General features: G+C 43.4%; 1 protein-coding gene across 1 annotated transcript; it reads left to right on the plus strand.

Annotated features, from left to right (window-relative positions):
• Window positions 1–580: 580 nt before the first annotated feature.
• CDK5RAP3 (CDK5 regulatory subunit associated protein 3) lies at window positions 581–52,721 on the plus strand. Its single transcript, XM_077459747.1, has 14 exons — window positions 581–688; window positions 12,852–12,897; window positions 15,936–16,067; window positions 17,459–17,559; window positions 21,401–21,449; window positions 23,826–24,004; window positions 24,126–24,262; window positions 34,808–34,958; window positions 35,043–35,132; window positions 39,817–39,901; window positions 41,319–41,407; window positions 47,543–47,748; window positions 52,312–52,483; window positions 52,598–52,721. The coding sequence occupies exons 1-14, from the start codon at window positions 683–685 to the stop codon at window positions 52,661–52,663; spliced, it is 1,509 nt and encodes a 502-aa protein (XP_077315873.1). The 5' UTR covers window positions 581–682; the 3' UTR covers window positions 52,664–52,721.
• Window positions 52,722–72,089: the final 19,368 nt, after the last annotated feature.

Raw genomic sequence — 72,089 nt, forward strand, 5'->3', positions numbered from 1 at the left:
ATAACGTTATAAAATTGCCAGTAGCTTTGCAGTGAGTTTTTCTAAATATTTAAAAGTTTTTGCAATATCGTTTTTTTAGCGTCTTTCTGCATTAGCTTTTTTTTTTTTTTATGGATCAAAAACGTTAAAAAGCTCTGGTGAGTCACGTTTTTGACAGTTTATCAATGTTTATGATCGTTTGGCGGTTTTTGTGGTCAGAAAAATGACTCCTGAACGCGATTTTATGGCGTTCAGAAAACTGAACTGCTGATAAACATCCAAAAACGTCCCTGTATGCTTCAGTGTGTATGGAGCCTAAACGCGCACAAATAGTGCAGAAAAAATAAAGAAATAAAAGCCCCATTTACACTCCAGAACCTCTGCTCCCAGCTTCATGATGTGAATGGAGTCGCCTTGTCATCACTCATCAGAAATGCTACAAATTAGATGCGCGTTCTCGTGATACTGTGTGCGCGGTCGTGAATGGCTCATGCGCATAAATATGGTTCTCTACCGCCACTTAGTGGCGATTGATAATACTGCACCGCCATCTTTCTTCCATGTACGCCACGCCCTCCCCTCCGTCCTCTTGTGTTTGGTATGGTGTCGTTTGTGGGCGGGTTCTGGTGTGACGCACAGCAAGTTGTGATTGGTGGAGAGCGGCGTGTCCGGTACACGTGTCCTAAGAGTCACCGGAGCCGGGATGCAGGTATGAGTGAGAGGAGGGGGAGTGCTGAGCATACCGGAGTTCTGACGTATAATTCGGTGTGTGTAGGCTGCAGTACCTGTTCCCCTGCAGCTGTCATGGAACTACAAGAGCCTGCACGTCCTGTCAGGGGTAGAGAGCAGTGTCTTCTTGTGAGAGAACACCCGAGGCCTAGGAGGGCAACCAATCACACAAGCTGCTTCTAATGGAGCTCCCCCTCCAACTCTGGTGACCAGACACTTATAGACTTACTATTGTGTTATTAGGAGAGCCTCTGAACCTTCCTGTCCTGGGGTGACAGCACTGAGTCTGCGCAGTGTCAGCATTGTCCTCACCACATCCCATACATCCACCTTATCACTCCAGCTGTGGTGAAACTACAACTCCCATCATGCCTCTGGCTCAGGGAGTCATGCTTGTGGCTGTCTGGCTCTTGCAGTGGCTCCTGGGACTTGTAGTTCCACAACAGCTGGAATGTCATGGCTGCCTGATCCTAGATGTCTGGTGCAGGTCAGATCATTAACCTGCTTGCCAACCGCCCCCCCTTAGGAGTGTGGTGGCAGAGCAGTGTTATGTCAGTATGGGATACGCGCATGCACCTGAGACATACAATCTTGTGTGCATCCCATACCCTTGCCTTGCGACAGTGTTCTGTCCATCTTGAATGCTGTAAATAGCGCATGCAGCACAGCTACAAGCGGCATTTAACCACTTCCGCCACAGAAGGTTTAACCCCCCCCCCCCCCCCCCCCACCATTCATGACCAGGCCATTTTTTGGGCTATGGCACTGTTGCTTTAACTGTTAATTGCATGGTCGTGTGATGATGTACCCAAATAAAATGTATGTCCTTTTTTTTCCCCCCCACTGTCAGAAACCATGAATTCTCACCGAGACAGAAGTACAGTTAAATCACACTTGTTTAATAAAAGTATAAAAAAACAAACTTGGTCAAAACATAGCCAAAGTTCAGTAAACGGAATGGATAGTCAGCCAAGCCAGGGGTCAGGGATCAATGTAGTGAAACAGCAAGCAGGATCTGGAGCCACAAGGGATGTCAGCAAAGCCAGTCTTTCGGCTATAGCATGGGCGCACAGTGGTTAAAGACGGGTACAGCGCGGCGCTCAATTGCTGGGAGGGCATCCTCCTGTTTACTTCCTCCCTGTGCACTGCATCGGGGGAAATCTGTAATGGCCGTGTCCCTTGGACGCAGCCAATCACAGATCGTGCTAAATGCCAATCACAGCAGCCATTTAGCACTCAGAGTGTCCAATGAGAGATGATCTCATACGTTCGCATGTGAGAGCATCTCTCATCGCCAGCTCTCCCTCCTCACACAGACCGCGTGTGAGGAGGGAGAGCGACCAGCTGCAGCGTGAGTGAAAAAATCATAAATTGCAGTGCCACAGTACCCATCAGTGCCACGTGTCATTGTTAGATGTGTAATTTATGCTCCTAGAACACGTGATGGTGCTCCCTGCATGTTGGGCCTCTCTAAGTGGCCAGGCTGTAAAGAAGTCCCACACATGTGGTATTGTAATACTCAGGAGTAGTGAAATTTATTTTGGGGCATTATTTGTGGTATACACATGCCAAGTGAGAGAAATAACCTATTACAATGACAATTTTATGGGGGGAAAAAAAAATCTTAATTTTGAAACTAATTGTGGGAAAACATTACAACATCAAAAACCTCACCATGCCTCTTACTAAATACCTTGGAATGTCTACTTTCAAAAAAGGGGTCATTTGGGGGGTATTTGTACTTTCCTGATTTGTTCGGGTCACAAGAAGTGAGATCGGCCACCAGTACATCAGGTGTGATCAATTTTGTGCGATTCGCACCACAGCTTGTAGACTCTCTAACTTTCACAAAGACCAAATAATATCCACTAATTTGGGTTATTTTTACCAAAGATCTGTAGCAGTATAAATTGTGGAGAAAATTTAATAAATTGCCAAAATTTATCACAAACAAAAATGCATTTTTTTTTTCAAAATTTTCAGTCTTTTTTGCATTTATCGTGCAAAAAATAAAAAAACCCACCAAAAGAAAGCTCTATTTGAAAAAAAGAACAAATTAATTTGGGTACAGTGTTACATAAATAATTGTCATTCAAAGTGTGAGAGCACCGAAAGCTGAAAATTGGTCTGGGCAGGAAGGGGGTTTAAGTGCCCAGCAGGCAAGTGGTTAAACAGGACCGCAGGCACTGGTTTCTGTGATGTTAACTAAGGCTGGATTCACTCCTATGCACTTTTAGTGCTTTTTGCATTTTGGAGATTTGCACTACAGTCCATTTAACATGGTTTTCTATGGAACAACCGTAATGTAGGGCAAATCTGCAAAAAGCACAAAAAAATGCATAGGTGTGAATCCAGCCTTAGGCAGAGGTCCTCTGGACTGGATGGCTTAAGTAGGCAGGACTGACGAGCAGGATATCATCAACAGCTGAGTAACTGTGGAGAGATAGGAGCTGGCAATTAACAGCTGAGCGGCCAGCTCAGAGAAGAAAGGACTGAGCACAGCACAGCACAGCTTTCCTTTGGTATTTGATCTTCGCTGTAGTTTTTTTTTATTTTTTTTGCACTATAAAACAAAACAGCAGCAATTTTTTAATATATAAAAAAAATATTTTTTACTTTCTGCTATAAAACATAGCCAATAATTTTTTTTTTTTTTTTTTAAATGTAAATAAATCAAATTTCTTCCTCAGTTTACACCAATATGTATTCTACTACATATTTTTGGTAAAAAAAAAATAAAAATCACAATAAGTGTTTATTGATTGGTTTGCAGAAAAGTTAAAGCCTCAAAAAGTAGGGGATATATTTATGGCATTATTATTATTTTTTTTTTTTTCTTGTAATGGTGGCAATCAGTGATTTTTAGAAGCAGACAAATTGGAGACACGATCAAATTTTCCCCAGACAAAGCACCAGAGTTTTGTCCGAAGGGCATTGGCCACAAACTTGTCTTGCATACAAACGACACACACAATTGTCGCCCAACAAACACAAATGTAGTGACGTACCACGTGGCTTTTCAGCTCTTTAGTGCCACCCTTCTGCTAACGTCGTGTTTGGTGAGCATTGATTTTGAGCATGCATGTTCGTACTTTGGACTTTTCTCTGACGGACTTGTGTACACAGGATTGGAAAATCTGAAAACAGACCATTGTCCATGGGAAATTTATAAGCCTGCTATCCGACATTTGTCTGTGGAAAAGCGGACTAACAATTGTCTGATGGAGCGGCACAATTCCCAGCAAAAAATCTGATCGTGTGTACGAGGCTTTAGTGACACTTTTTGGGGAATTGTCCAATCACAGGGGTTGTGGCGCGCGCCCCCCTCCCCCCCAACAATGCGTGCACAAAATGCTACGTGATTTTGGACAGCCAGGCCACCTTGCCGCAGTATATGTATAGTAGGAGGTCAGGGAGCGGTTAAAGAAAAGCCGCTGCTCAATCAGCCCATATCGACAAAGCAGTAGCTTTTCTTTAAATGCGCATGCACTAGTCCACGAGTGTTTCATGTGGACAGAAAACCTGTTGCAAAGTGAATAGAACACGGAACAAAAGTGGAACACTTCCTGGGAAGATTGTGCATGCGCAGTTTGCAAGCATCCCATATTTACATAACACCAGCTCTCCTGTGCCTGTGTCACACTCAGGCCGCACTCCAGCTGATTTAGCAATCCGCTGGAGCATGCGCACATCAGAGGAGGCATTTTTCGACGGGAGAGAGAATGTCACGGACACTATTAAAAGCTACTCCCAGAGCGGAGGGACACAGTAGTTCTCATATTGTGCCTCAATGTTGCGGGGTGGGGTTTCAGTTTGCTCAAGGTCATCTTTTGTCAGTGTTGCACGGTGAAACATCTGGGGTGCCAAGGTTCATCATCACTGGCCTAGGCCATCTTTATGTAGAGCACTTCTTTTTTTCAGCTCCTCAGAGAGTTCTTTGCCATGAGGTGCCATGTTGAACTTCCATTGACCAGTATGAGAGAGTGAGAGCGAGAACACCAAATGTAACACACCTGTTCTCCATTCACACCTGAGACCATGTAACACTAACGAGTCACATGACATCGGGGAGGGAAAATGGCTAATTGGGCCCAATTTGGACATTTTCACTTAGGGGCGTACTCACTTTTGTTGCCAGTGGTTTAGACATTAAAGAGGAAGTAAACCCTGATGGGTTTACTTCCTCTTTGATTCCCTGCAAAGGTAAAGCATAATGGACGCTGTCATTTGACGAAGCCGTGATGACGTCACTCCCGCGCATGCGCACGGGAGGTGCCACTCGCGGCATATCGCCGTTGACAGCGGTGCACCTGCGCCCCACTGTCTACGGCGCATGCACCGTAGACAGCTGTGCCTGTCTTTTGGCAAATATCTCCTAAACCGTGTAGGTTTAGGAGATATTTCTTGGACCTACAGGTAAGCCTTAACCACTTTCAGACCGGACCAATTTGCTGGTCAAAGACCAGACCACTTTTTGCGATTCGGCACTGCGTCGCTTTAACTGACAATTGCGCGGTCGTGCGACGTGGCTCCCAAACAAAATTGACGTCCTTTTTTTCCCACAAATAGAGCTTTCTTTTGGTGGTATTTGATCACCCCTGCGGTTTTTATTTTTTGCGCTATAAATAAAAATAGAGCGACAATTTTGAAAAAAACTCATTATTTTTTACTTTTTGTTATAATAAATATCCCCCAAAAATATATAAAAAAACATTTTTTTCCCTCAATTTAGGCCGATACGTATTCTTCTACATATTTTTGGTAAAAAAAAACGCAATAAGCGATTATTGATTGGTTTGCGCAAAAGTTATAGCGTTTACAAAATAGGGATAGTTTTATGGCATTTTTATTAATAATTTTTTATTATTTTTTTTTTTACTAGTAATGGCGGCGATCTGCGATTTTTATTGTGACTGCGACATTGTCGGGGACCCATCGGACATTTTTGACACATTTTTGGGACCATTGTCATTTATACAGTAATCACTGCTATATAAATGCAGTGATTCCTGTGTAAATGACACTGGCAGTGAAAGGGTTAACCAGTGGGTGGCAGTGTAGGGGTTAAGTGTTCCTAGGGGTGTGTTACTAACTGTGGGGGGGTTGGGCTTTCATTTAGTGTACACTGATCTCTGCTCCAATCACATGGAGCAGAGATCAGCGTCACTAGTTGCTAGGCAGAATGGAAAAATGTTGTTTATACAGCATTTCCTCCATTCGGCCGCTCCGTGAGACGATCGCGGGGATGCCCGCGGCGATCGAGTCCGCGGGTCCCGCGACCGGACTCACGGGGGTCCCGACCAGCGCGGGAGCGCGCCGCCAGCGGCGCGCTCCCGATGGCAGGGCGGCATCGAATATTGGACGTACATGTACGCCAGTATGCCTGCCCGTGCCATTCTGTCTACGTACATCGTCGTGCGCTGGTCGGGAAGTGGTTAATCTAGGCTTACCTGTAGGCCAAAGTGGTTTGTAAGGGTTTACAACCACTTTAATAGCTGTGTGTTGTTATTTTGAGTTGACAGCAAATTTACACTGTTATACAAGCTGTACACTCACTACTATACATTGTAGCAAAGTGTCATTTCTTCAGTGTTGTCACATGAAAAGATGTAATAAAATATATATAAAAAAAAGGGGTGTACTCACTTATGTGAGATACTGTATTTAATGCCTAAGAGGAATGTGAGAAACAACGGCCCTAATAGAGGAAATGAGGGTCAGAGAGTGTGGGCATGAGGCATTGTTGGCTGGGGATATTCTACAGAAGACACTACACAACTGGGATCAATGCTACCACCCTATCAATGTTCCCGCCATAGACTGCTGTGTTCCCAGGGCTGAACATCATATACCAAAGGGCCTCAGGTTGGGCACCAGGAGTCTAAGGGTTCGTTCACTCCTTTGGCCTGAAGGGCAGTAAAAACAGGTGGTTGAGCAGAAGGTTTAACAGCCCCCAACTGCCCCACCCCCATAACCTACCACAGCAGCTGTAGGGGGGGTGTACTAATGCCACAGCACAGATGATACACACAGATTGTGACAGCGGGTAGTACTGCAGCTGAATGTGACCCTTTCAAGCCAATGGAGCTATGCTGCAACGTAGATGGTGGCAGCACAGTGGTGCATGCTTGTCAGGGCTACCACAGGGAGTGAGGAGGTGACCTAACACCTCCTGGCTACCTGTCAACGGCCATCTGAAAAGTGAACTACTGCCAGTGTAAATAAACTTTAATCACTTTCCGTCTGCTCACTGTACATTTACTGCGACAGTGCGGGCCGGCTGCGCAGGATCATGATTCTGCATTTCCGGGTCGGGGACAGCCCATCCGTGCTGTTCAGTGACAGGATCTCGTTTTACTAGATCCACAGTAAAAGCAACACACATAGTTGTTTGGTACACATTTAACTCCTTGATTGCCCTAGATGTTAACCCCTGCCTGCCCAGTGTCATTAGTACAGTGATATGTGACATATCATTAGCACTGATCACTTTAATAATGGCACTGGGGATGTCAGTGGCAGTTAGTTTTAGATCGCTTGCCATCCCGCTATAAATCGCTGACCGCCGCCATTACAAGTATAAAAAAAATAAATACAAATTCCAGTATATATCCCATAGTTTATAGACAGTATAACTTTTAGGCTACTTTCATATTGGGGCGTTGTGGGTGTTGGCGGTAAAGCGGCACTATTTATAGCGCCTGTAAAGCGTGAAAGTAGCCTTACACAAACCAATCAATACACACTTATTGGGATTTTTTACCAAAGAAATGTAGCGGAATACACTTTGGCCAAAATTTATTAAGAGATTTGATTTTCTTGTAATTTTCTTATTGGATTTGTTTTATAGCAGAAAGTAAAAAAAAAAATTTTTTTTTTTTTCAAAATTGTAGGTCTTTTTTTTTGTTTATGTAATAAAAAATGTAAACAAAAAAAGACCCACAATTTTGAAAAAAAACCCCAAAACAATATTTTTAACTTTCTGCTATAAAACATATCCAATAAGAAAATTGAAAAAATCAAATCTCTAAATATATTTAGCTTAAAGCGGGAGTCCGCCGGGACTCTGCGTTTTTTTTTTTTTTTTTTTTTTTAAAAGCCAGCAGCTACAAATACTGCAGCTGCTGACTTTTAAAATAGTGACACTTACCTGTCCAGCGCGCCCGCGATGTCGGCACCCGAAGCCGATCTCTAGATCGTCTCTCGGGTGCTGCCGCCGCCATCTTGGGTATGGGAATCAGGAAATGGAGCCTTTCGGCTTCATTTCCCGGTTCCTTACTGCGCATGCGCGAATCGCGCTGCGCAATAAGGACGATCCCCGCTGCCTCTGGGATCTGTGTGTTTCCCAGCAGGCAGCGGGGCACTTGCGGAAAGGGGCGTAATCTATTCTACGCCCCTTTCCCCAGAGAGCTATCCCGGAATTGGGTGCAGAATACCTGTACTGTACAAGTATCTGCACCCCCCTCCCCCCTGAAAGGTGCCAATTGTGGCGCCGGAGGGGGGAGGGTTCCGTTGAGCGGAGGTCCACTTTAGGGTGGACCTCCGCTTTAATACATTTTGGCCAAATCCCACCAAAAGACAGCTCTATTTGTGTGAAAAAAAGGACATCAATTTTGTTTGGGTACAGTGTTGTATGTTCATGTGATGGTTAGTTAAAGTTGTGCAGTGTCGTATAGCAAAAAATGCCTGGTCATGAAGGGGGGTAAATCTTCCAGAGCTTAAATGGTTAAATTGGTTGTAAACCTCAGACATGAAATATGAACAAAGCATCTCCCTCTATATTGTATACTTGTCTCAATCCAGAGCACTAAGTGTCATTTCTGTCAGCTGCAATCAGCATGAATCACTTCTAACACGTTTTCCTGACACAAAGAGAAAAATGGTGACAGGAGATTGATCTCCAGCTGATTGACAGCCTCAGCTCTGTTCCTGTGTGAAAGGGGGTTTGTCCATTGCCTGCAATCAGCTCTCAGAGCTCTCCTCGCTGAGCTCTGCAGTGTGAAATTTCAGCTTTCTGCCCCTTTTTTCTGAACTCTTAGGCTACTTTCACACTAAGGCGCTATAGCACTAAAAATAGCACCTGCAAAGAGACTGGGGGTTATTTACTAAAGGAAAATCCACTTTGCACTGCAAGTGCACTTGGATGTAAAGTCGATGTAGATCCGAGAGGGACATGCAAGGAAAAAAAAAAAAAAAAGCATTTTAGCTTGCACATGATTGGATGATAAAATCAGCAGAGCTTCCCCTCATTTCAGATCTACCCCTTAGATTTAGAGCGACTGCACTTCCAAGTGCACTTGCAGTGCAAAGTTTATTTTCCTTTTGTAAATAACCTCCACTGTCACTCCAGTCTGAAAGCCGGGTGTTTTCACACTGCAGTGGTGCACTGGCAGGATTGTAAAAAAAAGTCCTGCAAACAGCATCTATTGAGGCGCTCTAGGAGTGGCGTAAACGCCACTTTTTTTAAGCGCCCTAAAGCCCCATACACACTATCAGATTTTCTGCTGATTTTTTTGTCTTCAGATTTACCAAAACCATGTAGTACAAGGGCCTCCCTGATTGCATACAGATTGAAACTCCTAAGGTTTGACCTCATATTATATAGTTTTGGTAAATCTGAAGGAAAAAATCAGCAGAAAATCTGATATTGTGTATGGAGCTTTAGACAAGTTTTATAACTTCTGCACTTTGAACAGATGTAGAGAAGAGAGGACTGCAGATTATCAGGTACACCTTTATGTAGGAGAATTTGTTTAATCTCTGTGTATCAGTGGAGGATAGTCCCTTCAATGAGTATATGGAGGGGTTTACAACCACTTTAAAGTGATTGGAAAGGCAGAAGATTTCTTTATCTTAATGCATTATATGAAGATACAAAGCCTTCTGTGTGTAGCAGCCCCCCTAATACTCACCTGAGGTCCTAATCTAATTCCAGCGATGTTGCACGTGAGATCCAGCTGTCCTGGACTCCCCTCCTCACTGGCTGGGACAGCAGCGTGGCGCCATTGGCTCCCACTCCTGTCAATCAAAGTCAGTGAGCCAATGAGGAAGTAAAGGGGGTGGGCCTGGTCACGGCTCCATGTCTGAATGGACAGAGAGCAGTGGATCACCTCAGGTACCCCCATAGCAATCTGCTTGCTGGGGGGGCACTCAGTTGGAGGGAGGGGCTGGGAGTGTCATGGGGGGACTTCAGAAGAGGAGGCTCAGGGCTGCTCTGTGCTAAACCACTGCACAAAGGAGGTAAGCATAACATCTTTGTTATTTTAAATGAAGGGAAAAAAAACCCACAAGACTTTAGTATCACTTTAAGGCACATGTTTAGGAGCAGTTTGCCCAAGAAAGACAGGTGCAGCATCAAGCCCCCCCTGCAGGAAGCCTGTTAAAGACTATGGCCGGCTGCAGGTGGACAGGGATGAACGTTGTACTGAGTGGTAGCTACATTTAGAGTCCTGAGGGACAAAGTTTCCTCAATGCACAAAGCCCTAAGTGCAGGTACAACACTAACAGCTATTAGCCCCACCCTTGTCATAGACTTTACCAGGCTATACTACTTAGTACCCATATTCAGGGCCCTGTGCCTTTAGGAACCTTTGTCCTTGGAACACATATGACTCTAAATGTGGCTACCACAGCAACAGCGTTCAGTCCTGTGCTTCTGCAGCTTGTCATAACAGGCTGCCTGCAATGTGGCTGGATGCTGCACCTGTCCCCCCTGGGTGCACTGAAATGCTGGGATGGATGCACTGCTCTTAGCCCCTGTACACACGGTCGGAGATTTCCACAACCAAATCCGTCGGATTTTGCCCGAAACTGTTGCATACACACGGTCGGACAAAGTTGGTGAAAAATCTGATCTTTCAGAACGTGATGAAGTAATTTCGTTACGATGGGACTACATTCAGGCTAGTAGCCAATAGCTTTGATGTAGGAATTTTATCGGAGCATGCGTGGCACTTGGTCCGATCAAAATTCTTTACACATGATCGGAGTATGTCCGATCGGCCCAGTTGGTCGGGAAATATTTCCAACATGTTGGAAAATTGGGACAGACGGATATTCCGACGGAATCAGTCCGATGCATACCACACACAGTCGGATTATCCGACGACACGGTCCGATAGGACACATTCCGACGGATTCTCCGACCGTGTGTACAAGGGCTTAGACAGTCCTGTGTGCAAGGGACCCACGGCTTTATTGTGGCAAATAAGAATTTGAAAAGTGTAATCCCTCACAATACCAGAAGGTGGAGCTGTAGAACTCTGACCACTTGTATTTTGTTCTATTTTTAGCTTGGCCACTGAAAGGTTATCCCTTTTGACAAGACTTTTTTTGTCTTTCCTACCTATGTATGTTTTCCTGGCATACAATATGGCTGTGGTCATCAACCCTGTCTTCAGGGCCCACCAACAGGCCAGGTTTTATGTATTGCCTTGGGAAGATGCAGACTAGAATACTGCAATCACTGAGCAGCAAATGATATCACCTGTGACGTATTTCAGTTATCTCGCAAACCTGGCCTGTTGGTGGGCCCTGAGAGCCGGTTCACACAGGGGCGACACGACTTCCAGGACGACTTTGTAAGGCAACTTGGAGATGACTTGAACACGACTTAGACACGACCTGGGGCGACTTACAACACGACTTTAAGTCGCCCCAGGCCAGGTGACTTTTGCCGTGGCCAATCAGAGAATGAGCTCTGAAGGGGGAACTTCACGCCAAATTAAAAAAAAAAAATTTGGCGTGGGTTCCCCCTCCTAGAGCATACCAGGCCCTTAGGTCTGGTATGGATTCTAAGGGGAACCCCCTACGCCGAAAAAAACGGCGTGAGGTCCCCCCCCCAGATCCATACCAGACCCTTATCCGAGCACGCTACCCGGCCGGCCAGGAAAGGGGGTGGGGACGAGCGAGCGGCCCCCCCACCCCAAAGCACCTTGTCCCCATGTTGATGAGGACAAGGACCTCTTCCCGACAACCCTGGCCGTTGGTTGTCGGGGTCTGCGGGCGGGGGGCTTATCGGAATCTGGGAGCCCCCTTTAAAAAGGGGGCCCCCGGATACCGGCCCCCCACCCTATGTGAATGAGTATGGGGTACAATGTACCCCTACCCATTCACCTGTAAAAAAAAAAAAAAAACACAACACACAAGAGTTAAAACAGTTTATTGCACAGCTCTGGGGGTCTTCTGTCTGTCTTCGGGGGTCTTCTCGCCGGACTCCTCCGCTATCTTCTGCTAGCTCTTTTGCTAGCGGAGGAGCCCGGCTTTCTTCTTCGCCACCACCCTCTTCTTCCGACTTCGGGGGTCTTGTCCCCCTCTTCGGGGGTCTTGTCCCCCCCTCTTCGGTTCTTCTTGCCGGGCCACCGCGCCTTCTTCTAGCTCCTTTACAGGCGGTGGCCTGGTCTTCTGTCGCCGTCTTCTGTTCTTCTTCTCTGCAGATGTTGCCTCGTCGCTGCCTCCGCTTACTACGGTAAAGCGCCGCTAAAAATAGCGCCACTTTACCGCTGCAGCCCAGGCGCTGGCAGTGTGAAAGGGGCCTAAGTTAAAATCAGTATTTTTTGCTAGAAAATTACTTGGAACCCCCAAACATTATATATATTTTAGCAGAGACCCTAGGGGATATAATGTCAATTGCTACAATATTTTATGTCACACTATAATTACCCAGCGGTCTTTCAAACGCAGTTTTTGGGGAAAAAATACACTTCAATGAATAAAAAATTTAAAACGAAATAGTAAAGTAGTTAGCCCAATTTTTTTTTTTTTTTTTTTTGTTTTTGTTTTAATGTGGAAGATGATATTATGCCACGAGAATCGTGATCTATCTTCCAAGAAAAAAAATTGTGATTCTCATTTTAGCCAGAATCGTGCAGCTCTAGAAATAGGACACACCAAAACAACTTGTTAAATCTGTATCAAATCAGGCAGGCCCTTTCACTGTATAGTTGATGGTAGAACTACAGATGATTGTACAGTCAGATTGTATAGTGTATGGTCTCCATTAGGCAGCTGTGACAGGAGAGATTTCAACAGCGTCCGTGTACAACATAATGAATAGCAGGGTCACTTAGACAAAATAAGAGGGAAAGATTTTTCTAGCATTGTATAAAAGTGAAGTTTGATATAATTTTTGTTTTCCATCACAGGACATTCAGAATGTGCCCATTGACATCCAGATCAGCAAACTGCTGGGTAAGTAAAGTTAACGTATTTACATAAGACACTCACATACAGAATATCAGTAAAATCTCAGAATCCTAGTTTGTAAAAACACTACTGCTGATCCAGTTCCCTATCATTAGGGTAAATTCACTAAAGATTACTGCATGTGATAACACTGTCACTTGACTCATTTGCATAACTTATCGCATGAGATAAAAAAAAAAATCCAATTCACAAAAATAATGAGGAAAGTCCGGGGGACCTCCGCTGCAAAGTCCGGCGGGTTGTCCGCCAGACTAAGTCCGTCGGATAGTACGGTCGTGTGTACGCGGCATTAGAGATTCAGAGTGTCTGAGGAGTAAAGATGAGCAGAGGTTTACCAAGTCTGTGAAAAGCTGTGTCTAAAAATTGTTGAACAATTTCAGAATAATGTTCCTCAATGTAAAATTGCAAAGACTATACATATATCATCACCTACAGTACATAATAAAATCAAATATTGGATGCGTGTGATCTTCAGGCCCTCAGATAGCACTGCATTAAAAAACGGGCATCACTGTGATGGACTACATTGCTCAGGAATACTCCACAAAAATCTCTGTCTATGAACACATTTCATAGCTCCGTGCTATCCCAAAATGTAAGGTAAAGCTCTATAGTGGAAAGAAGAAGCCCATATCTGAACATGATTCAGAAACGCTGCCATCTCTGGGCCAAAGCTCCTTTTGAAATGGTCTGTGGTCAGATAAATCGAAATTTTACATTCTTTTTGAAAACCATTGGCACCGCTTTCTCCAGACTAAAGAGGAGAAGGAGATGCTGGCATGTTATCGCTGCTCAGTTCAAGGGCCTGCATCACTGATGGCATGGAGGTGCATTAGTGCATATGGAATGTGCAGCTCTCTAACATCTGAAAAGGGCACCATCAATTCTGAAAGATATATCCATATATTAGACAAGCATATTCTCCCATCCAGTTGGCGTCTTTTCCAGGGAAGGCGTGGCATATTTTAGCTGGACAATGCTAAAATGTATACGGCATCTCTGACAACAGCATGGTTTTGTAGTAGAAGAGTCCGGGTGCCTAACTGGCTTGCTTGCAGCCCAGACCTTTCACCAACTGAAAATATTTAGCGCATCCTGAAACAAAAAATCTGACAAACACTGTCTGATGGGACTGTTGAGCATTTTGAATCCTATATCGGGCAAAAATGGAACAACATTCCTCTCCCAAAACTCCAGCAACTGGTCTACTTAGTTCCCAGATGTTTACAGAGTATTCATAAAAGGAGTCCCAACGTTTTTGAGACTTTGCGGACATCAATGTCAAAATTACCATATTCTTTTTTTTTTTTTTTTCTTAAAATGGTAAATTTGATATTTATTTTATTACAGGTACTTGTATAGAGCTGTCAATATGCTTTACATATACACTCACCGGCCGCTTTATTAGGTACACTTTGCAACCTGTTTCCCCAAAAATAAGACCTAGCGTGATTGTCGGTGATGGATGCAATATAAGCCCTAGTTAAAGTCCTTGTAGGTCTTATTTTTGGGGGAAACAGGGTAGGGCTTATATTGCAGCCATCACTGACAATCACACTAGGTCTTATTTTCATGGGAAACAGGGTAGTACCAGGTTGGACCCCCTTTTGCCTTCAGAAGTGCCTTTTAATTCTTTGTGACATAGATTCAAAAGTGTTGGAAACATTCCTCAGAGATTTTGGTCCATAGTGACGTGATGGCATCACACAGATGCTGCAGATTTGTCGGCTGCACATCCATGATGTGAATCTCCTGTTCCTCCACATCCCAAAGGTGCTCTATTGGAAGAGATCTGGTGATTGTGGAGGCCATTGGAGTACAGTGACCTCATTGTCATGTTCAAGAAATGAGTGGTGAGATGATTTGATCTTTGTGACATGGTGCATTATCCTGCTGGAAGGAGCCATCAGAAGATGAATACACTGTAGTCATAAAGGGATGGACATGGTCAGCAATAATATTCTCATCAAAGTTGTCACTGTTCCCAATGCAAGATTTCTCCTCACCTCCTGACAACTTTAAAATATTGGTGTTAGCCTCAAAAATAGGAGATAATCTCCATTACTGATAAATGGATGTCAATAACAATTTGACAGAGGTCCTAACCCGTCCCCCACTTTTTCCAAAAATTCGAAAAAAAAACTAGTTGAGCTTGATGCTTCACTTCTACAAGCAGTAGAAAGAGCAGTAATGTACACATTTGGTGCCTAACAATAAAATGGGAGAAGGAAGCTTAAACTCAGCAGGTCGTAGATGGAAAAGAGAAATGAAATATATAAGAATTAGAAACCTACCTCGTTCACCATTCATCAGCACAGCGGAAGTACACATTTAATTTAAAAGGTAACTCCACTTTCGTGGGAAAGAAAAATACCAAATAAAAAATAATATAGCACATACAATTGTGACAGAAGTCATATTGTAATTGAATTTTATTAAAATTACTTTTCATTTTCAATCTGTGGCCGCTCTAATTTTCTGATGCAATACAATATGGCTACATGGAGTTGTTCTGTACTCAGTGTATACTGGACACCCCCCAGAAACATCATTTCCTTCTTGTGTGATTGGCTCACCTATTTTCCAGAAGTCTACACTTTTATTATTATTATTTTTTTTTTTTTTTTTTTACATTCAGCTGTCAGCGGGTAAGGTCAGTTGTTAAGGACGCGGTGGTCGGCTTCCTGGCACCTTCCTTAGCAACCAGCTATATACAGTGCGTTTAAAGAGGGGGAAGAAAAAAGGTTTAAAAATGTATGTCAGTGGATCGGATGTAAGCAGATGTCATCCGAAAAAAAGTTTTCTTCCATCTCAAAAAACGGAGCAAAACAGAGGCTGATGTCAGCGGATGATCATCCGCTAACGTCCGCTAGCCTATAGACATACATGTATGTCCGTTTTTCATACACCAACAGATGGAGGAAAAATGGACATACGGAACGCCCGTGTGAAAGGACCCTTACTCTTTAAAAAATAATAATAATGTTACATATGCCTCTCACTTTATGTTGTGTTCTTTGCAGACTGGTTGGTGGATAGAAGGCATTGCACCCTCAAGTGGCAAAACAAAGTACAGCAGATCAGAGAGAAGGTTAATCAAGCATTGCAGGACATGCCAGAACATGAGGATATCAGGAAGTTGCTGTCCGGAACATGTATGTGGAAATTTACATGACACGTGGAATATAAATGATAGTTCATATTGTCAGATGCAAGCATTTTTAGGTTAAGAATAAGGATGAGCTCTGGCGTGTTCGCACAGCCCACGTGCAGAGCCTGCTGGGAAGTCGGCACAGCACTGCGCTAATCACAAGCAGTGAGACTTTTCCCGATCTCTGCAGCCGTACATCTGGAAATGTCTCACTGCCTGTGATTAGCACAGTGCCGACTTCCTGGCGGGCTCTGCACGTGGTCTGTGCGAACAAGCTGGAGCTCATCCTTAGTTAAGAAATGTTGGACTGACAATGACACTAGTTCTTAGCAAGCAAAAAGCTGCATCGAGTGTAAGCATCAAGGTTAGGCTATAGCTTCAGGTTAGTTGATACATGAGCATATGGTTGGCTGTGGCATTAATATCATACAGTATATTTTTACCAGTAAAAAATATTGTTTGTGGCTGTATTAACTATATATATATATATATATCTATCCTACACTTCAGGGTAGGATGCGTGCTGCCGGCGGCTCGCTTCCGCTGTGATTATACACAGCGAAAGCTGATGGGTCAGGCAGAGAGCCGGAACTGCGATCTGCCTATGTAAACAAGGCAGATTGCTATTCTAACAGGGGGAAAGGGATGGCAAAATACTCCTAGTAAAAGCACTTCACACGGTCTAGTAAAACGCTGGCTGGGCACACAGTTAGCCCTTTGATCGCACATGACAGTGCATATTTTTTTAGCACTGATCACTGTATTCGTCTCAATTGTCCTCAAAAAGTGTCAGAATGCCCACCACTATATCGCAGTTCCGCTATACATCACTGATCACCGCCATTACTAATAGGAAATAAAAATAAAAGTAGGAAAAAATATCCCATAGTGTGTTGACGTTATAACAAAAAACCCAGAGGTGATCAAATACCACTAAAAGAAAACTTTATGGGGAAGATAAAGAACATCAATTTTATTTGGGTTGCATGACTACGTAAGTGGTAGTTCAAGTAACGTATCACAAAAAAAATGGCCTGGTCATTAAGGGGGGGGGGGGTATGTCTTTCGGGGGTCAAATGGTTAAAAGCATGCATTGAAAGCTAATATTCAGCCATGTCAGTATAATAAAGGTGTTCATACATACAATTAATCTGCAGAGAAAGGTCCTGTCCTTGTATGGACTACCTCCTAGCTTCTGAACCCAAGATGTGTCTGCTCTGATACTTGGTGTCCAGAATGGAAAAGGCAGCTGTTTGAGGACCGCGGTCTGCATTGCTCTTGAGTGATCTTCTCCATGGCTCCCAGACAATGAGAACTTGGCTCCAACCTCGCTGTTCATCTCTGTCATATTTCATTAGTGCAGTAGGCTAAATATATATGTCCTTGTTTTTCCAGATATTAATTACTTTCACTGTTTGAAGATTGTGGAGATATTGAAGGGTACAGAAGCTGCCACTAAGAACCTCTTTGGACGATACTCTTCACAAAGAATGAAGGTGATTTAAAGAATAAGCTTCTTTGTGAAATGGTTCTGAGATGGTACAGTAGAGTATGAGTGTTGGGATGAGCATAATGTTTTCATTTTACATAACCAGCAGATTCTGTGATGCTTCAGTTCCAGGTCACATGACTTCAATGGTTTCCAAAGGCGTTTTTTAAAATTTAAAATAACAAACCTGTTATGCTCACCTACTGTCTGCAATGGTATTGCAGAGAGTGGCCCCGAACCTCCTCTTCTGGGGTCCCCCCCGCTGGCGTTTTTGGCTCCTCTTCTGTGTTTGCCCTCATAGCAAGCCGCTTGCTAGGGGGGCAGTCATGCAGGCTCGCTTCTGAGCTGGGCTGTGTGTCCACACGTACAGCACATCTTGGCCCTGCCCCCCACCTTGTGTGTCACAGTATTTGATTTACAGCAGCAGGAGCCAATGCCTTCCTGTGAGAAGGGAGACACAGGGAGAAGACCTGCACTTGGGCACAGTGCTGGTTCAATAGGGGACCTGGGTATATGTTGGGGATGGGGGCACAGCAAGTGGCAAAACATTTTTTCCCTTAATGCAGAGAATGCAATAAGGTAAAAAAACATGTTGGCTTTAGAACCATTTTAAAGCATAGCTAAACCCAAAAACAAAATTGTATTCTACCGCAACTTACTGGTCTTAAATTTTGGTAGATTTTTACTTATTTTTAGGCGTTTGTCCTTTATTTTCACCTGGTGATCCTGCCAATGACACACTTCCTATCCTACAAATCTTACTCACCGCATGGTCTCGAGGGCCATTGCTTTGTAGTTCACAAAATATAGCTGAGAGGGGTGGTAACATTTCAGTTAACCAAAGGACACAAGCTTTCTGACAGGACCCACAGGACCCACAGGACATTTTCTGCACTTGCAGAAAGTGTATTTGGCTTCAGAAAAGAAAACTAATTTGGCCATATGTGTAAGGATTTGTGTGCAATATGCTACATTTTTGTTCCTGGTATTAGATATACTTTAAAAGATGAACCTGTGACTTCCGAGTATATTCCTTAAAAGCCACAAAGGCTTAACATTGAAGGAGTTGTAAAGGCAGAATGTTTTTTATCTTTAATGCATTCTATGCATTACGAAAAAAAATCTTTTGTGTGTAGCAGCCTCCCCGACACCCCTCAATTACCTACCTGAGCTCCTTCTCTCTCCAGCGATGTCCACGATCCCCACCCCCCAGCCCTCCAGCCCACTCCTCCTGATTGGCTGAAACAGAGCAGCTGCACTATTGGCTCCCGCAGCTGTCAGTCAAAGGTAGTCAGCCAATCAGGGGAGAGAGGGGGCAGGGCCAGGTCCGAACTCATTGTCTGAATGGATACATGGAGCTGACTCAGCTTGGGTAACCCCTGTAGCAAGCTGCTGGCTGAGGGGCACTCAAAGGAGGGAGGAACTAGGAGCAGCAAAGAGGGACACCAGAATAGGAGGATCTGGGCTGCTCTGTGCAAAACCAACTTCACAGAGGAGGTAAGTATAACATGTTTGTTTTTCAATGAATAAGCTGCCCTAGTTTCTGAACAATGTGATTGAATGAATAAAAAGTAACAAGTAATAACAAATAAAGTTGATCCAGTGTAATGACATCAATGTGAAATGACGACTGATGCAACCAAGGAATGTGATATAAGAAAGAGATGACCACTAGACACACTGCCGCTTACCGACTTCCTATGATCTCCTATTACAGGAGATCACAAGCGCTTTCGGCTTAATACCCAGCCAGGGTCTTATTAAACACAGCAACAGTCTCAGCCACAGCGTCTTCATAGGTTTCTACCACTCAAAGGAAAACCTTGCCATACGATTCCCATGAAGAAATGAAAGGCTTCCATAGTGTAAAATTTTACGGTAATTTTATTGTAAAAATAATACATTGCGCTTACACTTAAGTAGATAAATAGAGCATTAAAATCAAGCTGGCATGCCAATGCAGCCCGTCACTCCGGTTCTTGCCCGAACGCAGTGATGTCCGCACGTCGCTCCACCCTACACATCGTCCAGAGGCACTGGCAGCATGCAACCTTATATGCATCTCCAAAGGGAAAATCACACCTCGTTCTGAGCTTCAGGAAGCGGTCTCCAAAGCTACATTTTGAAAAAAATAAAATATATATTTTAAGCCTGCCCAATAATACTGAGCATGACCCTCACGTATGCGTTTGCTTCTGCGCGTGAGTTAGACGGGGCGTTTTTAAAACTTTTTTTTATTTTATTTATTTTTTATTTATTTTACTTGATTTTATTTATTTTTACACTGTTTAAAAAAAAAAAAATTTTGGTTTACTTTTATTCCTATTACATGGAATGTAAACAACCCTTATAATAGAAAAAAAGCATGACAGGTCCTCTTGAATATGAGATCTGGGGTCAAAAAGTCCTCAGATCTCATATTTGGACTTAAATGCAATAATAAAAAAAAAAATGTTGTTATTTGAAAAAATTACATTTAAAAAAATGTGCCTTTTTATAAGGTATGGGCGGTAGTGACATTTTTATGTCGCTTTCGCCCTGCTATGGTATGGAGCGGGTGGGGGCCATCTTGCCCTAACTCGTATTCATACCAAGCAGGAGACAGGACCTTATTGCCGATAACGGTGATCTCGTGGCGAATACTCTGCAGAGACCACCATTATCGTAAACACAACCGGCGCCTGAAGAGATGGATACCTCGGTTGTGGCAGCAGCTGCTCCTGTTACCGAGTTATCCCTCGTCAAAAAAAGGGACGTACATTGTTGTGCGCTGGTCATGAAGTGGTTAAGTAGGACAAAAAAAAAAAACAAAAACACATATATATATATATATATATATATATATATATATATATATATATATATATATATTCACTATTGTTTCTGGGCTGTACTACGTGTACAAACAGCAAATAACACACATCTGTGGTATCGCTGGAATCGTCAGGAGCAGGAGAATTTTTATTTTGGGTTGTTCTTTGGTGGTAGGTTATTGTAGTAAGAAGAAATATACAGCTAAATTTAAAAAAATTATATATATATTTTTTTTACTATTTTGAGACAGTTTATCCTTTAATAAAAAAAATCAGGAGATGTCCATTAACATCAACACCAAATGAAACCAAACTTTCCCTGAAATAATTGTGCTTTGGAATTAACATTTGTTTTACCCTTAGGTGCGAAGGGGTAAAGCCATGGGTGCTCAACCTGTGGCCCTCCAGCTGTTGCGGAACCACAAGTCTCATGAGGCATTGCAAGCTGCTGACAGTTTACACGCATGACTCCCAAAGGCAGAGGCATGGTGGGAATTGTAGTTCTGCAACAGCTGGAGGGATACAGGTTGAGCATCCATGGGTTAAGTTATATGTTGCATCTCCCTACAGTGTTTGAATGCAGCAAACCGATCTATTTATTTTCAATAGGAGCATGCATTAGTACTTGATTTAAAGTTATTTGTTGTTGTGATAGAGTTTTATATTGGTCCTGAGAGATTCCTCCAGATCTGATCTAGGTCTACAATGACGCCAAACTGTGTATATACATTATATCATAGACATAATCAAAGTCATTTGATTGGGGTGTTCAAGACACCACAAAAGATCCAAAGTTGTACCTATTTCATTTTTGAATATATATCTAATGCTTGGCCTACTTTAAGAGGAGTTGGGGGGGGGGTGGGGGGAGGGTGAGCTTTCCTAAAGGTAGGCGGCAGGATCCCCGTTTTACAACCAGCTTGCTTTCACACACATATGAACAATGCTAGACAATGCTAACAATTGTGTTCCCAATTACCGTATTTAGTTTTTGCAGCAATTCATATTTCACAAATTTATTATCTCCCACAACAGGACTGGCAGGAGGTCATATCTTTATACCAGGCTGATAATACATATCTTGGTGAGTGTGAATTGTCAACGCAACTTGATTTATATTGTACACAAACTTTCATAAAATGTTTCCTTTTGTACTCCCTCCTAGATTGTAAGCTCTAACGAGGAAGGCTCTCTGATTCCTCTTGTATTGTAACTGTACTGTCTGCCCTTATGCCGTAAAGCACTACGCAAACTGTAGGCGCTGTAAAAACCCTGTATAATAATAGTATTGCAGTGTCCGATATCAAAAGTAGCTGAAAACTTCTAATTTGTGAATTTGTAAGGCTCCATGCACACTAGCGTTTTTTTTTATAAGCTCAAATGCTAAAAAGCTGACTGATAATAGTTAATTTACAGTACATGAAAAAGAAAAAAAAAACTGCTTGGGAGAAAAAAACTGTTAGGAGCATTTAGGGCCCCTTTCACACTGAGGCGTTTTTCAGGTGCTACAGTGCTTTTTTAGAGCGCCTGAAAAAAGCGTCTCCTTTCATTCCAGTGTGAAAGCCGGAAGGCTTTCACACTGGAGCGGTGCGCTAGCAGGACGGTAAAAAAAATTCCTGCCAGCAGCATCTTTGAAGGAGTATTCACCGCTCCTACCCATTGAAATCAATGGGGCAGCACGGCTATACCGCCGGCAAAGCACCGCTGCAGTGGCGCTTTGCGGGCGGTTTTTAACCCTTGTTCGGCGGCTAGTGGGGGTTAAAACTGCCCGCTATCGGCCGAACCACCACTAAAACTACGGTAAAGCGGCACTAAAAATAGCACCGCTTTACCGCCGACGCCCGCATCGCCCCAGTGTGAAAGGGGCCTTCATTTATTTTTTTTCCTGCCAGGAAAACGCTCCCAAAAACTCTACAAAAAAAAAATATATATATATATATTTTTTTTTTTTCTGCTCACAGACCCTGAAGCTCAAAACATGCTAATAGCCTACAGTAGTGTGCATGGGCACATAGGATAACCCTATTTATTTGGCTTCGCGGATCAGGAAATTTTTTTTTCTAAAAACAGCTTCTCAGAGCTTAAAGCGGTTCTGCACACATTTTTGTATCCTAGTGCTATTGTTTTTCCTAACCTCCACATATTGCACAATGCCCCTTCATTTTTATTTTTATTTCTCCTACCTTTCGTTCTATGCACTTGTTTTCTTCTTCCCCTGCGGCTATGGGCGGGGTTTATGCGGGGATCAGCATCACTTCCGCTGATCCCCGCACTGTCTCCTGGGATCTCGTCCGAGTAATCCCAGGAGTCATTGCGGCTAACACTTGCGAAATCTCGCGAGATTTGGCCGACGTGACGTCATCACACCGGCCACGTTTGGCTTCACATGAGAACGGGGGCGGTAATTTGCTATGTTGGAACGCACGGCGCGAGTGTTTGGAACGCATCGCGCATGCGCAGTACGCAATTTCTGGCGGCAACGTCACTTCCGCAGCATCCTGTGATAGGCAGCAAAATGTGACACTACACCGCCCGTTGTCCTAACATTCTTGAATTACACCGCTCGTAGCTGTAGCTACTGAGCATGCACGGGAACCGGCAAAGCATGCTGGTTCCTAACAAAGGAAGAAAGGCGGAAGTTATTGCTTGTGGGCTTCAAATGCCCACAAGAAAAATGACATCTGCCGAACAATAAGAATAAAAAGCAAACTTTGGACTAAAAACGGACATGCTTCACTGACAAATGCAGGAAAAGTAAGCGGTTTTATTTAAAGAGATACATTTTAAAGCTTAAACATAAAAAATATTTTTTTTTCCTCAGTGCAGAACCACTTTAAAATAAGCCTTGTGTTTTAGGAAATTGACCAATCTTTTTGTTTTCCCAGTATTTCTATACCATTTGTTGTGTTGATATCAGAGTGTTGCAGTGGCTTTGTTTCCCCTTGTCCTCATCATATTGAAGTTTACCCAAAAAAGTTACTGAACTATCACCCTCAGGTGAGATGTAGATGGCCGATACTGCCGGAAGACCAGGTGGTGTTGGAAATGGCTTAAGCGTTTCAACAGAGAACCCTCTTCCTCCAAGTAATGAATTAATTAATTTGACTCAGAGGAAGAGGGCTCTCTGTCGAAACTCTTAAGCCATTTCCAACACCACCTGTTTTTTTGGCAGTATTGGCCATCTACATTTGACCTGTGTTGTGATATGCCTTTATACCACATTTGTATGGGAGTACCACCATTGTTTGTTTTATTTGAAATAACATTTATTTTGGTAATGCGCTAGGTTGGTGTGCCCTTCTCTCGCTATTTAATTTTTGACGTTTCTATGTTTCTGTAGCAGCAAACTAGATGAAGGTTAGCTGGTAAACTTTTGCAGACCTATACAAAAAAAAATAAGTTTTGACTGCGACTTCTCTATCAAACACTATACATGAGGCTCTGTGTTTGTTTGCCATAGCGGAAAGCGGCAGCCTTTTGATGCGCAATGTGAGTTACGAGATCCCAGCTCTGAAGAAGCAGATGGCTCGTTGTCAGCAGCTTGCTTTGGAGAGTGAACGGCGGGCAGAAGAGTGTGTTCAAGGTGCAGCTGAGCAAAGGGAGCAGTATTATAGCAGCTGCAAGCGCTATGGCATCACTGTAAGTGCTCGCAGCCTTTATATTCTCCAGTCTGAGCAACAGCTTTTGTCTGTTTGGAAAGTGTCTACTCTCCGAACTGCTATGATGAAGTTATGTAGGTGACCTTTATTTCTTTGTGCAGGGAGAAGATGTCCGTAAAGAACTTCAGATGCTAGTGCGTGATGTGCCATCATCATTAAGACAGGTTGGAGCAGACGCAGCAGGACTGTTACCTGCAGTTGAGTTATATCAGGCCTGTGTGTCATTTGTGTGTGAAAGGTAAGTAGAAAAGGAGTTCTGTAAACGGCTATCAGGGCTATAGTTATTATAACAGGTTGCTATTCATAAGATCGCATCGTTTTCAGTGTTTCCTGTCCAATTTAAGTCAATCAAAAAATAGAAAAAAAATGAAAACCGTGCATTTAGTCTGTCTGTACTAATTGCAGTGTTGCACTCTGCAAGGCAACACTCTTTTTTTTTTTTTTTTTTTTTTTTTTTATTGCTCCTCCCCCCTTCCACTGAAAGAAACCTTTAAAAAAAAAAAGGGGGGGGGGGGGGGGTTGAATATGTTTGCCTCTTCGGTTCCTTGGTGCCAGGGGCTCACGTCATCATTCTGGCGACGACATCCTGGGGAATGGAGAAATTCCATTAGAAGATGCTGCAGCACAGCTCTGGGATGATCTTCAAAGCAAGATTTGAGGTACTCTACAGTCCTCAAATCTTGCGAAAAGGATGGTTTCACCCTCATCTTGGTGCTGTGGGTGGAAGCCAGGGAAATATCAAAAATAAAAAATGCCCCCCATCCCTCCAAATTGTGATTATAGAAAACAGGGGACAATTCCCACTGTTTCCCCCAGAAAAGAGAAAATTTACTATCTCAGTACCCAAACATTTGCAATGGCATAATAATAAAATTTTTATTTTTATTGATACAAAATATTTAAAAAGAACTTGTATTCACATACTGAGCATAAGAAACAATAACGTTTTTCAAATCACGTTATTGAACTAATAAGAACAATTTATGCTGGTAATGTAATACCCTCAGATGTCAGCTAAGGGCACAAGATTTAATCAATCCTCAGTGTATAATAAATCCTCTACATATTTTGAGGAAAAAAACGCTTCTTTGAGAGGAATAATATAAAGTACCATCTATAACAAAAACATAATGACATGCATAACATATGTAATAATGATGGTGGAGGGGAAATGGTCACTGAGTTGCTTACCCAAGAGGAGGCAGCACCTGGCGCCAGCCAGGTGTTGCCCCCCAAAATGTTGGCATCACATGATTACAATTAAAGTTAATGAGAATCGGGTTGGAGCAATTCATTGTGGGTAAACAAAGTAAAAAGTCCTGTGCAAATGGTGCCACTAAAAAATAAATGTATAAAGAAATATAAATGTATAAAAAAATATAATCTATAAAGTCAATAAATCAAGGTGTACACACCGATGTGTGAAAAATAGGAGAAAAGGCGGGACCAGCTGTTCAAAAATAGATAAATCCAGGCTCTCAGAACTCTCACCTCAAAGATGGAATAATCAGGCAAAGTAAAATAACCCCAGAAGATTCTCCTTAATATTTCTCTATGTAATAACCAAGGAATAATAGATGAAGCCTGTAGTATATCCTTCTGCCACTAGAGGGCCATTTCCAATACTTGAATACAACACTGCAGCTTGTAATTCCGTGGTATAGAGCTTGAAAAAAACACAGAGAGGGGGAGAGGGAGAAAGAGAGGGGGACTCCAATAGTGTAGTAGTTGAATGAATGGACAAATTTATTAAAGCATAAAAAATGGACTCTCACATAAGCAAAAAAAAGGGTAACACAGAGCAGATAAAAATGAAGACCTGGCGTTTTCAGCCAGTCTTACGCTGTTTCCGGTTGTCCTACGGCCACTCCCTATGCGTTACGTCACGTCATGTGACTTCTTCAATGGGGATCCATTGATCCCCAAACAGCGTAAGACTGGCTGAAAACGCCAGGTCTTCATTTTTATCTGCTCTGTGTTACCCTTTTTTTTGCTTATGTGAGAGTCCATTTTTTATGCTTTAATAAATTTGTCCATTCATTCAACTACTACACTATTGGAGTCCCCCTCTCTTTCTCCCTCTCCCCCTCTCTGTGTTTTTTTCAAGCTCTATACCACGGAATTACAAGCTGCAGTGTTGTATTCAAGTATTGGAAATGGCCCTCTAGTGGCAGAAGGATATACTACAGGCTTCATCTATTATTCCTTGGTTATTACATAGAGAAATATTAAGGAGAATCTTCTGGGGTTATTTTACTTTGCCTGATTATTCCATCTTTGAGGTGAGAGTTCTGAGAGCCTGGATTTATCTATTTTTGAACAGCTGGTCCCGCCTTTTCTCCTATTTTTCACTGTTTTCACACATCGGTGTGTACACCTTGATTTATTGACTTTATAGATTATATTTTTTTATACATTTATATTTCTTTATACATTTATTTTTTAGTGGCACCATTTGCGCAGGACTTTTTACTTTGTTTATTCTTATGTGATAGTTGGTGTTAACTATTTTGTCCCGCTGCATTTTTTAGCAACACTTGCACTTTTGTATCACTTTCACTGTGGATTTTGTATTGCTATAATTTTTACTTTTCCATTTTTTGACACGTATTTAGTCATTTTTGCACGTTTGAGCACTTAATAGCGCGAGGGTCCATTTTTCACAATTCATTGTGGGGCTCCTCCCCCTTGCTGAGTGCCCCCTTAGCAAAGTCACTTGCTATGGAGGCACTCATGCAGGCTTGCTCCCCTGTCCATTGATATACAAAGTGTGGTTGGGCATTTGTCGACTTATTTTGTTTATAGCTCAAAAAATAAAAATAGCAGAGGTGATCGAATACCACCAAAAGAAATCTATTTGTGGAGGAAAAAAGGACAAAATTTGTATTTGGATACAGTGTCACGTGCAATTGTCAGTTAAAGTAACGCAGTGCCATATTGCAAAAAAAAGGGCCTGGTCATGAAGGGGGTAAAACCTCCCGGAGGTCATTTGGTTAAGGTAGAAAACCACCTGCCTTCATTACCACTTTAACCACTTAAGGACAGAAAGGATTTGCCCCCTTAATAACCAGGCCATTTTTTGCGATATGGCACTGTGTCGTTTTAACTGACAATTGCGTGGTCGTGCGACGATGTACCCAAATACAATTTATGTCCTTTTTTTTTCCCCACAAATAGAGCTTTCTTTTGGGGATATCTGATCACCTCTTCGGTTTTTATTTTTTGCGCTATAAACAAAAAAGAGCGACAATTTTGAAAAAAAAATAATTTTTTTTTTTTACATATTTTGGGTAAAAAAAATCACAATAAGCGCATATTGATTGGTTTGCACATCACGGCCGCCGGCCACGCTCATTGGCTCCGGTATCACGGGCGGATGCGCCCCCTATAGCTTCTTAAAGCCCCCAACATAAAATGACGGCAATTCACGCAGCCGTGCCAACCTACTGCAGTACAACTGCAGCGGCTGGTCGGCAAGTAGTTAAACTAATATATAAAACAATGTTCTTTTCCTTTTACGCTATCTTCTGTAAACTACAAATTTATGCACCTGCATGTAATAGAGCTAAAGGGAGGAAGACATGTTTGTAGTCCTTTTCTAGGATGACAACCATGGTTCCCTTCATAGGTACAGTAGAGTAGACTCCCGGCCGGATGTAATTGAGGCAGCAGCGTGCCTTCACAGCTCCGCTACTCCGGACCACCATCCGCACCATTTGGACCCGCCATCCGCCCACAAACGATACCATCTGCCAGGGGAAGGTGTGCTGCAGCCAGGGATGCCCTCATCTGCCGCCAGGAAAGGGGCTAGAGCGCGCAGGGACCAGCGGCATTCACACGCGGCAGGAGACACAGCGCTTGGCCCCGCCATCTTGTCTTCCCCACCGCCCTCACAGCGCGCCAAGCATACAGGAGGTTAAAGAGCTGGAGGGAGCTGAGTCATCGCCTGATATTCGGTGGTATTATAGGAGCCCCCAGGAGCGGGGAATCTTTTGACGCGAGTCTGGAGCTCAGGAAGAGAGACGCGCTTATACGCGAGGTTACACCTATTAAAGGGTGACTTTTCACAGTTCCTGGTAATTGATTATGGCACCATGGTGCTCTGTTCAGGGCTATCTCACTTTGGGCTTGTTCCAATCGGGTCCATAATTTTGTGTTCTGGTGACGGTTCCAATCAATCAGTCTGGTCAAATGGGCGGCCTGATAATATTTGTGAAGGTCTGGTACCGCTAAACCTCCGTGATGTTTGGGTCGGGTCAGCTGAAAGTGATTAAGTCTAGGTCTTTTGTGGGCCCAAATAAAGTCCGATAATAAGGCCCTGGTCTGTGCAAAGTAGTGGGAAGGGATTTGGATCCGTAGCGCTTGTATAAGATATAGAAATTTAGGGAGGATGCACATCTTGACGATGTTGCATCTACCCAACCAAGAGTGTAATCCCTTGTGCCACTTTGCAAGCAGGGTGCGTATCGCTAACAGTAATGGGGGGAAGTTCAGGGCGTAAACTTGGGATATTTTAGGAGGAATATGTGTTCCCAGATATTTCAGAGCTGTGCTTGTCCATTTTTAAATTTAAAGTCCTGTTGGAGTGTTGTAAGGAGGCGTGGGGGGAGGCCTATGCTCATCGCTTCAGATTTATGAAAATTAATTTTCATATTAGAGATGTTGCCATAATCTCTGAACTCCTGTAGTAAATTGGGCAGGGAGATCATTGGATTGGTCAGCGAGAATAACATGTCTGCATATGCTGCAGTCTTCTGTTGTGTGTCTCCCAACAGGATTCCCGTAATGTTCGGGTTGGCACGCACAGTGCGCAGGAAAGGTTCCAGCGACAGGGCGAAGAAGAGTGGGGACAGTGGACACCCCTGGCGAGTTCCGTTTTTTAATCTCAAAGGGTTCTGAAAGAACACCATTGACTCGGACACGGGCCGAGGGGCTGGAATAGATGGAGTTAATCCAAGTCATCATCTTGTTGCCAAAGCCCACATGTCTCAAGACAGAGGTCATAAAGCTCCAATCCACCTTGTCGAAGGCCTTCTCCGCGTCCGTGCTCAGAAAAACACAGGGGACTTTAGTATTATTGCCCATATGCAGAAGGTTGAGAACCTTGACCGTATTATCTCGCGCCTCCCTGGTAGGAACAAAGCCAACCTGGTCCAGGTGAATCGGAGACGGGAGAAGGCCTTGTATCCTGGATGACAGTAATTTTGTGAAGATCTTAAGGTTCGTATTGAGCAGTGAGATCGGCCTGTAGCTGCCACACTGCGAGGGGTCCTTCCCATCCTTAGGAATCACCGTGATGTGGGCCATTAGGGATTCTCGTGCGAATGGCGTGGCGGTTCCCAACGGGTTAAAAAATTTAAGCACGAAGTCTCCAAGGGACGGTAGCAACGTTTTATAATATTGGGCCGTGAACCCGTCCGGGCCCGGGGCCCTCCCGAGCTTGACTGCCCCTACCGCCGCTTGTAGCTCCTGCATGGTAATAGACTCTTCTAGGGAGGCACACAGATCTTCTGACAATTTGGGCATAGTTGACTTAGTCAAATAGTTCTCAATGCGAGTATGTGGGGAGGCGGGTGTCTGCAAATTATACAGAGATGCATAGAATGCTTTAAATTCTCCTGCTATCTCGTGGGGGAGGGTGACCTTCCGGTTGTGTTGAGTCACAATGTGGAGGACATAACTCGCAAGTACCTGTTCCTTTAGTGTTTGGGCTAAGATTCTACCACATTTGTTTCTGGACTCGTACGAAATTTGTCTACATTTCTGTAAAGACGCTTTAGCGCGGAATTGCATTAGGTCAGTGATTTTAATGCGTAGAAGCCTAAGTTCTGCTTCACCTGCCGGGGTCTGGGTGTGTTTGTGTCTGGCCTCTACTAAATGTAAGTCGTTAAGTAGAGCCGTCAACTGTGCAGTGCGTCGTCTCTTGGTGTGTGCCCCATGCTTAATGAGTACCCCTCGTATGACGGCCTTGTGTGCCTCCCACACCACTCCGGGGTCACTGTCAGGGGTGTCGTTGATTCTAAAATAACTCTCCAGCTCCCTGACCACGTCTTTAAGTATCTCCTTATCTTGTAGCAGGCTTTCATTTAATTTCCATGTCCGTGATTTGGCTGTGGGGTTATCAGTCAGGGAGTGAGTGAAATGGGGGCATGATCCGACCATGTGATTGGTCCAATTGAGGAGTCTCTAATGGCGTGTAATTGGTCATGAGGGATAAGGAAATAGTCAATCCTGGAGTATTGCTTGTGGGGTGCAGAGTAGAATGTATAATGTCTTTCCGATGGGTGGAGGAGCCTCCACGCATCAATCAACTGTGCCTTGTGTATGGAGCGTGCAACACGGTGCCTAACGCTGGGGGTAATTGAGGAGTGTCCTGAGGAAGTGTCCTCTGCAGGTATCAGTGGAATGTTAAAATCAATTGACCTTTAGTAAACGTCTTTAAGGTATCCAGGGCCCTGGTGATGAATTGGTCTTGATTGGAATTGGGTTGCGTATATATTTGCAATCGTGACCTCCACTCCTCCAATTGTTCCTCTAAGGAACAGGAATCTGCCTTCCTGGTCTATTTTTGTACCTGTGCATTTCCAGGGGACATGGCAGGCAATTAGTATGGACACACCTCTGGACTTAGTAGTCCCATTTGTGGAGTGGTACACCATCGGGTACAGTTTATTCTGTAAAAGGGGTAGGTTCCCTCCTTTAAAGTGGGTCTCCTGGATCAAAGCCAGGTCCACCCTGAGGTGGCGCAAGACTTGCATGAGCATGCGTCTCTTCTCTGGCACATTTAAACCCTGCGCGTTTAGTGAGAGAATGTTCACTGCCTCCGTGGTCCCCGAGTATTACTAGGGGGTAGGGGCTGGGAGTTGGGTGGGGGGGGGGGGTGTATGGGGAAGGCGGGGAGGAAACAGGAGGAAAGTAAGAGGAAATTAGATTAGTCTAAGAAGAAGATATACAATAATTAGCTTATTCTCGTAGGGAGAACAGCACAGAACTAAATTAACAGCACAATAGTGCTAGTACGTTCACCAGTGTAAGACTGGTAATCGAGCGTAGCCCTATGTGGGGTTGTGGAAAGGTATGACCAGCGGGGAGACTACCATCCATCCCCCCCATCCAGACTATAGTAAGTTATGACATATGGACTGGAATGACATCTACGTTTCCAAAATGTACTACATACAACAAATACTGGTTCTTAACATATAACAAATGACAGTATTGATACAGGCAAGGTATGCAAACACTAGGCCGAGCATTTAGAAGAACTAAAGTAACAGCAATACCTCCATTATCTTCCCGAAACGTGAAAATTTAAAGGCTTTTTACCCACTTACAGATCAAGCCGGGACTGAGCAAGTCCAGAGTTGTGGTCTCAATAGACTTTGAGAAGGCCTTCGACTCTGTGGACTGGATGTACATGACCAGAGTGTTGGAGGTTATGGGGTTTGGTCCACAGTTTCGGAGATGGATAGCCATGCTATATGCCCATCCGAAAGCAGCGATTAGACTGGGTTCGGTCACGTTCCATTTTTAAAAAATTTTTTTTGGGGGGGGGTGGGCAGGGGGACGAGACAGGGTTGCCTTCTGTTCCCCTTTCTGTTCTCCCTGGCTCTGGAGCCACTTGCTTTCGCACTACGGTCATCTGGGAACATTGGACATATTAGGGTAGGTTCAATTGACGAGACACTTGCGTTATACGCGGACGACATGTTATTGTTTCTAAACGACCCTGGAGATTCGCTGAAGGTGGCCTTAGGGATCATAGACCATTTTGCTAAGTTTTCAGGACTGAGGGTGAATTGGGGGAAATCCTCCGTTCTGCCTATTGATGCGACAGCCAGAGACAGTGCGGACCCCGGGTTGGCATTACAGTGGGTTGAATCCCTAAAATACCTGGTTGTTCAGGTCACAGCAAACGTTGAGGACTACGTGGCCCTTAACTAACTTCCCTTGATACAGCTTCTCAAAAAGAAAATGCAGGCATACACTAAACTTCCGTTATCCCTTGCAGGCAGGATTAATTTGCTGAAAATGAAATTCCTCCCCGTCGTGTTTTATATTTTCTTAGACATGCGCCAGTTTGGGTCCCAAGGTCATACTTCTGCAAACTTGACAGTATAATTTCATTGTATCTTTGGGCCCCTGGGTCACCCAGAAAGGGCATTAGAGTGCTACAGGAGCCCAGGGAGAGGGGTGGTCTAGCCTTACCTGACTGGCATAAATACTATCTCGCCGGACAGCTGGTGTTCGCACGCAGATGGCTGACAGCAGATGAAGGGGATGCGGCTACAGTGTTGGAGGCGGCTCACTTATGGGCTTATGACAGCCTGCGATTCGCCTTGTTTAGAGGCACAAAATCGGAACTGCCTCTGACACTGTCAATGAAGGCCACTATCAGGGCGTGGGGAGCAGCGGTAAAACTGGCATGCCCTAGCTTTAGGGGGGTAGCCCCATCAACACCCTTATGGATGAACCCGACCATGCCCCACTTTTATAATCTACCGGACCCCATGGTTTGGGCGGTGAAGGGTATCAAAACAATAGGGGACATAACCAGATATGGAGAGTTACTGACTTTTACTCAATTGCAATCAAGACACAACCTACCTAATGGTTAGTTATTCCAGTTTTTACAAGTTAGGCACGCCTTTCAGACACCGTTTAGAGAAATGAGAGTGGAATCCCTGCCTTCAGCCTTGGAGAGGTTGCTGTCAGGGGAGGACCTGGTCAAACCCCTTTCAGCGACGTATAAGGAAATGTTTCAAATTACACCCCAGGCCATTGTAAGATGCAGGGACCGGTGGGCGGAGGAGGTTACAGATATAAAAATAAAGGTACAAATAACAAATCGAAAGGGCAACAGTATCTCGCAAAAGTGAGTACACCCCTCACATTTTTGTAAAATGTTATTATATCTTCATGTGACAACACTGAAGAAATTACACTTTGCTACAATGTAAAGTAGTGAGTGTACAGCTTGTATAACGGTGTAAAGTTGCTTGTCTTCAGCAAACTGTTTTTGGGTTTTCTTGTGCATCATCTTTAGAAGAGGCTTCCTTCTGGGATGACAGCCATGCAGACCAATTTGATAAAGTGTGTGGTGTATGGTATAAGTTAGAGGTCGACCAATATGGGTTTTTCTCTGGCCGATGCCGATACCGATATTTAGAAATCGCCATGGCCGATATATGATGCCGATTTTTTTATTTTTTTATTTATTTATTTATTTTTTTCCCCCCCTTCACTTTTGTGAGACACTATATATCTTAAACTTGCAGATAAAAAGAAAAGGCTAAATTAGGCAGAAGAGAAACATTGGGTTGCAGGTGAGTGTAAAACAGGACAGTGGATGGATCGGTCAAAGTTTAAAGGTGTTTGAAGCAAATGAGGCTTGTAGGAGCGTTTGTTGACTTCTGTCTTGCATTATCTCAGGTTCTGCTTATGGTCTTGGTAAGGTGGTAGATTTCCACAGCATAAGAACAAATGAGCCTGAAATGTTACCACTCTTTTACAACATCACACCATATCTTGTGGTTAGTGATTGACTGGAGCAAACTTTATAATGCAGCAATGATTCCAAACCTATTTTGAGCTATTGAAGCATATTAGCTGAAGAAACGGGAACTGCTTTTGAGAGATTGGCTCGTACCCACATTACTGAAAGGTCTTAGAAAATGCCCTGTAAGACAGTTAGAGCTTTGAAAAGAGATGCAGAATATATTGGAAATTGGGGGAATCTCCCAAAAAAAAAAAAATTATATAATTGAAAGATATGTAAAAAAATAGATGGTATTGCTGCAAATGAAAGTTCAACTGATAAATGTAATGTCAGGAATAGAACCATTTTATATGAATTAAAAGAAATAGTATGACACTGTATGGCCTGTGCTTTAAATACTAAACAGACATAGTTGCTTCCTATATGAGACACAGTAGTTGGGCTTAGATCCCTTTCTGAGTTTAAAAAAATCAAATTCTAAGGTGTCTATGTATAAAGCATTTGTTGCATCTAGTGCCGAAATGCGGTATTGCATTTTGACTAAGGCCGCGTACACACGCGCGGACTGTTCGCCCAACTTTGTCCGCTGAACAGTGTTTCAGCGGACAGTCCGCTCGTGTGTGGGCTTCAGCGGACAGTTTTAGCGGACAGTCTGACGAACAAAGTTTTTCGGAATTTCCGTAAAACTGTCCGCTGAAACTTGGTTTGAGCGGACAGTCCGCTCGTGTGTAGGCTTGTTCGTCAAACTAAGTTCCGCGCATACTCAGAAAGGATTTACACGCCGAAGGTTGCATTGCAGTGTATAGGACGTCGTTTTCTAGTCCCGTCGTACGTGCCGTTCACGTCATCGCGCACGGTTTCAGCGGACTGTTCGTTCATCGTGTGTGGTCAAGTCCGTTCATGCTAATTTTGAGCGGACTGTTTGACGAACAAGGTTGGGCGAACAGTCCGCGCGTGTGTACGCGGCCTAATAGATGTAGCTGACGATATAGTCATTAATCTTAGTCTACAACAGTGTTTCTCAACTCCATTCCTCAAGGCGCCCCAACAGGTGATGTTTTCAGGCTTTTCATTATTTTGCAAAGGTGATTTGATCAGTTTCACTGCCTTAGTAGTTAGCACAGCTGTTTTTTATCTGAGGGAAATCATGAAAACATGATCTGTTGGGGTGCCCTGAGGACTGGCGTTGAGAAACACTGGTCTACACAGGCTTGCTTTGTCTGCCTTTATCTATAACAGGAGTTAAGATGTCCTTAAATGCATATACTTTTTTTTCAATCTCAGTTCTCCTGAGGATGCTCTCCCACTTCTTCGCTATGTGCAGAAGAAGGGAGATACTACAGTTTATGAATGGCTCACTGGACAGGTTCCACAGACTGTAGAAAGACCAGAAGTGAAAGAAATTGAGGACTCGCAGCATGTAGTAGAGGGGGAGGTAAGTGGTTGTATGTTTGGCCTATAAAACGTCATGGATGCTGATACCTTTTGTCCTTTTAAATACTCTCTGTATGCCTTTCAGATTGACTGGGGTGACTTTGGCATAACTACAGAGACTGTGGCTCTGCAGACATCAGAGGAAATAAACTGGGGCATTGTTTCAGAGCCAGAGGTAAGATGCTGTGCTTGGCTTTATGAAGAAATGGGTGCCTGGTGTGTGTGGTTTTTATACTGCCGTTTTTAGCTAGATAAGCCACATGCCCCATGTCACTTTCAGATTGTTCAGAGTAAATAAAAAAATTGACCTCTGCTATAGAACCATCTGTATAACACACATAGTGGGTCCTACCTACCTAATGTAAAAACATAATACCTTTTTATAAAGACAGTATGGCTTTTTTATTATTATTATTAGAAATAATATTGAGTTCAGTAAGGTATAGCAGCCATCATTTTTATTCCATTTATTCCAACATCTGAAACCTTTTAACTGGCTGGTAATGGTGTACTATTGCACATTGTCACAGCATTTTGCATTGCCTTATTCAATAAACCCTGATGTGTCCTGAAATTCTGTAATGTTTTGTTCACCTTTTGGTCTACTTGGTTTAAAGTAAATCCGCGCGTCCCAATTGAAATGAAGAGGAATGCCTTTGAAGGGATTAGCAGAACATCTGTGCATCCTGGTGCGGGTAAACACAGCTCTCACATGGGTGTAAGTTGTAGTACGCCTGTGTGAACGAGGCCTTAAGGTTTACATTCACTTTTAATCCTTTCATGACAATTTAGTAATTGATGCTTAGAAGCCCAGGCCAAATTTAGCAGTTTTAATTTGTTGGTTAAAGTGACACTAAACGTTTCTAGTGTTTTTTATTTTATTTTTTTATTTCTTTTAACTAAACATTTCATACTTCCCCCGCTGTATGCAATGGTTTTGCACAGAGCAGCCCCGATCCTCCTCTCATCTGTTCCCCCACCGGTGCTCCAGGCCCCTCCATCCTGCCTAGCGCCAAGTTGCTTGCTATGGGGGCACCCGAGCAGGCTCACTCCCAAGCCCTGTCCCATGTGTCCATTCACACACGGCACGGCTCTGCCCCGCCTCCGCCCCGCCTCCGCCCCGCTCTCTCCTCATTGGCTCACTGGCTGTGATTGCCAGTAGCAGGAGCCAATTGCTACCACAGCAGTCTCAGCCAACGAGGAGGGAGAGCCGAGGCTCTTGTGCACATTTTTATGGGGGCTAGGGGCACTGCTTCACAGGTTTTTTAATCTTCAAGCCTTTACAACCACTTTAACTTGACTATAAATCTGTAGGACATATTTATAAAGCAGTCAACGTAGCATTCACCAAACATTTTAATGCAGGTGAATCAATTAAGGTTGAATATTTGTTTATTATTATTAAGGTTCAGTTAGACTCGAGTTCCCGGGATGATATGCTCCAACTAACCCTTAGAGACTTAGGCATGGGTGGATAGGCCTTACTATGCCTCCACTCTGGGCCTATGGTCCTCATAATTGCATACTGGGGTCATATACTGGCATAATTTACCCTATGGGGTGTGCCCCCCCTGGGATCCTTCTACCTTCATTAACAACAATTTCAGATCCCAATCATCACACTATATAGCTTCCCCGAGTTGCCGCAGGGAACAACTTATCAGGTGGTAGCACTATGAGCTTGACACCTGTTGGAGCATGGATAACCTCCCGATGAAGCGGTAAAAGTCAGCGAAACTAGTCGAGGAAACTGATATCTGTGATCAACAATTGTATTGTGACTACTCACTGATGATATACATGTATACTGCGCTTATGTTTTTAATATGTAAATGATGATTTGTTTTTTGACATCAATAAAATCATCTGTATTTTTCATTATTATTACTTTGTTATATTATTCATTGTACTGTTCTTATTGTACCGCAATAGTCCAAACTGCCTCCATTTCTGGTAACCTGGTTGGGGATCAGGCTACCAACCTCTACACTATTTGATTTCTGGATGATGGTACAAAATCCTATAATCTTATCCCTATTTTCTACCATTAGAGGTCACATTTAATGTTTCTCAAGGTTCAGTTAACATTGAACACAGTAAGAAATAAGAGAGGGGTGGGGGTACAGAATGGAGAAAGTTAGGGGGAGGGAACAAGGTGGGAAATGCAATGCATACATACCATCTTTTATGCACATTAAGACGTTGTACAGATACTTGTCCAGTCAGGACTTTCATCAAGGCGATACATATGAGACCCCCCCACGCAGTGTCCTCTATCTACGGTCACTGCCTTGAATAATTGCTCCCAGGACAAGTTTTCAAACCTAGGAAGGTATAAGACGAGTATGGGGTAGGACAACTGGATGCATGATATAGCAAGCCAAGGGTGGTGGGTGGGGGAGGGAGGTACTCATCAGTAAAGGTCACGTAACATTATAGTGATTACATTCTATTATGAATCATTTGCAGGACCCCCAGAGATAGGGGTTTGTGTCGTTCTGCCTTTTGGCATACTACAGTTGTAGGGTCTCCCTCTCACGCAGCTATGCTGTTGAGAAAGAGGACCGATGAAGAATGATGGAGCCAAGGATACCATAGAGAGGTGTATCATTTTGTTTTGCCTGTAATTCTTGCATGAGCATAATATTGTTCATGGTTTCTGCCCACCTCGTAATTGGAGGTATGGTATCTGTCTTCCAGAATAATGCAGGTGAATCAATAAATAACGCATAAAACGGCGTTTGGGTCCCCTCCAAAATCCATACCAGACCCTTATCCAAGCACACATGCCAGCAGGTCAGGAAAGGGGTGGGGCCGAGCGAGCACACCCCCCCCCCCCCAAACCGTACCAGACCGCATGCCCTCAACATGGGGGGGGTGGGTGCTTTGGGGCATCTCTTCTCATCTCTCTGGCTCTTCTGCCTCCTCCGCTGGGGTCTTCTGCCTCTGTCGGTTCTTCTCCCCTCTCTGGCTCTTCTCCACTGATGTCTTCTAGCCCTGTCTCTGGTTCTTCTCCTTCTGTCCGCTGTCTTCTGCCTCTGCCGGGTCGTTTCGCTGTCTTTTCCCTCCGTTTTTCTTCCGATGTTGACTAGACGCTCACTCCTGCTCTAATGCTGGGTGCATGGTGTGCCACTACTTATATTGGCATGGTGCGGGTCACCAGATGCCCGCCCCTTATAACATCACTGCCCCATCATGCCCCCGGTGGTGACGTCATATTGGACGGGGTCTCCGGTGACCCCGCCCCATGCCGAAATGAGTAGAGGCACCCCGCGCACCCAGCATTAGAGCGGGAGAGATCGTTGAATCAACATTGGAAGAATAGAGGGCGAGAAGATGGCTGAGAAGACCCAGCAGAGGCAGAAGACAGTGGACAGAGGGAGAAAAACTGAAGAGGGCAGACATCAGCGGAGAGGGGAGGAGGAGGCGTCAGAAGACTCAGAGGGGTGAAAAGATTGGAAGAGACGACGGAGCTACCTTAATAAATTACTTAAAATATGTGTAATGTGTTTTATTTTTGCCATATTTTGTGATTGGGTAGGGGTACTTTGTACTCCATACTCATTCACATAGGGTGGGGGGCTGGAATCTAGGGTTTGATAAGGATTTTGGGGGGGGGGGGCGACTCTGTTTTTCGGCGTGGGGGTTCCCCTGAAAATCCATACCAGATTGAAGGGCCTGGTATGCTCTTGGAAGGGGGTACCCATACCGTTTTTGTTTTTTTTAACATTTTGTGTGGAGTTCCCCTAAAGATTCATTCCAGACACAGTGTCTGGTATTGTCAGGGATCAAAATCAGATCCCTGTTCATTGAAGTCGGACGCATGTCGAACTTCAAGTCGCAGGGCAAAGTCGGATCCAAAGTGGTATGACTGTCGTGTCCTACCAGTGTGAACCCGGCCTCGAGGATAAGTTTGCTTTTAAAAAAAATAAAAAAATGCACATTTTTTTTTTTTGCAGGTAAAAAAAATGCATTAATTATTTTTTGTAGTAGGAGCCTGTAAAGCATTGCAACAGGGATCAGTAGATTGCTGATGCCATGCAGGTCTCCTGCACAGTCAGTATATTGACTTACCATTACATCCCGTATGGGTAAACCGATACTCACTGACCGGAAGACTATGAACTACCACAGCGCTGTGATAGTTCATTGAGAACTACAAGCCGACAGCTGCTAAGGATGTCGGGGCGTGTTCTTTAGTCAGACACAGCTGTGCATATGAATGATGTGGCGGAGCTTTATTTTCACATAGCTAGTATGGGGGGGAACTACGGGGGAGCAATGGGCGGTGGCTGCAGCACTGGGACCACTAAAGTTGGGAGAAACTTAACATATTCCCAAAGGTAGACTTATCCTTTAATGTTTGCAGGCAAGTTAGTCACATTTATGCCTGATTCACACCTATGCAGGTTGTTTGCATATTCCAGGTGCATTTTTGCATTTTTTAAATCTATGGAACCAAAAACCGGAAAAAAGTCCCTTGCCCTTTCCATAAAATGCGCAGATGTGAACTACATCCATAGGAAACCATGCTAAATGGACTGTAGTGTGTCTCTGCAAAACGAAAAACGTGCTAAAAAATGCATAGGTGTGAACCAGGCCTTAAATAGAATAGGTGCAGATATATATATTTTTATTTTTTTTATATTTTTTAATCATGTTATATAATGAGCATGTGTTGCTTGCACAACTTGTTGCATGCTTGTTTTAAAGGGTTACGTTATTTTATACATGTTTTTAAATAGGCTAATGATTGCTAGAGCAGACCATCATTCTATGCTATTTCAGGCTATAGGTGATATTGGCTGTTCATTCCAAGAAATGACAAAATAGTGATTGGTGGGTATTGTATATTTCAGGCCACGAGTACAGATGGCATTGTTTGGGATATTACTGAAACCTCTCCTTCTGAAGTCATCTCTGTTGTGGAAGCTGGTCATGATGGTGAGATGCCTAAACATTACGGGGAGGTTTACCTGGGATCGGGATGGGTACTGAAAACTTTTTTTTTTTTTATTTTGTTAAGAGAAAAGTCATTGACTGTTTCTGCTCTCCTTCTTTTTTTTATTTTTGAAGCATAGCCCTCCTGTATTACAGTGGGATGCCTTGCTCATTCTAAATGGCACTCATACATGAGAAAAAAACTCCATTATATCAGATAATGAAACAACATATATCCCTTTAGCAGTGCTTGACAGATGAGTTTACCAAGGCGTTTTACTCCCAGCTCTCCCCCTTGTGCCAGCTTACCATTACTGTTTTAGCAAAGAACAATAGAAATGTTGCCAGAATTTTCCAATTTTTTTTTTTTTTTTTTTTTTTATTAAACCTCATGAATGGTAACCTTCATTTAGGCGCAGTTCACACCAGAGTTTCTTGTTTTTGGTCCCTATAGACCTCTGTGGGAGTGGCTGAATAATGTGCTTTTTTATGCAATTTCTTGCCTCTCCTTCTCTTAGTAACTAGCCTTTCATTGGCTAAAGCAAAAACACTCAAGCCAGAAAAATGTGTGCAAAAGCAACCATAAAATCCTATTCAAAAACACTTGAAGGGTCAATGCGCAATAGGAGCAGAAAGAGAATGCCAGAACCTCTGGCAGAAAAATTATCAAAAATGCTCATAGTAGCTCATATTGCACAAATGTTTGTGAGAGTTTGAGCATTTGCTTTTATAAGCGTGTTATTCCAAAACATTCCCCCCTGCTCATTGCACTATAATCAATATACACAAAATATGCCTCTGAACACCTTAATGTGCATGGACACATAGGATACACATTAAGCTGTTTCTACAGGAAAAACTCCTGTAAAAGCAGTGATTTTTTTTTTTTTTTTCTTTTTTCTTTTTTGTCCAATATACATGGACCTGAAGAAGCTCAAGTGTGATCCCAGCTTAATAATGGATAACTCAGTGTCTTTTCATTTGAGCATGGTATTGGGTTGTGCTTAAAGTGATATTAAAGGCAAGGTTTCTGCACACAAAAGGTTTTTTTACCTCCATGCATAGAATGCATGGAGGTAAAAAAAAAAAACATGAGCCTTTACAACCACTTTAAAGTGCATAGACGAAAGAGAATGCTCACTATTGAGTTACAAAGTGATTGTCAAGGATGGATTTTCATTGAAAATGTCCCTTTCTGCCCAGAAATAAGACGTAGAAGTATACACATTTGCAGAATGTGCTTGTGTGTACAACAATCTTTTGCTATAAAGAGATAGTTTTGTGACTGTATGGTCCACCTATAGCTTGCTGCCATCAAGGTCTAATACGAGTAAATAATGTAGAAACCTTGGAAGTGTGATATTTCATTCAATAAATTGTACCCACCCATTCATTAAAATTGGTATTTTAACTATTTCAGTACCCCCTGGTGTGGCACGAGGAACTGATGCTCTTACAGTTTTGGAAAACACAGAGACCCGAAACCAGTTTGTGGACGAACTCCTGGAGGTGAGTTGGCACTACTTCCCTTTATGTAATCCGCTTTTCCTATGGTATAGAAATTAAATGCTGGCGGGAACTAACTGACACTGACAATCGCCAGTGACATTATTACAGTGATCAATGCTAAAAATATGCACTGTCACTGTACTAATGACACTGGGCAGGAAGGGGTTAACATCTGGGGTAATCAAGGGGTTAAATGTGCCTAACCAGTGTTATTGTGTGCTACTTTTACTGCGGATCTAGTTGTTTTGAGATCCCCTGTTACTGAACAAAGCTCTGTGGTGTTCATATTTACAAAGCTGTGTTTGGTGACATTCAGAGCCGATCACCAAGGGCCGGTGGTCAATCATTGGCTGGGACCCGGTGATCGGCATGTGCTGTGACGAGTCCCGCCCTGTTAAAAGCCTGGCCTCATCCCACTAATCTCATTGACGTTTCATTTACATGTTATCCCTCCCATCCATTCCCCTTTTGGATTACTTTCTTTTATTTCTAATTCCTCTTGGGTATGCCCCCTTTTAGGCATACTGACCTCATGACTACAGCACACCCCAGGTCACTTTCTTCCCTTACCTTTCCCTAGTCGGTCTATTGGAGATTCCGAGTACAAATGTAAGTTATACAGTCGACAAGAGTTTAACCCTTCCATTTTAAAATTGTGGTCTTTCCATCTTTCTGTTTTAAAGTGGAGTTCCGCTTAAAAAATAAAAAAAAATATTGCAGCTGCTGACTTTTAATAATCTGGCACTTACCTGTCCCGGGGTCCAGCGATACAGGGGAATGAAGCCCCGCTCATCTCCCCCTCCACTCTGCGGAGCCAGCATTATCACTGTTGGTACCTGGCTGTGGTTTCACAACCAGGCACGCACTGCGGCGCGCTGTGACTGGCGGGGTAATCCTCTGGGACCTGTGACGTGTCCCAGATGATTGCAGGGAGGGAGGGGTGAACTGACTTCCAGAACCGTGCCCACGGTGCCCCGGGAGAAAGTGGGAGCTGGAACCCTCTAAAAAGTGTGTTTCTGCTCCCCCCCCCCCCAAAAAAATGCCATGCCAAATGTGGCATGTCAGGGGGTCACCTTCCCTTAAAGTGAAAGTTCCATTTTTGGGTGCAACTCCGCTTTAAATTGAACCCTTATCTCTTTCCTACATAACATCCCTCTTCCTTTTAGTACCTGTTTTCTCTTGGTCTTCATGTCTGTCATGTTTAGTTCCTTTTTAAGGTAAATTATTGTGGGAAAGGTTATAAGATCCCATGAGGTACAGAATCATATGTCTTCTTACAGATTCAAGTCTCAGATGACTGTACTCCAGCTTTAAAATAGACCACTCAGCCAATAAACACAGCATTGTGGGGTGAGGAAGCTTAAGCCGGACATAGAAGGATCGAAATTCAGTCAATTCAGCAGGTCTATAGGCAGCCTGTGTTTTATTTTTTATTTTTTGCCCAGTCACTGCTGACCTCTATAGCCACTAGCAATGATCATCGTATTCTGCCAGTGGGGAAGGCTCCCTGCTGACGGAACACAATTTTGCTGCAGGAGGGATGCCCTCATCAACACGGACTGTGTTGATGGGGGAATCAAGCTATTTTCTTTCTTTCAACATGCGGTTGAAAGACAAAAAAAGGGCATAATGTATAGCCTGCTTTACTCTGTCTATACTGCAGAAGATGTTATAATACTGTTGAGCTCTGACTGTGTTCTAGGGAGAAACAAAAAAACAAGCACAGCACACCATAGGGGTGCTCCTTACTGGTAGTAACCCCCCACTCTGCTACAGGCAGCTCAGTTTTTTTCTGCCTAGTCTAGGAGAAAGACCTGACTCCCTGCTGGGACCTGTGGTTCTTTGATTTTTATTTTTTCTTTGCAGATGCATCTGCAATCAACTGCTGGGCTGGGTGACAGGCTGGATATCATAGATCCTGGTAGTCCCCCCAGCCTGACCACTGAGCATGCGCAGACCTGACCTCCACACTGGGTCAAACACGACAGGCCCCATTCTGGACCGGGGAGGCCAGCGAGCTAGACGCTTCGCAGGGACACACATGATCATCCCTGCTGGAAGGGTAAGTATGTGGTCCACTGGCCTGGTTGGAGCAGCTGGGTACTCCCTGGGGTGGTCGGTTCTGGGGAATTTTCATCCTCTCTCCGGTGGAGGTCTCAGTGTTTTGGGTGTGAAGGGTGGCTGGCGTCTGCCTCCACGTGTAACAGCCACCATTTGTTTGGGGCTGGGGCGCTGCAGGCATTTTCCTGTAGACGCGGTGGGCATTTTCCCGTAGTCTCTGGGCATTCCTGGCATACGTGCTCTATCTGTGAAAGCGCGGCCGACGGCCATTTTCTTGTAGCTTTGTGGGGAGTTTTCGGCTGGCCCTCTAGCACTACACTCTGCACTTGAAGCCAGGCAAGAGCGCGGATCTCCTCGTGGCTTGTCCTATCTGCCGGAGGACAGACAGCACTGCTTCTCTCTCTGTCTCTGTCTCTGTCTCTCTGTCTCTCTCTGTCTCTCTGTCTCTCTGTCTCTCTGTCTCTCTGTCTCTCTGTCTCTCTGTCTCTGTCTCTCTGTCTCTGCATCCGGAGGCATTTCCTTTCAGACCAGAACAAGGGATCCCTTGGCGGATGCGTCACATGCGTTGGTGGTGCCATGGGGTTTTTATCGACTCATTTATGCTTTCCCGTCTCTGAAGCTCCTTCCTTGTCTGCTGCTCAGGGTAGAGGCCGAGGTTATTCCGGTGGTTCTAATCGCTCTGGATTGGCCTCGGCATCCATGGTACGCTGATGGTGGCGGACGTCCCCTGATGGCTGCCGGTGTGGGAGGACCGCCTGTCCCAGGGTCCGATATTGCACCCTGCTTTAATGGCCTGGCTATTGAAAGTCAGGTGCTGAGAGACCAGGGTTGCCGGCTTCTGTGATTCCCACTATATTAAGTCCACTTTACGGAAGATTTGTCATCGCACCTGAAAGGCTTACATCTCTTTGTGCGAGGGTGTGGGGTGGCATCCTTATTCCTATTCGGTATCTAAGATCCTTGTGTTTCCGCAGCGTCGGGGTTGATCAGAAACTTTCTTTAAGCACTATAAAGGGGCAAATATCGGCTCTTGCTATCTTTTTTCAGCGGCCATTGGCTGCTCACTCAGGCATACTTTTATTCAGATGGTTTGGCACATTGCTCCCCCCGGTATGCCTGCCACTGCCTCTGTGTAATCTAAATCTGGTGCTCTCAATACTTCAGAGGCCTCTGTTCGAGAACATTAGGGAGATCCCCTTATTCACGCTCTCTCAGAAGGTTGTCTTTCTAGTGTCTGTTATGTCCACTCAGCGAGTTTCTGAGCTGTCAGCCTTGTAATGTAGGTCTTCTTGTCCTTCTTTCCTTGTGTCCTCAACCGTCTCACCCCCAAGGAGGTCACCTTGCACGCTTTGTATGTGGTTCGGGCTCTCCGTGTGTATCTGTCGGTTACGGTTCCTTTTCGGAAGTCGGATTTGCTGTTTGTAACTGTGGATGGTCCGAGGAAGGGCCTGGTGGCCTTTTCGGACACTATTTCTTGTTGGATTAGACAGATTATTGTCCAGGTTTACACCATTAGGGGGCGGGCGCCCCCCTTTCACATCACGGCGCATTCTACCAGGGTGGTTAGTGCTTTCTGGGCCTTCCGGCATCAAGCGTCTGTTTCCCAAGTGTGTAAGGCGGCTAACTGGTTGTCGGTACACACTTTCAACAAGTTTTACAAGGTGGATGTTTGGGCATCTTCGGATGCGTGTTTCTGAGGTTTTGGTTCTCCTTATGGGGGGTTCTGTTCGGGTGGAGGTTATTTTTTTTTTATTTTTATTTTATTCTGTGTCCCCACCCCTCATTGTGGCACTGCTTTGGGACGTCCCTAAGGTCAAGATTAGAGGTCGACCGATATGGGTTTTTCTCTGGCCGATGCCGATACCGATATTTAGAAATCGCCATGGGCGATATATGATGCCGATTTTTTTGGGCCGATATGTTAGGCCGATTATTTATTTTTTCCCCTTCATCTCATAAAATCTAACAGACACCTTTCCCACTGGGGCGTTTTTCAGGCACTTTAAAATAGCGCCTGTAAAGTGCCTACAAAACGGCTCCCCTGCAGTCGGTGTGGAAGCCCCGAGTGCTTTCACACTGAGGAGATGCGCTGGCAGGACGTTAAAAAGTCTTTCGAGTGGTGTATACCGCTCCTCCACCACTCCTGCCCATTGAAATGAATGGGCACTGCTGCCGAAGCACCTGCAATGCGATTTGGCAGCGGCGCTTCACGGGCACATTTAACCCCTTCCTGGGCCGCTAGCTGGATTATAAGTGCCCCGCTAAAATGACGGTAAATTTGTTTACCTGTTTTTGTGTAATATATAAAAAAATAATCAAAACTTTTGGATGAAAAAAAATGGGCTAACTTTACTGTTGTTTTTTATTTTTTTAAATCTGTGTATTTTTTCCAAAAAAAAATTAGTTTGAAAGACCGCTGCGCAAATACCGTGCGACATAAAATATTGCAACAACCGCTATTTTATTCCCTAGGATCTCTGCTAAAAAAAAAATATATATATATATATATATATATATATATATATATATATATATATATATATATACGTTTCGGGGGTTCTAAGTGAATTTCTAGCAGAAAATACAGGATTTTTATTTGTAAGCATCAAGTGTCAAAAAAGATTTAGGGCCGGTTCACACTGCGGGCGATGCGAGGCGACACGACTTGCCTCGCCGCGATCTGACAAGTCGCCCCCGTTCTGTACAATGGAACCGTTCTGAGAGGAGCGACTCGAGTCGCTCCGACTCAGAAAAAAGGTTCCTGTACTACTTTTGGGTGACCTCGGGGCGACTTGCATTGACTTCTATACAGAAGTCATTTGCAAATTGCCGCTGAGGTCGCGGCGAGGCAAGTCTGTGTCGCCTCGCATTGCCCGCAGTGTGAACCGGCCCTAAGTCTTTAAATGGTTAAACTGAGAACTCTACACACTGAGTTGAGTTCATTCATTCAAGTGTAAACATTGTATCTTTTCGATCTTTTCTTGGCAGACTGCCCAGAGAGGAGACAAGTTGCTTCACTCAAGTCTCCAGGAATTTGCACTGACTTCTATTATACTGAAGTCATTTGCAAGTAGCGCTGAATATATCATTGGCCTTTTTTAACAGCACAATCGGCCGATGCCGATTAATTAAAAAACGCCAAATATCGGCCGATATATCGGTCGACCTCTAGTCAAGATTGGAAGTGCTGTGTCCGTCAATGAACGAAAGCAAAAACAGGATTTTTTTCTACTCTCCATAAAATCCCTTTCTCTGAGTTCATTGACGGACACAGCACCCACCTCTCCTGTTTGTGCTTGTACTGCTTTGTAACTAACTGAGCTGCCTGTAGCAGAGTGGTGGGTTACTACCAGTAAGGACCGCCCCTAGGCTTTTTTTTTGTTTCTGCCTAGTCCTACTCCTGAAGGTGGTGATATAACCCTAAGGTCAAGATTGGAAGTGCTGTGTCTGTCAATGAACTCAGAGAAAGGGATTTTACGGTGAGTAGAAAAAAATCCCATTATTGCCACAACAAAAGCATTATCTGTGGTTATGGATTTACAAAAAATAAGGGTAATTGTGTGCATGCAGATGTGAGTATGTGTCTGATTTAGTAAAAGCAGAACTTAAAGTGGTTCTAAAGGCAGACGTTTTTATATTTTAATACATTCTATGCATTAAGATAAAAAAAACCTTCAGTGTGCAGCAGCCCCCCTAATACTTACCTGAGCTCCATCTCAATCCAGCGATATTGCACAAAAGCCTTGGCTGTCTGGGACTCTCCCTCCTAATTGGCTGAGACAGCAGAGGGGTGCTGCTGGCTCCCACTGCTGTCAAAGTCGAGAGAAGGTAAGTATAGCATGTTTGTTATTTTTTAACAAAAAAAAAAAAAAGACTTTTATCACTTTAATTATCCAAATAAAATTGTGTTACTGTGATTTGTTCATTAGTCCTATTTATCCATTTTTCTACATGCTATTCCTTATTATTTGCACTGTTGTTCTTCCCCTTTTCTAGCCTTGTCATGTCTCTCTAATACTCTGGATTCCCCAATAGCATTCTTCTCATCGCTATTCCATTTTCTCTCCATCCAAGCTTGAGCTTTTCCTGTCTCAGTGGCTCCAGGATCTAGATAACGACGCTGACATTGTCACAGTCACACAGTTCCAGAATGCTCCCATCATCCTGCAGGGGCAAACCCGGGAGAAAGTGATCACAATGTTGTCACATGTTAGAGATCTTATTGGCAGGTTAACAGATGTGAGAATGCGTCATCTTTTTCTCATTCTGGCCTCTCCACGGTAAGTGTTTTGTGAGGATGGGTTTCTGTGTAAGTTTATTTAGCTCTGTTCTTACAAAAATAAAGTTGTGGAATCTTGGAAGCAAACCGTGTTCATAGGTCATTTTGATCTAGACATTGATATTATTACTCTTTATATGCCATGATAAACTTTTTGACAGAAATTATGAGAAGAAAGCATAGGCAGGTTGAAGTTAAAAAAATTTGTTTTTGGGTTTAATACAACTTTAAGGAGGATTCAGGGTTAGCCCGCTTCACTTTTGGTCAGCTAATGGTCCTTGCCCCTCTCTCAATTTCATTTTTTTTATGCTGCAAGAGCTCTCATATCCTCCTTAATGCGGTTGTAAGTTGCTGGACTTTTATTTATTTTTTTTTTTTTTTTTAACACCCTGCAAGGTAAAGGCTGAGATCTCAGAGCTGCAGGGGCTCACGTTTTCACCCGTCTTGCTTCCAGGTTCGTGGATTCTGCCTCTGTGACTGGCCGGAGCCACAATAACATCACAGGGCTTGGAAGGAATGGCACAGCTGCCCGTTCCTTCAGAGCGCATGTGCCAGTGACATCACTGGCTGCATGTAATGTAAATATCTCCTAAGCGCTGCACGTTTAGGAGAGATTTATACTACCTATAGGTAAAAGTCATGTGTGGAACTTTACTTCCACTTTAAGAGATTAGTTGCCTGTCAGATATAAACATGTTTTTTTTTCTTGGACCTCCCTCTCTCCAATGTCAAGGGCCTGGAATTTTTAACTTCACCTATGACAGTTTACAGGTCTTTTTCCTGGATATATTTTGTCTGTCCAAGCTTTCTTTCCCTGGAATCAAGGGTTAGGTATTTGTTGTCCTACAGGTTTTCACTACTGGACATAGTATGTTTGATTATTTTATTTTTATTTTTTTCTCTTGGCTTGGGTCAGTAAACATTTGTATTGTTTTTTTTACCGCAAATTGTTGTTCTAGCCATTTTTTTCTCCTGTTCAGGTGGTATGGCAGTATGATCTTCATTTTGTTGGATCTCTTAGTGGCTTTTGCCCGCCCCTTACTTTTACACATCTCAACTGTTTAAAAATGTCTACATTTCCTGTGCCCTTCAATTGACGATTAAGAGAAAAAAATGTTGTTGGTTTTTGTTTTGTTTTTTACACTTGTACTTTACTAGTTTATTCGCACTCGCTGTAAAATCTCTTTCTTGCAGTCCATTGAGGTTATTATTGTGTTATTGACTCTGCTCATAAAATTGAGGCATGTCAGTTTTCTTGTCTGCCAGTGCCCCATTTCTACACATCCTTGGTACTTTAAAGTGATGAAAAAAGTGAAAAAGTGTAAAAAAGAAATAGTTACACTCAAAAATTATTTCTTGTGATCTAAAAAAGGGAACTACTACAATTTTATTCTCTAGGGTCTCTGCTTTTACAAAAGGTATCATGTTTTTGTGGTGTTAAGTAGTTTTCAGGCCTAAAACTATTTTTTAAACATGCAAAAAAAATGCAAAAGTGGCCGTGGCAGCGAAAGGGTTAATAAATGGCCATCCACAAAAACATGCAGTGCCGCATGCATATAAATGTATGCTGACTGTCTGAAAATAAAGTAACCCAGAGCAACCAGTATCATTAATATTGTGGCCTTCATTAGAAAAGGAATAGATGGTATTTGGTTAGGATGTGTTCTTATGGGCAACACACGCACTTAGAAAAAAACAAACAAAAGATAACCTGCGCTTAGTGCAAAAAATATAAGAAATATTATTGGACTGTTGCGCCTTCACAGTCTAAATGCTAAACGTTAATACAAATGCATAAACCAAAATAAACTGCGCTCCCGCTTTAAATGGAAAACAATAAATATGAGCTAAAGATAAGCAAATATATCATATATAAATGTATAATGACCCGGAGGGGAGCCAGACATGTGACGTCATCATGCATGCTGGTGCGTTACCTTGCAGTGCTTCCTGATACAGAAATGGAACCATTTTATGTGAAGTTATGGAAGTTGCTGCGCTAAACCACAAAGTGAAATAATGAAATGAATAAAAAAAGCTGTTCACACTGAAACAAAGTCCAAATACATAAATTATAAATAGTGTAGCACAAAATGAAGCAAGAAGGAGGATCACAACTGGTTAGGGTGAACTGGAGAAAAGATGTGTGAAAACCTTGTAACACAACGTGATATAGTGAATAGAGACCTGTTTAGGGTACAAACACAATGAAGAAAGTGATATCTAGAATACAATAAAGTCCCAGCACTCTAAAGGAAAAAAAATGCGAGTAAACTTCATATGGCAGTGTCCAATCGTGTAGTTGTGATAAAATCTTCAGTGGTGGTAAGTGTTGAAACAAATATAAACGAAGAAAAGTTTTTCAACTCCGTGGCATGTGCACAACTGGAAAGACATTCATCTGATAGACAATTACAGTTAGATACTTCTCACCAGATAAGGTGGAGACCCACCTGCCATACCACAGTGGGTCAATCGTGCTTATATTGGCCCAAAGCCAAGGACTCGTCTGTGAAACCGAATTGAGGAAGGTCACAACCTGTAGAGGAATCACTCCTGAAATGGATGTTGGATTGATCTGCAAGTAGTGAATCCAGATGTAGGGACCCAATCTCCAGGACTCAGTTGGTATCTTCAAGGTGGATGAAGACTGGACATCAAAGGTAGATCCAAAGGTCCAAATGGAGGACCAGTGACACAAATTGGACCGTTGTCACATTGAAAAAATAGGAAAAACGAGAAAAAAGAGGCTCTATATGGTGCAGGTCATAAATTTAAAAGATGTTTAATCTTATAAAAAACAGCTCATCACATAACTGATGATTGCATAAAAAAAGTGACCACAAAATGTAAAAAAGCAATGTGGAAAGCATCTATAGCAATCCCAATCATTTTATGTGGCACTGCAAGTGTAATTTATTAAATAGCAGCAGTTTTTATTTACTACTACACTATAGTGTATTCTGTTTGAATGCATTAATTTAGGAGCCACTGCTGAGTTGCCACGATCTGAGGAATTGTAGCTGTGGGGTAGCAAGGCGCAGTTTGATTTCCTTTTGAAATCCCCCCATGGGGTAGAGAGTTTGTGTTAACTCTCAGTGGAGTGGCTTTTTGGCACTATTTCTTCCATCTGCACCTGGTTTACATTTATGGCACAGGAGATATTTTTCATTTTTTTTTTTTTTTTTTTTTTTAATGTACACTTTATTATTATTATTATTATTTATTGGGGCTTTCACTGATGGTTAATTTCACTTTTATCACTATACATGTATGTCATATGATGCATTTAATGATCTTTTTAGCTTATATTTTCACTATTAGGCATATTTATTGTTTTCTAATTAAAGGGGGGGGGGGGGGGGGGCAGCGCTCTTTATTTTGGTTTATGCAACACACAAACTTAGCTGACATTTTTGTATAGTTGCTATTATTTGTTAGCATAGCTTTAGTGATAAAAGCCCCCTTCCTTATTTTTTTTTTTCTGCATATTTGTCATATGAGTCAGTTGTATGGAACAATGTTAAAGTCAGAGGTTCAATTTCATATAAGAACAATACACAAAGGTAAGCACACCCAGTGTGAACTGCTTACTCTGCACTCTTTTTACAGTGATATTAGTGTTCCATGAACCCATTTATAATACAAGTCAAGTGGGTGGATGAACAGTGCACTGGAGTCACTAGAATCAAATAAAAGCACTATTTTTTTTAAACATAGCTCACTTACAGGTTAACATTTCTGAATTCAGCTTGATAGGGTAAGCATTGGCACACTAAGGGGTTTCTTTACTAAAGCTAGAGAGGGCAAAATTTGTCACCAATCAGCTTCCAGGTTTTATTGCTAAAGCTTTAATTAAACAAGCTGAGGTTAGAAGCTGATTGGTTTCTCTGCAGAATTGTGACTAATGCCCTCTCTAGCTTTAGTAAATAAACCCCATTGTGTCAGCAGGCTGATCATACAGCAGTGGCACAAAATTAAGCGCAAAAAGGGCAAGAGGGAAGACAAACCAGCGACATCTACGGCCACAACCGAGGCAGCAAACTATCAAACAGAGAGGATGATGTTGGATCATGGGCAGGCTGCAATGCGTTTCAGGGGCTCTGCCCCCTATGTCAATTGCATTGCAGTCCACCCACCATTCGACATCACCCTTTCTGTTTGGCAACTTAATGCCTTGGTTGCGGCCGTAGATGCACGTTTAGGAGATATTTACTGTACCTACAGTTATTATAGGCTTACCTTTAGGTATAAATAAACAAGCAAAGTTTATGCTGTGTGATCTGCCTTCTGCCACTTTTATTGTCTGCTGTTCCATTCATGGTTACCATACTAGTCTGGATTCAGAGATTTTAACCTGAAAGTGTGCTATGTTTAATAAAATGGTGTTTCTAGTAACTCCAGCACCCTGTTCTGTGCTTCTTTCCATACAGAGTTTGAATGTAACAGACATGTCTATAATATTTTTAAATTTTCTCTCATATTTTCTTTTAAGTAGTATTTAGTAGATCAGCATCATCGTAGTAGGATTAAGCATGACTTGTTCTTGTAATGTCTCTCCTAGGTACGTAGATCGAGTAATTGATCTACTACGGCAGAGGCTTAATCAAGCAGAACTCTTGGAGAAGAAGAGGGAAGCATGGCTGGAGAGGGGGAAGTCTGCCCAGGAGGAGAGGGAAAGCCTGGAACCTAAGCTACAAGTCCTTCAGGAGAGAAGCCGTGAACTCCAGAAGCAGGTAAGTTCTGGGACAGGTTATCATGGTGTGAAGGGATAACCAGAAGTTTACAAGGTGTGGCAATAAAGATTCTGATATAAATGACTGCTTTCATGTGCCTCCATTTTGTTGCAGATTGAAGCAGAAATCTCGTGGAAGTATAACAACCGACCTGTGAAAGTAATTGGCACTGGACTTTGACCTTTTGTCTTGTGACTTCATGATTGGTTCATACATTAAAACATCTTGTTTTTATGGAGTCTCTTATGCTGAATCTCCTGTCTTTATAGCTCTGTCCCTCAAAATCCACAATGCACCCCCTTTATCTCTCCATCCTGAGGATGACACATTCCATCTCCATCCCCACTTTTTCATATTACCGCAGTGCGAGATGTGCACCTTTCCCCTCTTCTTGGCTTTCTAATTACATCCCATCAGAATGACGAGTGACCTGTCACTGCTCATTATTCTGGCTGCTCGTTATCTCGGTGCTTAGGGGGGAGCAGCACCCTCCAGCTGGACATTGAGTGATGGCATCTATTAATCAGCAGGCTCACAGAGCAATACCTGTAACCACAGCTTGCTACAGAGCGTGCAACTCTGCCAGGAGGCAGGATGCCATGGTTTGTCAGGTTCTGAGTGGCTGGAATAAAAGAACAACACTGCAGGATTTGCCTGAAAAGTTGATAAGGGAGCATCACCTTGTGGGTCTGTGACTGAACACTTCTGGCTATTGTGACACTTTGCACTACCGCTCATAATGGGTTAAGACAGACATTATTGCCTGGCTTAGATAGAAAAAGAAACATTGATTGTGACTGCGTGAGCTTTAAAATATTTGCAGAGTTTTTTTTTTCTTCTGTATGTAACTGTACTACACATGCCCCCCTGCAGCTCTAGAAACTGAATTGTGTTGAGGCTATCTGTAGGAAGAGAGTGTGTGTGTGTGTGTGTGTGTGACATTATTTCTCAACAGTCAGATTCAGGCTTCTAGGTAAGGTAAGAACACGTTGATCATTCAGTGTGCCCTCAGTGGAAATACAGCATGGTTATATGTACATTTACATCAGAACTACATTTGGACATCTGGCTGGGTCTTTAATCTCATGGGATGTCTTCTCCCAGTCTGGTAAAGTAAACTTGATGTTAGAGCAGGCATACAGGTTCCAGAATGCCACGGGAGCACAGAAACCTGGAGCATGCAATTAAGGACATCTCAATTTCAAGTCTGAATTTCAATTGTGGTCCTCCCCCTCATGCTGAGAATGAATAGAAATCATCGAGAGCAGCCATGAACCAATCAGATGCCTGCTGTTTTCAAGGGCAGGTTACTAAATGAATGAAGACAGTGTAGTTTTTCTGACATTAACACTGGCACCTCCGGTCTTGCTGTAATCCTTGTTTATATCTGATCCAAATTTTAAAAAATTTTACTTTTTCCAATTCTATTTGTATCATAATGTTCCAGATATTTCCAATAATTCCAAAATACATCTTTTTTTTTTATTTTTATTTTTTTTTAATTTACCACAATGGAAAGGCTGCATACCTAAGTTATTAGATCAAATCTTGCACAATTACTGCACCTGCCAGGCACATTCAGGACATCACTTATGCCAAGGTTAGCACAAATTAATTAAGTTTAAAGGATAAGTTCACCTTTGTACAAAAAAATAATAATAAATGCACCTATTTTTGCAGGTAAAAAATGTGCATTTATTTTTATTTTTTTGTAGTAGGGTCCTGTAAAGTAATGGTCCTCAACAGGCCAGGTTTGCAAGATAACTGAAATACATCACAGGTGATATAATTTGCTGCTCGGTGATTGCAGTATTCTAGTCTGCATCTCCCCAAGGTAATACATAAAACCTGGCCTGTTAGTGGGCCTTGAGGACAGGGTTGATGACCACTGCTGTAAAGCATTGCACCATGCACGTCTCCTGCACTCTGTCAGTGTATTGGCTTACCTGTACATTCTGTACAGGGAAAGCTGACACTTGATGACAGGGTGAGTCTGTGAACTTCCACAGTGCCATGGTAGTTCATTGAGAACTACAAGACGACAGCCACTAAAGCTGTTGGGACTTGTAGTTTATTCATACACAGAGCTCTGTATGAATGATGCGGCAGTTTGGGCGTAGCCCCGCATGGTTGCTCTGCTTTAAAAAAACTGACTGCTAGTACAGGGAACTTCTCCCCGTACTGCTGCCACAGGGGGAGGGGCCATCAGGCGGCGGCTGCAGAGCTGGGAATATATTACATGTTCCCAATGGTCAACTTCTCCTTTAACCAATTTAAAAACTAATTTTTATTCTAGTTTCTAGGCATCAATACATTCCAACGTTCCATTTAGATAGTACAGTGTTTCTCAACTCCAGTCCTCAAGGCACCCCAACAGGTCAGGCTTTCCATTATTTTGCACAGGAGATTTGATCAGTTTCACTGCCTTAGTAATTACCACAGCCGTTTCATCTGAGGGAAATCCTGAAAACATGACCTGTTGGAGCTCCTTGAGGACTGGAGTTGAGAAACGCTGAGATCATATATGGTATATCGGTACAACTACAGGGGGTCCCCGAGTTACGAACCTCCGACTTGCGAACAACTCCTACTTACGAACGGCAGGTGGCGCTGGCGGGCACATTGGAAAACGATGTTGGAAAACATCAGAAAAGCCGCTCTGCGCATTTGTGTCCAAATTACGAAGAAATACGACTTAGAAACAAACGGGCAGTCCCTAACCCTTTTGCAAATCGTGCACCCCCTGTACTCCTATAACATTATGAGGCTTTGTTTTGGGCCTTCTGAACCCTTCTCATACACCATTCAAAATAGTATCATTTGATCAATACATCATTAGATGATGTATATTGGTGGTGGGATCACATGATAATATCCTGATTGGTGAGGGGATTGAAAGGTAGAAAGTCATGTTTTCTCTCCAGATCTGCCTGCTGATAAGTTACTGGTTTTTGGTCTTGCATTGTCCATTTCCCTCACCCTGTACTTTTTTAGTAGAGTGAGTTTTTCAACTTCTGGACCTGTGAAAAATTAACATTTTCAGAATTCCAGATCTGTGCTGTTCATTTATTCTTTGTAACAACACCAACTGTCTTATAGCTTCAACACTACTGCATTTCATTGATCATTTTATGATATCATTAAACAAAGTTCAATGCCACTTCTGCAAAGTGTGTGTCCATTCACTAATATGGGTTACCTACATCAGAAGGGCAGGACTTAGGGTGGTGGGGGCCCCTGGGTTTGAGTCACTTTCAAGCCCTACCTTCTATACATTACTGTATTTATCAGCGTATAACACGCACCCAAAATTTAGGAGGGAAGTTTAAGGAAAAAACTTACATTTAAATGCCCATCAATACAGCCTTATCAGTGTCCATCTGCAGCCTTGTCCAGTGTCATTGCAGCCTTGTGAGTGTCATTTGCAGCCTTGTCATTGCAGTCTTGGAAGTTTAAAAATGAGGCCGCTGAGATACAGAGACCTGTGTATCTCGGCGGCTCTCGGGTCCTCTTGGCAGTGTAACGACATATTCGATGACCAATTGCAGTTTGCTACGGAAGTGACGTTCCATCGCCGACATCTTAGTACACCCCACACTCGTCCACAGTAAGAAAACAATAAGAAGGGGTAAAGCAGACACATTGTTACACCCACCGGAGTTTTGCACGTTTTGGACTTGAACTCCATCTGACTACTTGGATCTTGAATTTTTAAAGCAGCGGCAACCCTGCTCATCTCACAGGTTTGCTAATCTGACAGAAGTTCGCTGCTTTTAAAATTCAGCATCTAAGTAGTCAGACGGAGTTGTAAGTACTGTATTTCACTATATACTAACTTTAATGCCATAAATGCGTCTAAAATGCAAAACTCCGGTGGGTGTAACAACATGTCCAGTTTAACCCCTTCTTAGTGTATCCTTACTGTGGACGAGTGTGGGGTGTAGCAAGATGGCGGCGACGGAACGTCACTTCCGTAGCAAACTGTGATGGGTCGTTACAGAGGCTCTTGGGTCCTCTCGCAGTCCCGAGCGGAGCTGAGAGTAGCCGAGTATACTCGGCTCAGCTCACAGTCACGCCCAGTCCCTGTGTTATGTCCATCATAGGGTGGGACTGCTCGTGGCCGAGCCGAGTACACTCGGCTATGTATCTCGGCGGGGCCCCCTATTGGGTAGGGCCCATGGGCTTGAGCCTGGTCAAGCCCAATGGTAAGTCCGGCCCTGCACATCAGCGGTCCACAACCTTTGTTGGCACCAGGGACCAGTTTCATGGCTGCCAATTTTTCCAGGGACCAGGGGGGATATTCAATATTCACGGAGTCTGTCCTCAGCCCCTCTTTACAACACAGCCCCCCCTTTTATATCAGTGTCTTCAGTTCCTCTTCACATCACAGACCCCTTTACATCAGAGTGCCCTTTACATTAATGTAAGGGGGCACTGTAATGTAAAGGGGGACTGCGATGTAAAGCAGGGGCACTGTAATGTCAACAAGGACTAATAGTTGCGGTGCCCCTTTACAGTGCCCTTTATTTTACATGGCTGCAGAGCAGGAAGAAAGCGGACCAGCCACGGTTGCCACTCTTCTCCTGCTGTGCGGCCTGGGGATTGGGGGCCACTGGCCTACATGCTGCTCATGCTGGGACTAAAGTAAGCAAAGTGCTCTTTGCGTTGTATGGGACTCAGTGACTGTGTAAAGAGTTGCCAAGTATTTCAACCATCAAAATTGCATGCGCCCAAAAATGACAACAAACTAGGATATCCAAAATCTTGCTTTCATCGTTTAGGAGATATTCATCCTGCATGCAGCCAGTGACCTCACTGGCACATGCGCTCTGAAGGTGTGGCATACCTTGCCAGAACTTTAGAGCTTCGTGTTGGAACTGATGGCTCCCGTGAGCGAGAGTGATGTCATCACGGCCGCCGCGTGAGGGCTTTGTTCGAAGGTAAGTATTCCGTAATATCCTATTATCCGATGCATACTAGCACATGCTACAATTGCCTTACAGGTGTGTGTTTTTTTTTTTTTTTTTTTTTTTTTACCAGCTGTGGTTTACAATCGATTTTAACTGCTTTAAATCTTTTTAATTTTTTTTTTTTTTTCTTAACTATCAGAAATAAGCTAACAAGCCCCGGTGTGAAAGCATTGTACAGCGAGAGGTTCTCTTTAAGAATAAAGCCCTTCCAGGTTCGCTCTCTGCACAGTGGATCTGGAAACAAATGTAGAAGGGATAAGGCCATGAAGAATTGTCTTTACAGCTTCCCAGGTCATGTCTTCAATATAGCCAATAGCTCACTGAACAATTTTAAAACAAGTCTTCAACTGCTTTTGGATCCACAACTTTACTTTTTAAAGAGAAAATCAAAAATTCCCCTAGTGGTGGGACTTTTCAGGCACTTTAGTCATAAAGTAATATGGAGTTAAATTCATAAAAAAACAATAAAAAATGTATTTTATTAATACATTACTGGATAAAAGAACCACGAAAACAATGTGTACATGGTATGAACAACTATTAATTCACCAACTGTAATCATGAAACAGTATAGCTTCCTCCACCCAACCTGTTTCAGAGAATACAGTGAGGACAAAAAGTATTTGCTCCCCTGCTGATTTTGTACATTTGCCCACTGACAAAGAAATGATCAGTCTAATTTTTATGGTAGGTTTATTTTAACCGTGAGAGACAAAATAAAAACAAAAATATCCAGAAAAAACGCATTTAAAAAAATATATAAATTTGATTTGCATTTTAATGCATGAAATAAGTATTTGACCTCTGCAAAAACATAGTACTTGGTGGCAAAACCCTTGTTGGCAATCACAGAGGTCAGACGTTTCTTGTAGTTGGCCACCAGGTTTGCAAACATCTCAGAAGGGATTTTATCCCACTCCTCTTTGCAGATCATCCCCAAGTCATTAAGGTTTCAAGCTCCCTTCACGTTTTTTCTATGGAATTCAGGTCTAAAAACTGGCTAGGCCACTCCAGGACCTTAATGTGCTTCTTTTTGAGCCCCTCCTTTGTTGCCTTGGCTGTGTGTTTTGAGCCATTGTCATGCTGGAATACCCATCCACGATCTATTTTCAATGCCCTGGCTGAGGGAAGTAGGTTCTCATCCAAGATTTGACAGTACATGGGCCCCCTCCATCGCCCTTTGTTCCGGTGAAGTTGACCTGTCCCCGCAGAAACCCCCCCCAAAGCATAATGTTTCCACCTCCATGTTTAACGGTGGTAATAATGTTCTTGGGGTCATAGGCAGCATTCCTCCTCCTCCAAACACAACGAGTTAAGTTGATGCCAAAGATATTTGCTTGATTTTGGTCTCGTTTGACCACAACACTTTCACCCAGTTCTCCTGTGACTCATTCAGATGTTCATTAGCAAACGTCAAACGGGCCTGTACATGTGCTTTCTTGAACAGGGACCTTGTGGGCTTTGCAGGATTTCAGTCCTTCACGGCATAGTGTGTTACCAATTGTTTTCTTAGTGACTATGGTCCCAACTGCCTTGAGATCATTGACAAGTTTCTCCTGTGTAGTTCTGGGCTGATTCCTCACCGATCTCATGATCATTGAAACTCCACAAGGTGAGATCTTGCATGGAGCCCCAGGCCAAAGGAGATTGACGGTTATTTTGTGTTTCTTCCATTTGCGAATAATCGCACCAACTGTTTGCACCCTCACACCAAGCTGCTTGGTGATGGTCTTGTAGCCCAATCCAGCCTTGTGTAGGTCTACAATCTTGTCCCTGACATCCTTGGACAGCTCTTTTGGTCTCGGGCCATGGTGGAGAGATTGGAATCTGATTGATTGCTTCTGTGGACAGGTGTCTTTTATACAGGTAACAAGATGAGATTGGGAGTACTCCCTTTAAGAGAGTGCTCCTAATCTCAGCTCATTACCTGTATAGAAGACACCTGGAAGCCAGAAATCTTGCTGATTGAAAGGGGATCAAATACTTATTTCACTCATTAAAATGCAAATAAATGTATAGCTTTTTTGAAATGCGTTTTTCTGGATATTATGTGTCACTTACCTGACACAGGAGCCAGCGATGTCACCGCTGTCCCCTGTAGTCCGGAGCGTCCATCTTCTTCTGGGTATCGCTGCTGCGGCCACTCACAGCGCCGGAGCAGCGATGATGTCACTCCCGCGCATGCGCACGGGAGCCGCTACTAGTGCGCCTGCATGCCGCTGTCTACGGCGCATGCGCCATAGACAGCTGTCACTGTCTTTTAGTAAATATCTCCTAAACCGTGTAGGTTTAGGAGATATTTCTTGGACCTTCAGGTAAGCCTTAATCTAGGCTTACCTGTAGGTCAAAGTGGTTTGTAAGGGTTTACAACCACTCTAAGGACCAGGCCTATTTTTCAAACTTCTTGTTTACAAGTTAAAATAATTTTTTATTTTTTTTTTGCTCGAAAATTACTTTGAACCCCCAAACGTTTTTTTTCAGACACGCTAGAGAATAAAATGTCAGTCGTAATATTTTATGTCACACCGTATTTATTGTGAAAGATAATGTTACGCCGAGTAAAGGTCTTGTGCTAGAATTATTGCTCTCGCTCTAACGATTGCAACAATACCTCACGTGTGGTTTGAACACGTTTACATATGTGGGCATGATTTGCGTATGCGCGCGGGAATGGCGGGACGGGGCACTTTAAATATATATATATATAAATACTTTTATTTTTTTTATTTTTTTACATTGTCCCTTTTAAGAAAAAATTTTTTGGATCAATTTTATTCTTATTACAAGGAATGTAAACATCCCTTGCAATAGAAAAAAAAAGCATGACAGGACCTCTTTAATGTGAGATCTGAGGTCAAAAAGACCTCAGATCTTACATTTACACAATAGTCTTTTTTTTTTTTGCGCAATAAAAAAAAATGTCCTTTAGAGTCTATTGGACGGAAGTGACTTTTTTACGTCACTTCGGTCCTCCAAGAGCATAGAATCGAGTGGGGGCCATCATGCCCTCAACTCAACTTCCTGCCCATCTGTCCATGGAACCGAATCATCTTCGCCTCTTCCAACAGCTTGGTAAGTGAAAGAGACACATGCATGTGGTGTGAACTCGCCCATATGGTTTTGGGTGTAATACTACTTTAATGCCCTATACACATGACCAGACTTTCCAGCAGACTAGGTCCGACGGACGTCCCGCCAGAATTCCGGCAGAGATTTCCGACTGACTTTCCGAACAAATAGACTTGCCTACGCATGACCGGACTTTCTGGCAGACTAGGTCCACCGGTCTTCCTGACGGAGTTCCGAGGGAGTTTCAAATGAACGGACTTGCCCACACACGGGCAAGTGCGTCCGTTCATTTTGAACCTGATGAGTTACGACGGGATTAGAAAAGGAAGTCAATCTCGTCACTTTTATCAGCGAGATTCACACCTTGCAAGCCCCGTCGCCTGGTATGGATTTTAAGGGGAATCCCCAACGCTGAAAAAGGGCGCGGGTCCCCCCAAGGTCCATACCCGACCCTTATCCGAGCACACAGCCCATCCGGTCAGAAAAGGGGGTGGGGGACAAGCGAGCACCCCCCCGAGCCGTACCAGGCCATGTGCCCTCAACATGGGGGGGTGGGTGCTTTGGAGAAGGGGTGCACTCTGTGGGCCCCCCCCCACCCCAAAGCACCTTGTCCCCATGTTGATTAAGACAAGGGCCTCTTCCCGAAAACCCTGGCCATTGGTTGTCGGGGTCTGCGGGCGGGGGCTTATCAGAATCCGGGAGCCCCCTCTAATAAGAGGGCCCCCAGATCCCGCCTGCCCACCCTATGTGATTAAGTACCCTTTCACCTGGGGGAAAGAAAGTCAATAAAAAAAAAAACACACTAGACCGGTTTTTAATCGAGTTTAGGCAGCTCTTGGGGTCTCTTCTGACTTCTCTGCACTTTACGGTTCTTCTCCCGCTGGTATGGATTTTGGGGGGACCCCCACGCAGTTTTTTTCCCCCCTTAAAATCCATACCAGACACCTAAAAGGGACATTGTCTCCTCTCTCTTGCCCTCGCTGCAATAGGAAAATGTGTTTTTCCTCTTGCAGCGGGCTTGAGATGTACAGTACCCTGCAGCCGAGAACCAGCGAGATAGGATTGCGCTGGAAATATTCTTGCGGGCAGGTGCTGTAGCTGGCCATGCATCGTATTTGGTCCGTTGGACCAGCATCCAGACAAACAGGTTTTCCCGCTAGGAACTGGGTCCAACGGATTTCCGGCGGGAAAATTTAAAACATGTTCTATTTCTAAAATCCGTCTGATTTTTGGCAAGTGAAGGTCCGATGGAGCCCACACGCGATCAAATTGTCTGACGGATTCGTTCCGTCGGACCTTTGCTGTCAAAAAGTCTGGCCGTGTGTACGTTGCATAACAAGCAGTAAATGAGCTTCAAATGTGGAATTCCAGGTACAAAAAAAAAATCATGTAAATATATTCCCCAATATATACAGTAGCTAGAATAAGTATTGACCAAGTCACCATTTTTCTAGGTAAAGCTATTTCTAAAGGTGCTATTGACATGAAATTTTCACCACGTCAGTAACAACCCATGTAATCCATACATACAAAGGAACCAAAACAAATAAGTTCTGAAATTAAGTTATGTTTAATAAAATGGAATGACACAGAGAAAAAGTATTGAACACATGAAGAAAGGGATGTGCAAAAAGGCAGGGAAAGCCAAGATGCCAGCTGAAATCTATCAGTCATTAGAAAGCAATCCTGCCCCTTGTCAGTGCAAATTACTATCAGCTGGTTCAATCTCAACTGATGGCCTATAAAAAGGTGTCTACATTATCAAGGTCTCACACAAGAAACATCTTGTGATAGGCAAAAGCAAAGAGCTCTGTCAAGACATTTGTTGCAAAACATACTGAAGGCATTGGTTACAGAAGGATTTCTAAACGTCTGAATGTTCCAGTGAGCACTGTTGGGGCCATAATCTGGAAGTGGAAAAGAACATAATTTTACCATAAACTGGCCACAACCAGTGCTCCTTACAAGATTTCTGACAGAGGAGTGAAAATAATTATCAGAAGAACTGTCCAAGAGCCAAGGGCCACTTGTGGAAAGCTTCAGAAAGATCTAGAATTAGCAGGTACAATTGTTTCAAAGAAAACAATAAGTAATGCACCCAACCGCCATGGCCTGTATGAACGCTCACCATGCAAGACTCAATTGCTGAAGAAAAAGCAAATTGAAGCTCATTTAAAGCTACATAACATTTAGACAAGCCAGTGAAATACTGGGAGAATATAGTCTGTTCACATGAGACCAAAGTTGAACTCTTTGGATGCCATAATACACACATTTGGAGGTCAAATGGTACTGCGCATCACCCCAAAAATACCCCCATACCAACAGTAAAGTTGCTTTGTGCAGAATCTTCCTGTAATAAAGATCTTCCTGTAATAAAGACCAGTCACTGCTGCTTTCTCACGTTGTGCAGAGTTATTGGTCATGTCTCCACTCTCTCCTGTAGTTTTCTGCAGGCAGCCTTTATTATGGGGATCTGCTGGGTCTCTCCCACAGCTCTGCTCTCTCTAATGTAAACAGGTAAAGGAAGCAGGGTGAGTGGAGCTGATTAGTAATAAAGTTCATTTCTTCTGCTATGAACATTAAAGATGAAGATGAATTGCTTGACAGTGCCTACAATTACAGAGGTCAGTAAATACTCATTTTACACCTCATTTATGCCAAAATAAAGTCCCCTCTCACTAATACTATCCAACGCTAGCAAACTACTTCACAGGCACCATCATCTTCACACGGTCTCCTGGTTTCAGCATTTTCTGCTTCGTAAATGGCCGGCCTCGGATAACATAACTGGGTATTATTTGTCCTGTCACCAAGGCACAATATACACTGAGCTGGCATAGTATATCTCTTCTGCAATAAAAAGGCTCGCCTAGCAATTTTTTTCAGGAAGAGTTCCACTTAAAGAATCTGTAAATCCATTCCTCACTAGGGGTGCAACGGATCGTCACCGATCCATGACCTGAACAGGTCAACCTGTTCGGATCGGCACACCCCGCAATCCGCGGAGTGCTCCGCTGCCTCAGCCTTAGGAAAGGGCGCGGCTTTGGCCTAGCTCCGGAGCGGCGGCCATCTTGGTACACCCGACGGCCGTTTACAATGTGATCGCTCCGTCAAATGACGGAGCAATCACTTGTAAACAAACCAGCGTCATATCAACTGTCCCCCCATCGGATAGTATCTACCTCGTACTGCGCAGCGAAGATGAACGGCACCTGCGCACTTAATAGTACCTTGTGCCCTGAGTCCAGGTTCAAGCCCCACCATGCAAGTGGACATACGGTATGCACTTAGTAACGTGGCCCCTTGCTTCGCTCGCCACACTTTTTTATTATTTTGACTATGTCCACTTGGAGGAGGGGGCTTGAACCTGGACTCCGTGCACAGGCGCCGTTCATCTTCGGAGACTTTCGGCGTCTCCTTATCCTCTGTACTGCGCAAGTACAGGGTGGACACTATCCAACGGGGGACAGTGTTCGACAAGACACCGGTTGCTCTCTCCCCTCTCTGTACTGATCTGTACAGTGGAGGGAAGAAATCGTATGGAAGCAGCGATGTGGGCTGGATCTGTAGTGCCCACGGCGCTGCTCTGTGACAATTGCAGTCACATCTATCCATACTCTGCCAATACCCTGCCAATACTTTGCAATACCCAGCCATACTCTGCAATACCCTGACAATACTCTGCAACTCTACAATACCCTGTCAATACCCAGCCATACCCTGCCAATACCCAGCCATACTCTGCAATACCCAGCCATACTCTGAAAATACTCTGCGATACCCAGCCATACTCTGCAATACTCGGTAATACCCAGCCATGCTCGGCCAATATTACAGTGGGAGAGATGATGTGGATATTACAGTGGGGACTATATGGTAATTGAATTTTCACAGGTTTTGCAAATTCAATTATTTGCTGATCTGAAAAATGATCCGATCCGTGACTCTGATCCGAGGAACGATCCGATTCATGAGTTTTTTGATCCGTTGCACCCCTATTCCTCATGCTGCAAATTCTGCGATCTTTTAATGCAGCACATTCTTTTCTTCTTTCTAATGCTAGAATAATGAAGTTGTTTTGCTGCTGATAATCTCACAAACTTATTTCTTTATTATTTCTCGTGATCTCTTGAATAATCTTTAATTTTTTAAAAGCCAGATCTCCATAATAATGTTTAGAATTATTGTTTATAGTCCTCTTTTTCTATTTCATCAAGCTCTCCTTTTTTTTTTTGTATTATTGAAAAATTATTTTTTAGTGATCTCCATATATAAGCACAAGTTCGAAAAGCGCAAATCGTCTCTCACCAAACTTCTACTAACACGAGATTAGCAGAAGGAGCCCAAAGGGTGGCGCAGTGGCTATTGAAATTCCTTTTTATAGTGTTGTACGTCGCCGCGTTCTTGGCGGTCAGAATTTGGTGTGACCGTATGTATACAAGACAGCTTGAGTGGAATTCCATCGGAAAAACCTTCAGAGTTTTTTCCGACGAGAAAACCGGTCGTGTGTACAGGACATTAAAGCTCACGGCCTCCCCCCGAAGTATTCTTGCCTACATGTTAACAGGGACATTATTCTACAATGTCTCTCTACTGTTCTAAACATCCTTAAGAGATGTCTGTAGATCTATTCTAATGGCTTTCACCCACTCCACCCTACAGCTTACTCCCCTATCTTTATGGTGACCAAAATCAATCAAAAAGTGAACAAATATATATAAAAAATTGTGCAGAGAATTTACAAAATTGCTGCTTTGCTTTATGAACCCCTGACGTATAGTATATTAATGAAGACAATACTTCATAAGAGCCTAGAACTAAGAATTTTTTAACCACATTCAACTGTGACAGAAATCAGAACAAAAATAAATATTAAATCCAAATACAAAATCATGTTACCTTCTCAACAGAACCAAACTGATTTTTATGAATAAATCACTCAATTAACAAACAACTGGACCCAAGTGTCCATTAATGTTTGCAATGTCCATTTAAATTTCAAAATATGCATAAAACATAATGTAGCAAAATCCATCACACGCTTATCCACTACATGCAAAGGATCCACTGTGTTCCATTCCACTGCTGCACAAAAACAGATCTCTGTGCCTATCTCTCTTAAGAAATGCATTTAAAGTGGTTGTAAACCCTTACAAACCACTTTGACCTACAGGTAAACCTAGATTAAGGCTTACCTGTAGGTCCAAGAAATATCTCCTAAACCTATACGGTTTAGGAGATATTTGCCGAAAGACAGGCACCGCTGTCAACTGCGATATGCCGCGAGTGGCGGCTCCCGTGCGCATGTGTGGGAGTGAAGTCATTGCGGCTTCGTTGAATGACAGCGGCGGAACAGCAAGACCCACCGAGAAGATGGATGCGCCGGACTACAGGGGACAGCGGTGACTTCGCTGGCTCCTGTGTCAGGTAAGTGACACATAATGGACTACTATGCGATGCATAGAGTCCATTATGCTTTGCCTTTGCAGGGAATGAAAGAGGAAGTAAACTCATCAGGGTTTACTTCCTCTTTAAGCTTTATACTGCTCCCAGGAGCACAGTATCATCGATCTATAAATGGTCTCCCTTCAGGATGCCAAGGCGGTGAAGCAGACTGTTTACAGATCAAGAAAGTCCTCTGATGAAAATACACTAAAGGATACTCATATTGTCATAGCAAGGTGGGAAATTCAAGGTTATACCGTGAAACAAAAACAGTCACCAGCCACTTTATTAGGTACACCTGTTCAGTTGCTTGGCCACACAAACTGCTAATCAGACAATCTCATGGCAGCAACTCAATGCATTTAGGCATCTAGATGTGGCGAAGACGACTTGCTGAAGTTTAAACTGAGCACCAGAATGGGGAAGAAAGGGGATTTACCCACTTGCAGACCGCCCACCATAGATATACTGCGGCAGGGCAGCCACTCTGCACCAGATCACGTACTACGTGATCTGACACTTTCGGGGCAGTGTGATCACACACAGTGGGTACCACAGTTTTGATCGCCAACACCCACTGATGACACAGGCAGAACGACAATCTGCCTATGTAAACAAGGCAGATTGTCGTTCAGTCAGAAGGGCAGGCATGGATCCTGTGTTTCTGCAAAGCAGAAACAAGGATCTTTGCCTTCCCCTAATCAAAGCACCTCCTCCACAGTCAGTAAGCACAACCGTTAACCCTTTGATCGCCCCTGATGTTAACCACTTCCCAGCCAGTGTCATTAGTACAGTGACAGTGCATTTTTTTTTTTTTTAGCACTGATCACTGTATTAGTGTCACTGGTCCCAAAAAAGTGTCAGGTGTCCGATTTGTTACAATATCACAGTCACGCTATAAGGTGCTGATCGCTGCCATTACTAGTATAGAAATTAAATAAAAAATATCCCCTAGTTTGTAGGCGATATAACGTTTGCGCAAACCAATCAATATATTTCAATTTATTTCTTTAACCAAAGATATGTAGCAGCAGAATATATATTGGCCTAGATCAGTGATGGGAAACTTTGGCACCCCAGATGTTTTGGAACTACATTTCCCATGATGCTCCACTACACTGCAGAGTGCATGAGTATCATGGGAAATGTAGTTCCAAAACATCTGGGGTGCCAAGGTTCGCCATCACTGGCCTAGATTGATAAAGAAATTAATTTTTTTTTTTTTACATTTTAGTTTTTATTGGGTATTTTTTTATAGTAGAAAGTAAAAAATATTGTTTTTTATTTTCCCAATTGTCAGTTTTTTTTTTTATAGCGCAAAAAATAAAAACCGCAGAGGTGATTAACCACTTGCCGACCAGCCACCGTCATTATACGCGGCAGGTCAATACCTCCCGGAGCTCAAGTGGTTAAGTGACTTTGAACTTGGCATTGTTGTTGCTGCCAGATGGGCTGGTTTGAGTATTTCAAAAACTGCTGATCTATTGGAATTTTCATACATAACCATCTCTAGGATTTACAGAGAATGGTCCGAAAAAGAGAAAATATCCAGTGAGTGGCAGTTGTGTGGATGAAAATGTTAGAGGAGAATGGGCAGACTGGTTTGAGATCTTAGAAGGGCAACAGTAACTCAATCACTTTTTACAACCAAGGTATGCATAATACCATCTCTGAACACACAACACATCGAACCTTGAAGCAGATGGGCTACAGCAGAAGAAGACCACACCGGGTGCCACTCTTGCCAGCTAAGAAGAGGAAACTGAGGCTACAATTCGCTCACCAAAATTGCACAAAAGAAGATTGGAAAAACATTGCCTGGTCTGATGAGTCTCGATTTCAGCTGTGACATTCAGATGAAGGGTCATAATTTGTTATAAAGAACATGAAAGCATGGATCCATCCTGCCTTGTATCAATGGTTCAGGATGGTGGTGTAATGGTGTGGGGGATATTCTCTTGGCACACTTTGGGCCCCTTAGTAACAATTGAGCAATGTTTTAACACCACGGCCTACCTGAATATTGTTGCTTACTATGTCCATCCCTTTATGACTACAGTGTCCCATCTTCTGATGGCTCCTTCCAGCGGGATAATGCACCATGTCACACAGCTTAAATCATCTCACCACTGGTTTCTTGAACATGACAATGAGGTCACTGTACTCCGATGGCCTCCACAGTCACCAGATCTCAATCCAATAGAGCACCTTTGGGATGTGGAGGAACAGGAGATTCACATCATGGATGTGCAGCCGACAAATGTGCAGTAACTGCATGATGCTATCATGGCACTGTGGCCCTAAAACTCTGAGAAATGTTTTTAACACCTTGTTGAATCTATGCCATGAAGAATGAAGGCAGTTCTGAAGGCAAAAGGGGTCCAACCCGGTACTAGCAAGGCGTACCTAATAAAGCATTTGGTGAGTGTATGTTTTAATGTTAATACACTGAGGGGTTTTCAAATAGGCCATATTTGCCAAAAATATTTTGTAATTTTAATTGTTTTTTAATGGTGAATAATGATATTTTACAGTGTATATTGCATACATATTTGGGCACCTCAAAGTCCCATACATAGTGGAGTTTTTCATCCTCAGGAGATTTATCTGCATTGTTGGGAGGCAGTATGCTCTGTTTGAGTTTACCTCCCAGCTACAGCAATTTTAAACAGTTCGACTCTCTCTCTCTCTCTCTCTCTCTCTCTTTGTTGTGCCTGACGGCCCCTTATCCCATGTACACACAAGCGGAGTGTCTGACAGAAAAAGTCAGACGGGAGCTTTTCATCGTATATTCCTATCATGTGTATGCCCCATCTGACTTTTTGCGTAAAAAAATTCTGAAGGACCTAGAAATAGAACATGTTCTAAATATTTCCGACTGAACCAATTCCTATCGGGAAAGCCATTAGTCTGTATGCTGTTCCGACGTACCAAAAACGACGCATGCTCTGAAGCAAGTACAAGACTGAAGCTATTGGCTACTGGCTATTGAACTTCTGTTTTCTAGTCCTGTCACATGAGTTGTATGTCACCGCGTCCTTGACGGTCGTACTTTGGTGTGATCGTGTGTATGCAAGACAGCTTGAGCGGAATTCCGTCAGAAAAACCTTCAGGCCGCGTACACACGGGCGGACTGTCTGGCCAACTAAGTCCGTCAGACAATCCGACAGACAGTCCGTCCTACTTTTGAATGAATGGACTTGACCACACACGATGAACAGACAGTCCGCTGAAAGCTTGCGCGATGACGTGTACAGCACGTACGACTAGAAATACGACGTCCAATACACTGCAATGCAACCTTCGGCCGTGTAAATCCTTTCTGAGCATGCGCCATACTTAGTCCGTCCAACTAGCCTACTCACGAGCGGACTGTCCGCTGAAACCAAAGTTGTACGGACTGTATTACGGAAATTCCGAAAGACTTAGTCCGCCAGACTGTCCGCTGAAAAAGTCCGCTGAAGCCCACACACGAGCGGACTGTCCGCTGAAACACGTTTCAGCGGACTACGTTGGATGGACAATCCTCTCGTGTGTACGCGGCCTCAGAGTTTATTCAGACAGGAAAACCGGTCGTGTGTACAGGGCATTAGAGGACAGCCTGTGTCTCGTTCTATTATTGCTGGGTGGATTCGTCAGCTCACCATTCAAGTTTATCACCTCAAGTGCAAGGTTCCACCGTTTTCCAGTCAGAGCAAACCTTACTAGATCAGTTTTGAGCTTTTCAGCAGCAGGCATCTGTATTTACAGATTTGCAAAGTTGCCACCTAATCTTCTGTTCCTACTTCATTAGGTTTTCCAGGTGTATGTTCAGACCTCAACTGATGTCTGCTTCAGTCATAAGGGTCTTCACCCAGCACTGCTGAGCCACCATTGTTGACTTTGTGTGTTTGTGGGCCTAATAGCCTTTTGTTGCACTGTTGACTGCCCCACAATTAAACTGCTTTTAGGGGGGGGAAGATATAGGTCACATAACAGATGAGGAATGGTCTGCTATAATGGAGAACGTACCCAAAGTGTCACTTTCCTTTTCCCGAAAACTCACACAACTATACACCGAACTTACCATACCCCATATAAACTACACAAATGGCATAGAAGAGATAACCCATTTTGTCCTTGCTGCAGGGTAGATAACGTTACCCTTATTCATATGCTCTGGAAGTGCCCGAAACTGCAAAGGTATTGGTCTGATGTAATGAACTCTGTTAACAAAATATGGAATCTTACATTTGTAACTGACCCCAAGCGGTGTTTGCTGGGATGGTTAAATAAGGAATTTCATACGCCACACACCTACATTCTCGGAGTCTTATTTATTGCCAGAAAACTTATAGCTAGAAAAGGGCTTTCGGTGTCACCACCAACACACACACAGAGTGGGTTAATACCATAAACGACACCCTATTGAGGGAGAAGTTGACGTACCAACACAGAGGTAGCCCAACAAAATTTGAAAATATATGGGATCCCTGATTAGAGGTACTTGGGTTAGCTCCCTTCCAACTGGTCCACAATAGAGTACTTGGTGGCAGGACATAGATGCCCGTCCCCTCCTACGAGGATGGAGGCTGTTTATACAAGTTAGGTAAAGGCTGGGATAGAGACTCAGAATGTGGATCAATTTGAAATAATATTCCGGATTAGGAGATGTCTTTCTCTGTAGTGACAAGATATAAGGTTTAATGTTATAACATAGTTAATAGAAGAACACTAGAAATTCCCCCCCCCCCACTGTTTAGGGGGGGAAGTACCCCTACACTCTGACTGATTCTCCTTTATAGGACCAGGAGCGGAGTAGAGGCACAGAACTAAATACTAAATAAGGAAATATACAAAATGGTAGACACGGTTATATACATGCAGAAATTTGTCTTTTTATGTGGACTGTAATTTCACATAAAACAATAATGCAGGAAAAGCAAAACCGATCGGCTGCACATCTAGATAATATTTCCTTTGCAATGCTATTTGATATATGTTTTTGTTTTTGTTCAATGGAAGAGTTTTTCTCTTTCTATGTTTTCCCAATTAAAAAGAAAAACTGATTAAAAAAAAAAAAAAAAAAACTGCTTTTAGACATACCAGTGTTCATTAATTCTCTTCCTATCTCCAGTATTGTACTATTAAAAACAGGATTTTTGACTTGCTATAAAACCCTTTTCTTGGAGCACATTATGAAACACAGGTCCCTTCCCTCTGTTCTTATTATCCACTCCTTTTATTGCTTCCTTTCATAACTGAGGCATGCTAGAAGTGGGAATAGTTATAACAAACTATTCTTACAGCTTTGCTTTGCCAGTGCCCAATCTCCAGAGAGCAGCAGCATAACATAATATAACTGAATACTGTTTCTGTGGCCCATAATGTACCCCAAGAAAAAGACTTTCCTTTCTTTCCCTTAAACATCTTCCTTATTTATCTGCTTTGCAAGATTGTGACAGAGGGCATTCTGGTGATCCTCATTGCTCTGGATTGACCAAGGCGGATGTGGTAGTCTGACTTGTAAGACTTCCATTATCAATGTAGATGGCAGGCCTTACTTGGTGTGAGCCTCAGGGCTTCCACCCTAGAAGATTATCTGTGAGATGAATCCTTTCCTTCCTACAGCTGGGCTGGACTTGCGTTTGGCTATCAGCACTATCATAGTTCAGATTGCTGCTCTTGCTGTTTTATTTAAGGGACTGTGGGGCTCTCAATCCTTGATTAAGACCATTGCACAGGAGGGCTCCCATGTAGCTTCCCCTGTACTTTCTCTTGTGAATCTGTGGGATTTCATTCTAAATCTTCCTGTGATTCAGAAACCACCATGGTACCCAGGGTAGGCCTTAGCACCCCTTAACCACTTGCCGCCCGCTCTATAGGCAATTGACGGTTGCAAAGTGGTTTCATAATCCTGATCGGACGTCATATGACGTGATCAGGATTTTGAGCCGCTGCGCGCCCCGCGTCGATCGTTGTTGCAGGGTGTCAGTCTGACACCCTGCAACTACGATCTCGGTAAAGAGTCTCCGACGGAGACTCTACCACGTGATCAGCCGTGTCCAATCACGGATGATCACAGTGTAAATAGGAAGAGCCGGTGATCGACTTTTCCTCACTTGCGTCTGTCAGACGCA

The sequence above is a fragment of the Lithobates pipiens genome, unplaced genomic scaffold (genome assembly GCF_037356315.1).
Source record: "Lithobates pipiens isolate NorthernLeopardFrog02 unplaced genomic scaffold, aLitPip1_a1.2 Scaffold_28, whole genome shotgun sequence".
In the NCBI taxonomy this organism is placed as follows: Eukaryota; Metazoa; Chordata; class Amphibia; order Anura; family Ranidae; genus Lithobates; species Lithobates pipiens.

Bases quoted from the DNA above. Each gene is read 5' to 3' on its own strand.
- CDK5RAP3 (XM_077459747.1), top strand. The intron at 24,005-24,125 runs GTAAGTGCTCGC...TTCTTTGTGCAG, and splicing joins GCAAGCGCTATGGCATCACT to GGAGAAGATGTCCGTAAAGA. The intron at 34,959-35,042 runs GTAAGTGGTTGT...TATGCCTTTCAG, and splicing joins AGCATGTAGTAGAGGGGGAG to ATTGACTGGGGTGACTTTGG.